Genomic DNA, 72089 nt, shown 5'->3' with positions numbered 1-72089 from the left:
TTATTATAGCCCAGCAGATACAATCTATTTGTAACCTGGAGCTGAGGTCTGTCCAAGTTACCTTCTTACTCTCTCACAGATACCAGGAGATGGGGGAGTTATCTTCCTAGATGACTATATTTCAAAGAGTTATTTCCCAGTTATTTCAGAAAAACATTCCTGGGTCTTCAAGCTGGTAGGAGCTTTATTTTCCTTTAAAAAGTTTTATGTACATTTCAGAGTCAGAGAAAGTTTATAATAACAAGTGTTCTAAAGCACATGCTATAAGAAAATAGAGGAGTGTTCTCTACTCTTATTTTTAAGAGGGAGAATTAAGCCTCTTATTTTTAATTCATATTTGCCCTTCCCATGGGTGTGCATACACACACACATATTGTTATAACTTTTATTCTGAGTCATTTGAAAGTTCAGGCATCTGTGATGTATTTGCTACTTTACTTAATCCTAGAATATACAGAAATGTGTGTGAGAATTATTAACCTATGTCACCATAAAAAAATTACAGTTCAATATTTGTTTCTGGTTTTATAAATATTATCTTTAAAAGTTAGTTTATTTCTCTTTCCCCTTTAGTGAGGTTGTATTATTCATGTGAAATATGGTTTAATTTGTTTTTGTGTTTGTAGAGTTTTCCCTAGCCCAATTAATTTTTTAAAAGTTTCTTGAGTGTATCAAACATTAACATGTGCATTACTATGTTCTCACACTGCTATAAAGAACTACCTGAGACTGCATAATTTACAAAGAAAAGAGGTTTTGTTGACCCACAGTTCCATAGGCTGTATAGAAAGCATGACTGAGAGGCCTCAGGAAACTTACAATTACGGCAGAAGGTGAAGGGGAAACAAGCACATCTTCACATGGCAGCAGGAGAGAAACAGAAGTAGGAAGTGACACATGCTTTCAAACCATCAGATCTCATGAGAACTCTCTCACTATCATGAAATCAGCAAGGAGGAAAATCGCCCCCAGGATTCAACCTCCTCCCACAAGGTCCTTCCCCCAACATTAAGGATTATAATTCAACCTGAGATTTGGCTGGAGACATGGAGCCAAACCATGTCATTCCACCCGTGACCACTCTGAAATTTCATGTCCTTCTCACATTTCAAAATACAATCATGCCTTCCCAACACTCCCCCAAAATCTTAACTTATTCCAGCATAAACTCAAAAGTCCATGTCAAAAGTCTCATCTGAGACAAGGCAATTCTCTTCCAACTATGAGCCTGTAAAATCAAAAGCAAGTTAGTTACTTACACAATACAATGCGGGTACAGACATTAGGTAAATCATCCTATTTCAAATGGGAGATATTGGCCAAAACAAAGGAGCTATGGGACCCACACAAGTCCAAAGTGCAGAAGGGCAGTCATTAAATCTTAAAGCTCCCAAATGATCTCCTTTGACTCCATGTCTTCCATCCAGGGCATGCAGATGCAAGGGGTGGGCTCCCAAGAACTTGGTCAGCTCTGCCCCTGCTGGATATATCCACCATAGCTGCTTTCATGGGCTGATGTTGACTGCCTGTGGCTTTTCCCAGCACATGGTGAAAGCTGTTAGTGGATCTACCATTCTGGGGTCTGGAGGATGGTGGTCCTCTTCTCACAGCTCCACTAGGCAATATCAAAGTAGGGACTCTGTGTGTGGGATCCAACCTCACCTTTCCCCTCTGCACTGCCCTGGTAGCGGTCCTCCATCGGGGCTCCACCTCTGCAGCAGACTTCTGCCTCATTATCTAGGTGTTTCCAAACATCCTCTGAAATCTAAGTGGAAGCTCCCAAAGCTCAATTCTTGTCTTTGCACCTGCAGGCCCTACCTCATGTGGAAGCTGCTAAAGCTGGGGCTTGCACCCTCTAAAGCAATGGCCTGAGCTGTATCTTGGCCCCTTTTAGCAATGGCTATAGCTGGCATGGCCACTATGCAAGGTGCCATGTCCTCCTGAATCTGCACAGAGCAGGGGTGCCCTGGCCCTGGCCTGTGAAACCATTCTTTCCTCCTAGACCTCCAGGTTTGTGATGGGAGGGGCTGCTGTGAAAGTCTCTGAAATATCCTGGAGGCACTTTCTCCATTGTTTTGGCTATTAAAATTCAGCTCCTCTTTACTTATGCAAATTTTGCAGCTTGAATTTCTCCCCAGAAAATGATATTTTCTTTTTTACCATGTGGTCAGGCTACAAATTTTTCAAACTTTTATACTCTGCTCCTCTTTTAAATATAAGTAGTGTCAGATTATTTCTTTGTTTATGCAAGTAAGTATAGGCTTTTAGAAGCAGCCAGGCCACATCTTTAATGCTTTGCTGCTTAGGAATTTCTTCCTCAAGACACCCTAAATCAACTCTCTTGAGTTCAAAGTTCCATAGCTCCCTAGAGAATGGGCACAATACTGCCAGTATCTTTGCTAAAGCATAGCAAGAGTTACTCTAGTTCCCAGTAAGTTCCTCATCTTCATCTGAGACCTCCTCAGTCTTGACTTCATTGTCCATATCACTATTAGCATTTTGGTCACAACCATTCAACAAGTTTCCAGGAAGTTCAAAACTTTCCCTCATCTTCCTATCTTCTTCTGGGCCCTAGAAACTGTTCCAACCTCTCCCCTTTACCCAGTTCCTAAGCTTCTTCCATATTTTCTGGTATCTTTGTAGCAGTACTCCACTTCTCCAGTACCAATTTTCTGTATTAGTCCATTCTCACATTGCTATAAAGAAATACCTGAGACTGGGTAATTTATAAAGAAAAAAGGTTTAATTGGGTCACAGTTCAACAGGCTGTACAGAAAGCATGGCTGGGAAGGCTCAGGAAACTTAGTCATGACAGAAGACAAAGGGGAAGCAAGCACATCTTCACCTGGTGGCAGAAGAGAGAGAGAGAGAGTAAAGGGGGAAGTGCAACACACTCTTAAGCCATCAGATCTTTTGAGAACTTACTCACTATCATAAGAATTGCAAGGAGGAAATACGTCCCATGATCCAATCATATCTCATGAGGTCTCTCCCCCAATGTTAGAGATTATAATTCAACATGAGATTTGGGTGGGAACACAAAGTCAAATCATATCAACATGGTTTTGAAGGCCAGAATTGTGTGAAAAATTCTTTTAGAGAAGTGTCATTCACTCCCTCCCCACATTTCTTCTTTGTTTTTCCCTTGTTCTCACCCATCCCCTACAGATAACCAGCCTCACTAGTCTCTAGTTTTTACTTGTGTTTCTTTTATAATGAGCAGATATCTGCATATTTTCCTATTTCCTTTTGTCTTACAAAAAAAGCATTATAAAGTTACTCTTTAAAAAATATTTATTTTAACTTTTAATTTCAGGGGTACATGTGCTGGTTTGTTACATAGGTAATTGTGTCATGGGGATTTGTTGTATTTGTTGTACAGATTATTTCATCACCCAGGTGGTAAGCCAGTATCCATTAGTAATTTTTCCTGATCCCTCTCCCCTCCCATCCTCTACCCTCTGCTAGACCTCAGTGTCTGTTGTTCCCCTCTATGTGTCCATGTGTCCTCATCATTTAGTTCTCACTTATAAGTGAGAAGACATGCAATATTTGGTTTTTGACTTTGCTTTTTCACTTAATGCTTAGTGTGTCCTTGACATCTCTATGTATGAGTTCATGGAGCCTTTCTCATTCCTTGCTCTCTCTCTCTCTCTTTTTCAGGGATACATACTACTCCTTTGTGTGGCTTTACTACAGTTATTTTTTCAACCACTCACCAATGTAAGGTCATATAGGAGATTACAAACAATTGCAGACAATGCTGTAGTGAATAACTATGAATATATATTTTTGTATTGTAGGGTGTATCTTTGGGGCAAGTTCCTAGAAATGAGATTGCTGAGTAGAAAGCTGAACACATATGTTGTTAAATTAGATATTGCAAAATTCCCCTCCATAGATACTATATCAGTTTGTTTTGTTTTTGTTTTTGGTTTTTGTTTTGTTTCTTTCTGAGACAGAGACTCGCTCTGTCGCCTATACCAGTTTGAATTCTCACTAGTGCTCATTTTCTACAGCCTTACCAACATTTACACTTTTAAGATATGCACAAACTGGTTAGTGAGAGATGATATAGCAGTGTGGTTTAATGTGTAATTATCTTATTTTGAAGAGAATACATAATTTTATATATTTATGAGCCATGTTTCTATATTTTTATAAAAATTGTTCTTGTCTTTTGCCCATTTTCTATTGTGATTTTGCTTTTCCTCCTCTCTTTATGTTTAGGTATTTAAAATATGTTAGGGATATTAACCCTTTATCTAAAATATATCTTGCAAATTTTTTTTTTTTTTTTTTTTTTTTTTTTTTTTTTTTGAGACAGAGTCTAGCTCTGTCGCCCAGGCTGGAGTGCAGTGGTGCGATCTCGGCTCACTGCAAGCTCCGCCTCCCGGGTTTACACCATTCTCCTGCCTCAGCCTCCCGAGTAGCTGGGACTACAGGCGCCCGCCATCTCGCCTGGCTAGTTTTTTGTATTTTTTAGTAGAAACGGGGTTTCACCGTGTAGACCAGGATGGTCTTGATCTCCTGACCTCGTGATCCACCCGTCTCAGCCTCCCAAAGTGCTGGGGTTACAGGCTTGAGCCACCTTGCCCGGCCACAAATATTTTTATCTCTACTTTTCAGTTGCCTTTAGACTCTACTTATTTTTTTTGCATTATAAGAGTTTTAAATACATTTTCATGTAGTCAAATTTACATTTAATTTATATCTTTTTATACTGAATTGTATTGTGGAAAATTGCAGAAATACAATAAATGTTTTCCAACTAAACAGAATAAAAATTTACATAAAAATATAGGAGAAACTTTTGTTGGAAAATAATCTGAAGTTTTACTTCTGTAGAATGAAATTACAAAATTAAAAGTATTTTTAGACATTAAATGACTAAAACTAAATATAAATGTATTTTTTTTTTTTTTGAGATGGAGTCTCACTCTATCTCCAGGCTGAAGTGCAGTTGCATGATCTTGGCTCACCTCAACCTCCGCCTCCCTCCCGTGTTCAAGCAATTCTCCTGGCTCAACCTCCTCAGTAGCTGGGACTACAGGCATGCACCACCATATCCAGCTAATTTTTGTATTTTTAGTAGAGATGGGGTTTCGTCATGTTGGCCAGGATGGTCTCGATCTCTTGACCTTGTGATCTGCTCACCTCAGCCTCCCAAAGTGCTGGGATTACAGGCGAGAGCCACTGTGCCTGACCATATGAATATAGTTTGGTAGGTAATGAATGAAATATTTCAGATCAATTTTGGCAAGATTATGTATTGTTTTCTGATTTTAAAAAGTCAAACCACACGCCTATAGTTTTGTTCTACTTCTCTCGACTTGGATAGTGTCTTGTTTCCTGTATCTGATGTCTTTTTTGAGTTTACTAATGACTTTTCATGTGTGTGACTGTTTGTTCTCTATATTTAAATTTTGCATGGAAATCCATTGTTAGTTCCATAAAAGATTGTTAAAAGTACCTTAAGGAAGGCCACCACTTATGTTTTTGATGTGTTGTTTAAATTTTAAATATCAAATTATCCTAGCTCTTTTACAGATCAGAGAGTTGAGCCAAGTACAGGTATATCTGTAGATTTCAGGTTCCAGGGTAACAGTTTCTGCTGAAGGCTAAAATGATATGCAAAGACTATCATTTGTGTCCAGGGTCTTGATTGAGTTAGCCTATAGGTCATTTCCAAGGTCCAGTTTTGCTTTCAAACTGCAACACTGGTTCCAACATATCAAAGTTCCACACTCAGTTCCCAAATGCATTTGCTGAGATTATGTTCTCGTGCCAGCACTTTTTCCATTTTGCCACCTATACTTTTGTCCAGATTAAAATACACACACACACACACACACACACACACACACTTAATAATAGCTGACCTTTGGTACATCCTTATTATGTATTTTGATAAACTCTATGTTGATTATTTCATTTTAATCTTCATAATCCTATAAAAGGAGTGTGTTTATTTTCTGATGATCGGAAAAGTTAAAATTCACATCTAGAATCTCACAGTCATTAGAACTGGGCTTTGAAGCAGAACTGTAACTGGGAGTAACATTTCTTAACCAGTGACCATACCATTGAGTAGTCTTATAAACTCACAGTTGTTTACTCAGAATAGGTAACATGTTTAAGGGAAAACAGCAGATAGTACCAAGTTAGCTGGTACTTAAAAATCACATTGCCACTTACAATAAGTTATTCAGGGATGAAAAGGCAGTGAGCGTCAGTCTTGTTGTGCGAATGATGGAAGTGAACCAGATTTATAGGAATAAAAACCAAACAAGAAAGTCTCAAAAGAATTCCAACAGTGCTTTTCCACATAGCACTGGGTGAAACCCAATGCATGGACCTTGTTTCTTCTGTTCATGCTACAGTCATAATAATCAAATACATCATCTGAAATAGGCTTCATATTTATGGACAAATTATTTAAAAAAGAAACTACAAATATTACAACAGTCAAATTATAAACCTCAAGAATAATTTTATTAGCAAATAAATGGTACCTGTGTGAAGATAATATCACAGTGAAATAGATGCTCACTGAATCATCCTCCATGACTGATTCTGCTACTCTTCAATGAAGCCAAAATCAGAGTGGGCTATTTTAATCTTTCACATGGCTGCCTTCCCAGGCATGTCAAGTGCTCTCAAATGTTGGATTCATCACTTCAAATCTCTTTTGCAGTAGCTGTTCATTTTAGGCTTTATAAGCTAACAGAGATGTGCCTGTCACAAAATATGAATGAATGCTTTTTCTTTCTATCTTTCTTTTCTTTGCAGCTGTTGTCTCAGAACCTTGAGGCATTAGGAGTATCCATTGCACTGACTCATCTCTCTATGTAAGCTGGTTTCAAGAATGAAAATGCAAAAGGCTGTGTTTAAAATATTTTGAGTGGAATAAACTTACAGTCCTTGCTAAATGCTTTCATTAAGATAAGGTATGCATACCCACCTTGAGTCTCCCCACACAAAAAATCCCCTAATGTCTTTTTGTCCTTAAACATACAAATTGCTCATGAAACATGACAGGTAGATGAAAAATGCAATCTCATTTCTACAGAATACAACTAAATAGATAATAATTTAATAGTGGATTTTGCACCCATGTAGGTCACCACAAGCCACAACTTTAAAGCACTTAATTTAACTTTTCATTGTCATTGTTTTTAAGTCTCTTCATGTAGAATAGAATAACCTTGCAAGTTATTCTAGGTTAATGTTAGAAAATGTAGCAACCCTTCATTTCCAAATATGTTCTCTATTTGAAATTCTGTGTCACCTAATTCCAAATTTTTAATACCAACATTTTATGTAGCTGAGACTCAAGTAATTTTGAATTTGTATTTGCTTAATATCAACAAATATTTATTGATAACCTTTTTAGTACAATGTAGCATATTTATATTTAATTTCCACCAATTTATTTTATATAAGCCTAATTCTGGAAAGTTATCAGGCAATTTTTCATATTATTACAGCTTTGTTAGTGAATAATTGCTGTGGGAGGTCATAAGTCAGATGAAAAGTTAGATTATTATTATTTTTTTTTATAGACAGAGTCTTACTCTGCTGCCCAGGCTGGAGTACAGTGGCACAATCTTGGCTTACTGTAACCTCAGCCTCCCAGGTTCAAGGGATTCTCCTGCCTTAGCCTCCCAAGTAGCTGGGACTACAGGCATGTGCCACCATACCCGGCTAATTTTTGTAGGATGGTTTCGATCTCTTGACCTTGTGATCTGTCCACCTCAGCCTCCCAAAGTTCTGGGATTACAGGTGTGAGCCACTGTGCCTGGCCGAAAATTTTAATTAAATAGAGGTAGTTATTTTGGTGTTGGAATACAAATGGGATGTTATTAGACACTTTATCAACTTCTTTCTCCATGACTTTCAGTCATTTGTTCCTTTTGAATTCCTATAGCTGTATGCAGTAGTCCTTTAGGGTTTAATAATTATCAGTACAGTTTCTTCCATGAGTCATTTTGCCACATTCATATAAGATCAACTGTTGATATAGAGAAAAAGAGACAATGGTTGCCAACACCCCACTCTCAAGCACTATAATTAGTACAAAAGCTGAGAAATATTAGGAATTGTGAAATCCACCTGAAGTTCCTTTTAGAAAGTAATTTTATTTAGTTTATTCAATGAAGTAAATTAAACTCTAAATGGATATCTGAGACATTTAAAAATGTTTGATGTTACTTTTCTGGATCATGTATTTACCAACATTTTATAATACTATATATGTAATATGAATACAGCTCTAATATATAAATTCATATAATAGAAATATATATGTTTATATATGACCTTATATTCATTTTTAATTATTTTTATAGGGTATTTTTCAAATGCTATACAGAGGTTGCAAATTTTCTAAAAATGCAACTCAAATAGGAAACAAAAATATAATTTTCTGATTCTCTATTGCTTCTGAACTACTTTCTGAGTTCTCAACTTTTAGGATGGGATTGAGGACAGAAGGGACAACATTATAATCCAAAATAAGAATCTTAATAGGGTTTCTTTAGTAGAAATGTTAATCTTTCAGATTTTTGGACCTGTTACTTTTACTTCCAAGATTGGCTTGGGTATTGGAAATAGGGGTTTGGTTTACAAAGCATAATTGCTGGGGAGAGCAAAACGTAACGATAGGGAACATTCACACAAACAAAAAGTCTTTAGTAAACTCAAAAATGACATTACATATAGTAAATGAGACACTATCCAAATAGAGAGTAGTAGAACAAAATCACAGACATGTGGTTTGACTTTTTTAAAGTAGAAAATAATATATAACGTTGCTAAAATTAAATCTTAAATATTTTATTTATTACATATCAAATTATATTCATATTTAGTTTTAGTATTTAATGTCTAAAAACACTTTGGATTTTTGTAATGTCATAGCAGAGAATTAAAACTTGAGATTATCTATCTGTTTAAAATACCCACATTCTCAGACTTTTTGCTTCTAGCAGTAGTCATGTGATTTAATTCAATTCAATGAAATATAATAATTGCAGGAAGATATAGCTAGGTGGGACTTCTTGGGAAAACACATTTTAAAACAGCAGAGTAAGGCTGTATCCAGCTTCATTTTTCGCATTTCTCTTTTACTCATGCTTGTATGTGGTGCACTGAAGGAACAGGAAAAATTTTGTGATCGAATAGATTACAGCTACATTCTAAAGATGACAGAGCAAGAAGACAGAATGTCTATGACACCGAGGAACTGTCCTTTTTCTCTCCTTCACACTTTTTGTTAGAGTAACATTTCTTACTTAAGTCTATGACGTTAAATTTCCACTTTTTTCAGCTGAATATATTTCTATCTCATACAATATGCATTAAAGACTTCCTAAAGCCATGTTTAAAGTGATCTGTGGACCATAGAACACCTTTAAATAAAGTCCTGAGATCTGTAAGTTAACAAGCACCTTATGTGACTGAAGTATAGAAAACCTGAGCTAAGGCATAGGAATTTTATTAGATTTTATCCTTAGATCAAACCAGATATCAGAAAGCTGCTTAGATAGGTAACATTGTTTTCCGATGTGTAGAATTTTACTCATTGATTTGCTTTGTATTTGGCTTGCATTTAGGATCAATACAATAGTTACCCAATTGAAACTTGAAATATTTATCATAGGGATATTGGTGACATCTTCATTGATTACTTTCTCTCAGTTTTCAAATCCAGCAGTAGCTATTCCTAATCTCATGGATTATGTGGCTTTTATTCCTTGGATACAGTAATTAGTTTCCCTTCCTTGTCTTTACCACTAAGAAGTACAGTACTAATCTGTTACTTGCTTCTAGCAACTCTGGGCTCTAGAAATTGGTAAGGTACATTTTGCATGCTAATTGTATTTCTGATTTTCTGTTATTTTCTTACTTTTTCTTTTTGGTCATATTTTCTCTGCTTTTATATCATTCTTTTGTTATATCATTTTTATGTATATCCACTTATAGATTAAAGTTGGTTGTCTTGAATTAAGTATTCACACTACCACAGAACCATAAATAGGTCAGAAGAAGAGTTTATTACCTCCAGGAGAAAGCTAGATTCTGGTTAGCAGAGGTATTCTCTTGAAAGTCACACCAATTGAACTCGTAATAGCATTCTTTCCCTCTCTGCTCTGTCAGGCTTCTCCATGAATCAGTTTCTGACTGATAAAATGTAAATTTTTTTTTGTCACCTGTCTTCTAAATCCTTTTCTGAGTTTCCAATTTATAAAGTGAGTTTCATTATAATTTGGATATTCAGAAATCTAGTATCAGACAATCTGTTATTGATCCTAGAGACTCCTGCCATGCATCTTTATGTTCAAATTATTTTGTCTAACTTCTTACTCAGTAAACCAATAAGAGAAGTTCAGCAATAGCACACATGTCAGTAATTAGCTACATAAATTATTTTTGAGTGCTCATTTCTTCATGTTAATGACCTCAATAACATCTCAGAAAAGTATTTATTGCACTCCACATTAAGTATACTAGTAATTGTATATGCACCTTAAGGCATTCAAACCATTTCCTTTTACCATTAAGCTAGTATTCTGAGTTTCCTAGTCAACTGTTTCTAAATCTTTCAGGCTTATTTCTATAACTGGGCTAAAAATAGCCAAGCCATCAATATACGTTATTGTACAACATTGCATCCCAGGTTTTAAATGATTCGTCAGTTACTTGAAAGTAACAATAGTGTCCTTTAACACTCTCGAAGTAACTCACCAAACTTTCAGAATATAATTATTTATAGTCTAAACATGTCACAAGCATTGTGCAAAATTAATTTTTGCTTTTTTGTTTAATATGTAAATGCAATAATAAGATATGTTATTTCATTAACTGTTAAAACTCTCAATTGAAGTCATTACAAAAAAAAATGGCATTTTAAAGAGAAACACCAAACAAAGCAAGTAGATCAACTTTTATTTCATTTTTATTTTTTGCAGGTACATAGTAGGGGTATATATTTATGGGCTACATGAGATGTTTCAATACAGTCATGCAATGTGTAATAATCACACCATAAAAATGGGGTATCCATCCCCTCAAGTATTTATCCTTTGTATTATAAGTAATCCAATTATACTCTTTTAATTATTTTAAAATGCACAATTAAATTATTTTGACTATAATCACCATATTGTGCTATGAAATACTAGCTATTCATTTTTTTTCTGTTTTTTTTTTGTACCCATTAGCAATCCCCACCTCTGCTCCACCCGCTCCACTACCCTTCCCAGCCTTTGATAAACTATCCTCTACTCTCTATCTCCATGTTCAATTGTTTTGATTTTTATATTCCACAAGTAACTGAGAGCATGTGATGTTTGTCTTTCTCTACTTGGCTTATTTTACTTAACATATGACCTCCAGTTCCATCCATGTTGTTGCAAATGACAGGACCACATTCTTTTTTATGGCTGAATAGTACTCCATTATGTATGAGTACCACATTTTCATTATTCATTCATCTATTGATGTACATACACATAGGTTCATTTCAAATTTTGGCTCTATTTCAAATAGTGCTGCAATAAACATGGGAGTGCAGATATGATACACTGATTTATTTTATTTTGGGTATATAACTAGAGTAGTGATTGCTGGATCATATGATAGCTCTATTTTTAATTTTCTGGGGAACCTCCACACTGTTCTCTATATCAGTTGTACTAACTTACATTCCTACCAGTAGTGTACAAGGGTTCCCTTGTCTCCACATCCTCTCCAATGTTTGTTATTGCCTATCTTTTGGATAAAAGCCATTTTAACTGGGGCAGGGGGTATGATATTTCATTGTAGTTTTGGTTGCACATATCTGATCATCAATGATGTTGAGCACCTTTTCATATACCTGTTTGCCATGTGTATGTCTTATTTTGAGAAACGTATATTTAAATATTTTACCCATTTATTGATCGAATTATTTGATTTTTTCCTTATAGAGTTGTTTGAGCTCTTTATATTTTCTGGTTATTAATCACTTGTCAGATGGATAGTTTGCAAATGTTTTCTCCCATTCTGTGGGTTGTCTCTTTACATTATTGATTGTTTTCTTCACTGTACCAAAGCTTTTTAGCTTCTTGTAATCCCATTTGTCCATTTTTGCCTTGGTTTCCTGTGATTATGTGGTATTAGTCAAGAAATATTTGCCCAGACCAGTGTCCTGGAGATTTTGTTCAATGTTTTCTTGTAGTTGTTTAATAGTTTGAAGTCTTAGATTTCAGTTGTTAATTCACTTTCATTTAACTTTTGTATATGGTGGGAGATAAGGTTTGAGTTTCATTCTTCTTCATATGTATATCCAGTTTTCCCAGTTCTAATAGTTACTTTGTGCAATCAAATACTTTTTCTGTGGAATTAGGTTTTTCCAAATATGAAATCATATTATCTGCAAACAATGATAATTTGATGTCTTTTTTTCCAATTTGGATGCCATTTATATCTTTCTTTTGTCTAATTGCTCTAGCTAGGACTTCCAGTACTATGTTGAATAACAGTGGTGATAGTGGGCATCCTTGTTGTGTTCCAGATCTTAAAGGAAAGGTTTTCAGTTTTTCCCCATTCAGTATGATACTAGCAGTGAGTCTGTCATCTATGGCTTTAATTATATTTAGGTATACTTCTTCTATCCCCAGTTTTTTAGGGTTTTCATTATAAAGTGATGTTGAATTTTATCAGCTGCTTTTTCAGCATCAATTGAAATTATCATATGGTTTTTATCCCTTATTCTGTGGATATGATGTATCACCTTGTTTGATTTGCAAATCTTGAACCAACCTTGCATTCCAGGGACAAATTCCACTTGGTCATGATGAATGATCTTCCTACTGTATTGTCGAATTTAGTTTGCTAGTATTTTGTTGAAAATTTTTTGCATCAATATTTATCAGAGATATTGGCCTGTAGTTTTCTTTTTTGATGTGTCTTTGTCTGGTTTCGGTATCAGAGTAATACCAAAATGAGTTAATACTTCATAGAATTAGTTTAGAGTATATCAACTTTTAACACTTTTAGAAAACATATTTTATGAGTTTGATTTTTAAGCCCCTATCTATGAGTGAGAACATGCAATATTTGTTGGTCTGTGCTTAGATTATTTCACTTAACATAATGTCCTCCAGTGCCATCTATGTTGTTGCAAATGACAGGATTTCATTCTTCTTTATTTCTAAGTAAATTCCATTGTCTATGTGCACCACATTTTCTTTATACATTCGTTGATGGACACTGAGGTTAATTCCATGTCTTAGCTATTGTGAATAGTAATTTAATAATAAATATGGGAGTGCAGATATATCTTCAATATACTGATTTCCTTTCTTATGCATATATACCCAACAGTGGCATTTCTGGACCAAATGGTAGTTCTGCTTTTAGTTTTTTGAGCAACTTCCATCCTATTTTCCACAGTAGATATACTTCTTTACATTGCCACACACAGTGTATGAGGGTTCCCATTTCTCCACATCCTTATCATCATTCATTATTACCCGTCTTTTGGATAAAAGCCATTTTAACTAGAGTGAGATGATATCTCATTGTAGTTTTGATTTGCATTTCTCTGATGATTAGTATGTTGAGCATTTTTTATAGACTTATTGGCCATTTGTATGTCTTCCTTTGAGAAATGTCTGTTCAGATCTTTTGCACATTTTTAAAGTTGGATTACTTTTTTCTCATTGTCTGATCTCCTTACATATTTTGGTTATTAATCTCTTGGCAGATTAGTAATTTGCAAATATTTTCTCCCACACAGTGAGTTTTCTCTTCATTTTGTTGATTGTTTCCTTTGCCATGCAGAAGTTTTTTAGATTGTTGTGATCACACTTGTCCATTGTTGCCATGGTTGCCCATGCTTTTGAGGTCTTTCTCAAGAAATCTTTGCCTAGACAATATTCTAAAGTGTTTCTCCAATGTTTGCTTCTAGTAATTTCATAGTTTCAGGTCTTAGATTTAAGTCTTTACTCTATTTTGATTTGATGTTGTATGTGGAAAGAGATAGTGGTCTAATTGTATCCTTCTGTGTATGTATATACAGTTTACCCAGCACCATCTATTGAAGAGAATGTCCTTTCTCCAATGTAAGCTCTTTGAACTTTTGTGAAAAATGAGTTCACTGTAAATATGTGGATTTTTTATTGAGTTGTCTATTCTGTTCTGCTTGTCTATGTGCCTGTTTTTATCCCAGTATCATACTCTTTTACTTACTATAGCTTTATAGTTTAATTTAAAGTCAGTTACCATAATGCATTCAGCTGTGTTGTTTTTATGCAGGATTGCCAGAAGCTGGGAAGGATAGTGAGGAATGGGAGATCAGGAAGGGACGGTTAACAGGCACAAAAATACAGTTAGATAAAAGCAATAAGATCTAGCATTTGATGGCAAAAGGATAACTATAGTTAAAAATAATTTATTTTGTATTTCAAAATAACAAGAAGGGGCTAGAATGCTCCTAACACAAATGATAGATATTCCAGGCAATGGATATACTAGTTACTGTGATTTGATCATTACAATTATATGCTTGCATCAAAATATCATATACACCCCATAAATATGTACAACTATTCTGTATCCAAACCAATAGAAAATAAATAGATAAATATAAAGAGGTTTAAAAAGCAATATTTCACAATAAAATCAAAACATCTGAAAAATTATGGAAAGATTAGTAGTGAACACCACTTTTATAAGCAAATATTTTTATGAGAATCATCATCATCTTAGAACTCATTACCAGTTTCCAGAATATTTTATTATATTGGAAAATTACATAAGATATCAAGGAAACACAAATATTTAGGAAAAATGTCCCATAAAAATGTCTGTGCCAGATCTTAATAGTTGTAGGATTTCAAAGGTTTAAAGTTTATTTCACTTTACTATAGACCTGTTGGTCTGGTTAAGAATACATTAGAGATTTTTTTTTTTTTTTTTTTTTGTAATTCTCCAGCTGTTTAATTAAGCTCAGCACCACCAATGTAAGTTATTATTATTTTTTTAAAAACAGATGGCCCCCCGACTCCATCAGCTTGTGTATTCTCAATATAGAGACAATGTTAGGCTTGGAAACAGTATTTATTTTCCTATACGGTAATCAATTTAAGCCACCTGAACTCAGCAGCAAAGGGGGAATCCTAAGGGTTATTAATAATGTAATCCCTTCCAACTACAGCAGTTCACTAAATCTTCTTCTTCTCCTTCTCCTTCTCCTTCTCCTTCTCCTTCTCCTTCTCTTCTCCTTCTCCTTCTTCCTCTTCTTCTTTGACGGAATTTCGGTCTTGTTGCCCAGGTTGGAGTGCAACGGTGCGATCTCGGCTCACCGCAACCTCCGCCTCCTGCATTCAAGCAATTCTCCTGCCTCAGCCTCTCAAGCAGCTGGGACTACAGGCATGTGCCACCATGCCTGGCTAATTTTGTACTTTTAGTAGAGACAGAGTTTCTCCATGTAAGTCAGGCTGGTCTCGAACTTCCGACCTCAGGTAATCCTCCCGCCTTGACCTCCCAAAGTGCTGGGATTACAGGCGTGAGCCACCGCGCTGAGCTTTAAATCTTCTTAAAATAAATGTTAGGTTTATCGATTTGCTAAAAATGGTGCTATACTGATGTGGTGCTGCTTTCCCTCTGTTCTATATTATGGTGGTCCGGCCTTACTCTCTTTCCTTTCAGAGACTTTGCCTCTCATGGGATCTTGCCTCGTTGCCATTCTGGACTTACTCTGTTAAATCTGGCTAAATATCACTCAAATCTAGTTTCTGATCATTCATGGAAAGGAATGTCTTAGAGAAAAATATTTCCGTGTTATAATTTTCCACCCAGTGTGAAAATCTCAGGGAGGCTTGTTTATATTACAGAGCAAGTTCATCATCGGTTGTCTTCACTTTCAAAATCCCTTTGTTTTATATACTAGGAATAGTTTATTCTCTCATCTTTTTCCATTAATACAGAGTAATGAAAATATTTTGTTTGAAAATTCAAAGGCAGAAGTAGTTTTGTCTTAATAGTCAATTTTTCCTTAAGAATGTATTTAGTCTTGGATTTACATGTGTAAATTTAATTATTTTTACTTTTTAACAAAGCCTGAATGTACAAAAATTATCCACACAATGTAATTTCATTAAATAGATTTTTATAATATAATGTACAGAATTTTAGATTTTTGTCTTCCATTAAATTTTAAACATGTTAGTCATGGTAATATTTATTTACAACATTACATAGCCTTTATTTACAGTGTAAACTTATCTATGGCCTCAGAATATTTAGATTTTCACAAGTAGAAGTATTTTAGTCTACCTTTATATTTTATATACAAGAACGCTGAGGTCAATAAATTCAAATGATATTTCAAATCTTTTATTCTACTTTGAGAAAGGGCTAAGAGTAAAAGCCATGCATGTATTCACTTCAGTATTTTCCTTTTATACATTAAAATATATCGTTTTCACACTGGCTAAACACATTGTAAAAATGATTAAAAACCATTAATTGAGTTAAATGATTCTATTTTTAAAATCAAAAGATGGCTGCCAATTCATTACTTCTGTAAATATTTATTAATATAGTTGGGTTTAAGTTCACCGTTTTTGCTATTTGTTTTCTATTTGTGCCATCTGTTCCTTTTTACTTATTCTTCCTTTATTCTGCCTTCAAGTACTGTTTATTATTCCAGTTTACCTATTCTTTTGGCTTTTAAAATATACTTTAAAATAATTTTAAAGTGGTTATCCTAGGTATTTCATCATTTATCCTTAATTTATTACAGTCTAACTTGAATTATCATTTTGTTACTTAACAAACAAGGTAGAAATCTTGTAATAGTATATGGTTGACCCCAGAAACACATCAGTTTAAACTGCCTAGGTCCATTTATACAGAAATTTTCTTCTTCCTCTCCCGCCACTGAGGCAGCACGACCAACATATAGAATAGGAGAAAATATTTGCAAATCATCCACTTAACAAGGAGTTAATAACTTGGATGTATAAGGAGCTCAAAAAACTCAATAGGAAAAATACAAATAAAATGATTGAAAGATGGGCAAATGGTGGTGGCTCAACCGCTTGTAATCCCAGCACTTTGGGAGGCCGAGGTGAGTGGATCGCCTGAGCTCAGGAGTTCGAGATCACTCTGGGCATCATGATGAAACCCCATCTCTGCTAAAATGCAGAAAATTAGCCAGGTAGATGGGGTGCACTTGTAGTCCAACCTACTCAGGAGGCGGAGGCAGAGAATCCCTTGAGCCTGTGAGGCGGGGGTTGCAGTGAGCCGAGATCGCACCACTGCACTCCAACCTGGGCTACAGAGTGAAAACAAAACACAAACAAACAAACAAACAAAACAGATGGGCAAATAATCCGGATATACATTTCACAAAAGAAGATATACAAATGGCCAATAGGCATATGAAAATAGTGCTCAACATCACTAATCATTAGAGAATGCACATCAATATATTACAGTGAGATATTATCTTACCCCAGTTAAAATGGCTTTCCCCACCCCCAAGACAGGTAGTCATGAATGCTGGTGAGGATGTGGAGAAAGGGGAGCCCTCATACACTGTTGATGGAAATGTAAATTAGTATATCCACTATGGAAAACAGTATGGAGGTTCCCCAAAAAGCTAAAAATAAAAAAATCTATATGACCCAACAATGCCATGGCTGGGTAAATATACAAAAGAAAGGAAATCAATATATTGAAGAGATATCCATCTGCACTCCTTATGTTTATTAAAGTACTGTTTGCAATAGCCAAGAGATAGAGCCAACTTAGGTGTCCATGAAAGGATGAATATGTGGTGCGTAGCATATAGACGATGGGATATGATTCAGCAATAAAGAAAAATGGAATCCTGTCATTTGCAACAACATGGATGGCACTGAAGGACATTATGTTAAATAAAATAATCTAGGCATAGAAAGACAAATATTGTATGTTCTCACTCATATCTGAGGGCTAAAAATAAAATTTAGTTCGTGGACACAGAGAGAGGAATGATATTGTCAGAGACTGGTAAGTATAGGGAAGGGGGGTGATAAAGTACGTAGGAATAATGACTACAAAAATACAGTTAGATTAATGAAACAAATCTAGTATTTTATAAAACAATAGGATTACCATAGTTAACAATTTATTATATATTTTATTTTCTATTTGAAAATATAACTTTTCTTTCTATTTTTTTATTTCAATAAGTTTGAGGGAACAGGTGGTGTTTGGATACATGGATAAGTTCTTTCGCGGTGGTTTCTGAGATTTTGGTGCACCCATCATCTGAACAGTGTACACTGTACGCAATGTGTAGTCTTTGAATCCTCGCTCCTCTACCACCCTTCCCCACAAGTCCCCAAAGTCTACTGTGTCATTCTTTTGCCTTTGCATCCTCATAGCTGAGCTATTACTTATATGTGAGAACATATGATGTTTGGTATTCCAACTGTTGGTATGTAGCTACTGATTTGTTTACATTGACTTTGTTTCCTGAAACTTTACCGAATTCATTTATCAGTTCTAGGAGATTTTTGGATGAGTCTTTAGAATTTTCTAGGTATATGATTATATCATCTGCAAACAGCGACAGTTTGATTTCCTCTTGGCTGGTATGGATACCCTTTATTTCCTTCTCTTGTCTGATTGCTCTGGCTAGGACATCCAGTACTATGTTGAATAGAAGTATTGAAAGTGGACATCCTTGTCTTCTTCCAGTTCTCAGGGGGAATGCTTTCAACTTTTCCTTGCTCAATATAATGTTGGCTGTGGGTGTGTCATAGATGGCTTTTATTACCTTAAGGTATATCTCTTCTGGGGTGATTTTGCTCAGGATTTTAGTTATAAAGGGATACTGAATTTTGGAAAATGCTATTTCTGCATCTATGATCATCATGTAATTTTTGTTTTTAATTATGTTTATGTGGTGTATCACATTTATTGATGTATATGTTGTGCCATCCCTGCATCCCTGGTATGAAATCCACTTGATCATGGTGAATTATCTTTTTATATGCTGTTGGGTTCTGTTAGCTAGTATTTTGTTGAGGATTTTTGCATCCATGTTCATCGGGGATATTGGTCTTTTTTTTGTTATATTCTTATGGGTGATACTGGCTTCGATTTAAGGAGGGAACCCTCTTTCTCTATCTTTTGCAATTGTGTCAACAGGATTGGTACCAGTTCTTTGAATGTCTGATAGAATTCAGTTGTGAATCCATCTGATCCTGGTCATTTTTTGGTTGGTATTTTTTTTTTATTACCATTTCAATCTTGCTGCTTGTTACTGGTCTGTTCAGAGTTTCTATTTCTTTCTGGTTTAATCTTGGAGGGTTGTACATTTCTAGGAATTTATCCACATCCTCAATGTTTTCTCATTTATGTGGGTAAAGGTGTTCATAGTAGCCCTGAATGAGCTTTTGTTTTTCGGTGGTATCGATTGTAATATCTCGTGTTTTGTTTCTAATTCAACTAATTTGGACCTTTTCTCTTCTTTTCTTGGTTAATCTCGCTAATAGTCTATCAATTTTGTTTATCTTTTCAAAGAGCCTTGGTTCTTTCATCATTTATATTTTTTTCTCATTTATTTAGTTCTGCTCTGATTTTTGTTATTTCTTTTCTTCTGTTGGGTTTGGGTTTGGTTTGTTCTTGTTTCTGTAGTTCCTTGATGTGTGACCTTAGATTGCCTATTTGTGCTTTCAGACTTTTTGATGTAGGCATTTAATGTTATGAACTGTCCTCTTTGCACCACTTTTGCTGTATCCCAGAGGTTGTGATAGGTTGTGTCACTATTATTACTCAGTTCAAATAATTTTTTAAATTTCCATCTTGATTTCATTGTTGACCCAACAATCATTCAGGAGCAGGTTATTTAATTTCCATGTACTTGCATGGTTTTGAGGGTTCCTTTTGGAGTTTTCAATTTTATTCCACTGTGCTCTGAGAGAGAACTTGATATAATTTTGAATTTCTTAAATTTGTTGAGACTTGTTTTGTGGTCTATTCTATTATTTTCCTATTTGGTCCCAACATTAATATAGAAGAGTTATGTTGGCTGTGAATTTAATTTTCTTAAGATTTTGGCTTAAGAAATCTTAAGGCCTATGTTCTGGGATAGGCCTCAGCTTTCTCTGCCCTCCAAACTGCAGGAGATGAGAGCTCTCTCTATGCAAACAATGAGCCCCTTTTTCCTTCACAACTTAGCTTTTACATTGCTGATTAATTATTCTCAGCATCTTCGTAAAATATTTTTTCCAATTAAGTTTAATAGTAACATTCCAATTATATTATCTTTATAAATATTCTTTCCTGTTTCTCAAAGGATAGATCTATGTTATGCTGTCAGCAGAAGCATTCACTTCTACTAGGATACCACTACAGTTCAATATCTGTGAAAGTTTAACAACTGGACTGCTACCTAGTAGATACTACCTGTCCTTCACCTACTGTCTCCACCAAAGATAGCAGTCCTCCTTTTAGCTGGTGACAGATGATCTTATTCTAAACTCCCAACCCCATGGCTACAGTCTTAGACTATTTCTAGTACTAACAGTCACCAAATGGGTTCTCTGGAAGCATATATTGACTGGAGATGACAACATCGTAGGTTCCTTGAGGATTGCCACTGGCATCAGCAGCTATAGCGAACGGGGAAAGAAGTAAAATTGGTTAGAAGAAAAAGTTGCAATATAATGCATTATCTACAGAATTCATGGTTTACTCTGAAGAGAATTCTGAAAATGAGGTGATCCTTTGAACTTTTACCAAAATGGGACAAGGAAACCAGGTCTTTACACCCCCATGTGAATCAGTTATTGTATGTAGGTCATTTCACAAAGGTCTGTGTGCCTGCTGACAGTTAGGAACTGTCTACTTATTGCCCTCTCAGCAACTATGGTACTAAGTCCTTCATTTCTGAAAAAAAATTTGAGTGGCATATTATAGCATATACCACAACTGGAGAAATTGATACAACAAGCAAAAGGCAAAATTAGTAAGGATATAGACTATTGGAATGACACGATAACACTATCGATCTAATTGATATCAAGAAAGCACTGCACCAAACAACTGCAGAACAAACATTTTTTCCAAGTGCTTTTAGAGCATGTACTCATATTGATCTAACATATTGTTTAAATACTAGGCAATGAGGTACATTTTTACAAATTTCAAAGCACTGAAATGAAAGTTTCAAAAAATTTCAAAAAACTGCAATTATACAGACTGTGTTTTCTGACCACAGTGGAAGTAGCTAGACATTAAAATCAATTACAAGAAAATTCCCATATATTAAGATACTAAGCATATACTTCTAATCTAATCCTTGGGCCAAAGAATGGATTGTATAAGACATGAGTCTTTTAGTCATGTTTTGAACGGAGCATAATGAAAATATGACACGTCCCAACTTACAGGATGCAACTAAAACATTCTTATTGTAAAATTTTCAGTCTTAAATATAAATGTTAGAAAAAAACTGATACAATTTGACAAAGTGCATACCTTACAAAGTTAGAAAAAGAAGAGCAAATTAATCTCATTTTTAGAGATAATAATGTTTTGCTTAAATTAAAAGAAGCCTTTGTCTTTTAGAGATATGTACTAAAATATTTGTAAATAAATTAATATGATTCCTTGTATTTGCTTTAAACTAATTCACAGGGGATGGGGAGAGTAGTTTTGATATAAATGTGTCTAGGGAAACATAGATAATAAAAAATGGACCATATTTAGAATAATTGGTGACAATATGGGGTATATTACACGTTCTCTACCCAATGTTTAAACTTTTTAATATTATAAAGGTTAAACGTGTACAAGTTCAATTCTTAAAATCTAATAAGATAAAGCAATTGCAATAATAGAAAAAATGGCAAAAGGTATAAATATGTAGTTGAATTACAAGGCAGAATATTAAGGGCAATAAAAATCAGACATGAGGTAAAATATTTTTAAATAGATCAGGTTGTAAATTAAAGACAATTTTTCAGAAACTAGACATAATTCATCTTTATTCAAATAACAAAGATAACTTTAATAAGTACTTTTCGGTCAATTGTATTTTTGCTTTGAATATATATGCTCACGGCCTCTAAAAGGAATAATGCCTGTGCTTTTATGGAAATACCATCTTAGGCTGAGAATGCTCATTCTTATGAGCATGTGTTCAAGATCTATGTTTTGTATTTAACTCAGGTTTGGGAACATTTGAAACAAGCTACACCATTTATTACAATAGTGTATGTCAATATAGGATCAGGTGACTTCAGCAAGATGGCCAAATAGAAGATTCCTTGGTCTCACTTCCCCCACAAAAAATACACCTACAAACTATCCAAAGACAAGAATACCACCCGGAATTCACCAGAACTTGAGGGAGAAGTGTAGAAATCCCATGGACCCTGAGAATCGACAGACATTGTGACTTGGAAGAGAAATGCTCATCTCAGACTGTGTTACTCCTCTCCCCTGCCAGCATAACACCACTCACAGAGAATTTGCCTAGATTCCATAGTTTCTTAGGTGAGAGGAGGAAATTAGAAGTGGATATTGAATCTCCCCACTGGTCTGGGATCTTCCTGGGAAGCCTATTCTGGTCCTATTCCACAGAAATTGTTGGGAGTACCAGGAGGGCTGAGTCACCTTGGGTGACTTGGGGACAAAAAGCAAGTACTAATGGCAGTGACTGATGAGTGGATCTTGGTGACTACTCTGTGCTCCAATCAAAGGGGATACCACATTGAAGAGAATGACTGGTGCCATAGTACCACAGATGTCACAATTTATAGGAAGGCCTGAATCCCCAGCTAGATTTTCCACAAAGTTGAAGTGCTTGCCTGGAGTCTACCCCTGGACTAGCAATGACTAAAAGTTTGGAATCAAGTTCCATAGCCTGCTTTAGTTTTCCCCAGACTGGGGAAACAATGGCAGGGCACCAATATAACTCCAAAGTATGTTTAACTTCTGATGTTCACTGTAAGTTTTCCCTAGACCAAGAAACAATGGTAGGATGTTAGCTCCAGTACAGTATTTTATTTCCAGTGTTCATTGGGCCAGCATTTAAGTTCTGAAAATACGTAGTAAAGGTCTAATACTACCAAAAAAATGCCTGTAAGAACTAGAAAAAGTGGCTGTTTCATCAAATGTGCAGGCATTAATGTAAGGACACAAGGACTATGAAAACTCACAGAAATATGACACCACCAAAATATACCAACAAAGCTGCAGCCATGGACCCCAAAGAATTGAAGATCTACGCTATGTCAGACAGATAATTTTGAATAATTATCTCAAAGAAGTTCAGGAAATCACAAGACAATACACATAGAGAAATAAGTGAAATTTGGAAAACCAACCAGCAACAAAGTGAGAAATTTGACAAAGAAATAGAAGCAATTTAAAAAATAGATATTCAAAAAATAAGAAATAAGGAATACAATGACTGAATTGAAAACCCGACTAGAAAACTTCAGCAGAAAACGTGATCAAACAGAGGAAATAATTAATAACTTCGGAGATAGAACATACGAATTTTGCCAATTAGAGGAGCATAAAGAAAAAAAGAATTAAAGAGATTGAAGCTGGTTTACGACAATTATATGACACCATTAAGAAAACTAACTTCTGCATAATAGAAATTCTCAAAGACAAATGAGAAAAATGCCTCAAAAGAATATTTTTAAAAATAGTGGCAAAAAGATTTCCAAATCTGGAGAAAGACAGCACCATTCAGGAATAGGAAGCTCAAAGATCACCAATCAAATTTAGCCCAATAAAGAATTCCCCAAGACATATTATAAATTACTAAAAATTCAAGACAAGGAAAGAATACTCAAAGCAGCCAAAGAAAAGAAACATCATATTCAGCAGACCCTCAATATCACTTTTAGCAGATTTCTCAGCTGAATCAGCTAAAAGCATGATCCATATAAAAATGTGATAAGTTGGATAAAATAAAAATTTCATTAAAATATTAATATATTTTCATTTTACATATTTTTTTAAACAATGTTATTCACACTCATTATTTTAACTCTCACTTTTATTATTGAACTACAAAACTTATATCCTTAATCCAGACTTTATTCTCGAGTTAGAAATCATTGTTTCTTAATGTCCCTACTTATTTCCACTTAGATATGCCATAGTGGTCCTAAGTACAATTTGTGCAAAGCCAAAATTCCCATCTTCATTTTCCAGTGTTTTTTATTATTTATTCCCCGTGTTGATGGTTTTACTCCCAGTTAGTCAATGCTTGTGTTAGAAACCAATAGAGGTAGTTCCAGACCTTTTCCTCTTTATCACTGATTGGATATTGTTTATCTTTCACTTAATACATTTTCACTCATTATCAAGTCTATTGCTTTCTTCCTTACTAAACAATTAAAATGAGTTTCTTTGTCATCTCCACAACCTTGGTGTTAGATCCTCATCCTTTTTTCACTAGGAGAGTTGTGTTAGCGCACTTTTCTGCCCCTCTAAAATTTATCCTAATACTACCTCAACAGTGTACAATAAGAAGTGTGAATCTGACCATGTCAGTCACTCTCTTGTTTTTAATTGTTTTTAATACAATAATGACTATCTGCTTCACTAAGGATAACATACAAATTTTGTAGCATGGTATACAATGCCCTGCATTTTTAGCCACCTCCCAATTTTTCAGCATTATCCTCTGTTCATCCTTCTGTTCATATACCCTTCTGTTCATCCTGTCCTGTATGTGTACTGAAGCATCTCATTTTCCAGAACTCTCCAAGCTCTCTCTCGGTTCATATTTTTAAAAAGATATTGCTGTCCCGCTAACCCCTGCTCATCTTTTTGGATTAATTTCAACTTTGTTACTAGGTTCTCTATTTTCCCCAGGCTGTGTTTGAGTCACTCTTCCTATGCTCCCATATCACCTTGTACAAACATCAATTTGAACATTTAGTAAATTGTATTTTGGTCGTTTGTTTGTGTGACTCTAACGCTAATTTGTCAGATCCTTGAAGCTGGGGATGCTGCCTTTGTGTTGAAATAGTAATTATTAGGTGATATCTGTTTCATAAATGTTCCTGAACAGGTGATTATCCTCTGGATCTTTAGAAGAAGTTGTTAATAGTAATGAGTAGCTCAGTACCACTGCTCCATGGCAATGTTGGGGTGTGGCAAATCCAGTCTCAGAGTTGAGGGCATCTTGACCCCCTCCCACCCCAGTTTGGAATGCTCTGTCTGCATTTCCAGCCTCCTTAAGATAGCAGCTGAAGCAATGTTTGCTGGAAGTGATTCAAAGCCGGAGACCTTACTTTGCCATTTTTATTGTTGCGCATATGACTTTCTCAAGCTGACAGACATTAGGCATATTGATTTTATTGGAAAAATTAAAAAATGTTTGGACAAAATGCACAATTCTGTAACAAGTGGAAATCATTGAAGGTCATTTAATTACTCCGTTTCCTTTGGTGTTTTTCAATTTACATTTCTTCTTTAAATCAAATAACTAAACCTATCCTGTTTTTCAGGGATTTTTTTTCCTATAAACCTAACAAATGGCTGTGGGTGTTCTCCTCTGAAATCAACCTCTCTCTCTCTCTCTCTCTCTCTCTCTCTCTCTCTCTCTCTCTCTCTCTCTCCAGAACATGAAGTTAAAAGTTAATCACAAACTGGAGTACCGTAATTCTTCATGGTCACAGCACAGAACAACATCACAAATAAATACAAAACTCTTAACTCTGGCCTAGAAATGAATGACCTAAAATTCACTTTATGCCAAAAGGATAAAGGTAATAATATTTGCATTTTCTAGGCCAGGGAACAACAAAATGCCTGGGATACATGAATATTCTCAAGACAAAAACTACATTTGCTTCAGACTCAGAAAAAAGCTCAGAGATTTTAAGCCTTTGAAGCAAGGCTGATACGTTAAAAATTCAAGTGGTTTCAGAAGTCTGAACATTGAAGCTAGCGGCAAACTTGAAAATAAAAATTAGTGCCTTACGATAGGCTATATTCCTCCTAAGTCATATTAGATGATTGGAGCTCTTTTTTTCTAAGTACATAATTTTAGAAGGTACATATTATAAAATCTTCCCTAACATCAGTTTAACATTAAGTTACATCATAGATTTGAAAAACCCCCCGGTTCCAGTTGGGCTTTGCCATTTGTTCACTGCTGAACTTCTGGCTGACTTTGTAATCTCTAAGAACTTCATCATCTAATCTCTAAAATGGACATTACAAATAATACATATGTTTCATATCACAGGATTGCCGTATTTTTAAAAATTTGAGTTAAGAAGCTGTGTATACTAGAAAATACTTTTTAATCATAGTTTTACCTTCAAATTCCCAAATTATATATTGTATGACCCAAGAATCATGTTTTCTTTTACCAAAGGTATTTAAACATTATTCACTATCTGATTCAAATAATAAGTACCAGTTTTGTTTGTTTGTTTGGGGAGACTTAAATAGTAAAATGAGTTTGTAGATGTCGTCATTTGAAATGGTGTATGGTCTCTGAACACAGTAAATTATGCTCCTGGTCCTCATCGATTCCTTTTTTGGCCTAAGTTCTGAATTATTGCAGTTAATTTATATATCCTCTTTATCATCCACACAACTTTGAATTAAAGCTCATCTCATGTTTCAGGCATTGGCTTATGTGAATAAGACAAAATCCCTAAACTCAAAGCAGTCATAATTTATTGGGAAGAAAGACCCACAAAAACAACAGCTGAAATGCAATATGATAAGCACTAGACTACATGTATGCAGAGGGCACTGCGAGAAGATGACTGCTTCTTACACCTCACCACCAGGGGAGGTGACTCCAGGGTGGAGTTTTAAAAAGTGAGTAGCAGGTGAAGTTACCTAAGTGACTGGTAGGGACTTCTAGTTGTAAGGAGGTGCTGTCAAGACAGGACAGAGCATGTGCTTGCCAGAGAGAGGTGCATGTGTAACAGTAGAAATGGTAAGAAAAGTAGTCTATTTTAGAAAAATTACTGTAATGCTCACCTGTAAGATTCTCTTCCCTATATATGTGGGAAGAGGGGAGAGCACTTTCAGGAACTCTAAAAGATTCAGTGTGGTAGGAGCACAGGACCAAAATACCATCATGGCTTGGGAGAGGCAGAGGACAGATCATAGTCATATATGCCTTGCTGAGGAGTTTGAACTGTTTTTCCTGAAGGCTATGGATAGCTATTGAAGAATTTTGGGCTTCAACTTGATTGGGTTTGGGCTGCAACTTAATTGGGTGTGAATTTAATAAGCACAGTCGTGTAGCTTGACAATGGGGATGTGTTCTGAGAAATGAATCCTTAGGTAATTTTGTCATAGTGTGAACATCATAGAGTATACTCACAAATCTAGATAGGATAGCCTACTACAACCTAGGCTCTCTGGGATAGTCTCTGGCTCCTAGGCTACACACCTGCATAGCATGTTGCTGTAATGAACACTGCAGGAAATTATAGTACAATGGTATTTGTGTATCTAAGCATATCTAAATATAGAAAAGTTACAGTAAAAGTATGGTATAAGATATTTAAAAAAACAGCGCACCTATATAGGACACTTACTATGAATGGAGCTTGCAGGACTGAAAGTTGACCTAGCTGAGTCAGTGAGTGAGTAGTGAGTGAATGCAACGGTCTAGGACACTATGGTACACTATTATAGACTTTATAAACACTGTACACTTAGGCTACACTAAAATTATTTTTTAAAATTTCTTTCTTCAGTAAGAAATTAGCTTACCAAACCCTTTTTACTTTATAAATTTTTAATTTGTTTTTAACTTTTTGACTCTTTTATGGTAACACTGAGCTGCAAAGAAAAATACATTGTACAACTGGATGAAAATGTTTTTGTTCTGTATATCCTTTTTCTTTTCTTTCTTTCTTTTCTTTTCTTTTTTTTTTCTTTTGAGATGGAGTCTTGCTTTGTCGCCCAGGCTGAAGTGCAATGGTGCAGTCTTGGCTCACTGCAACCCCTGCCTCCCAGTTTCAAGTGATTCTCCTGCTTCAGCCTCTTGAGTAGCTGGGATTACAGGTGTGTGCCACCACGCGCGGCTAAGTTTTGTATTTTTAGTAGAAATGGGTTTCACCTTGTTGGTCAGACTGGTTTTGAACTCCTGACCTTGTGATCCGCCTGTCTTGGCCTCCCAAAGTGCTGGGATTACAGGCGTGAGCCACCACTCCCTTCCTGCTGTTTCCTATTTTTTACATTTTTAATTTTTTTTTAACTTTTAAAACTTTTTGTTAAAAACTAAGACAAAAATACACACATTAGCCTAGGCCTATAAAGGGTCAGGACCTTCAATATCATTGTCTTCCATCTCCACATCTTGTCTCACTGGAAGGCCTTCAGGGTAAAAACATGCCTGGAGCTGTCATCTCCTATGATAACAATACCTTTTTCTGGAATACCTCCTGAAGGACCGGGCCAAGGCTGTTTTATAGTTAACTTCTTAAAAAAATATAGGTAGACAGAACACACTCTAACAATATATAGTATAGTAAATACATAAACCAGTAAGATGGTCTTTTCTTATCGTTTCCAAGCAATGTGTACTTTACATAACTCTATGTGCTATACTTTCCTGTGAGTGGCAGTGTAGTAGGTTTGTTTATACGAGCATCACCACAAACCATTTTCCAGTGTTCAGTAGAGTTCAATAAATAAATGTCTATAAACAAAGTAAGATGTATAGATAAGTAGTGACCACAAGTGGAGAAAATGGACTAATGATAAGGGAGAGATGAGCAAGCATGATGACTATGGAAGGAGGAGCAATTCTGATGGTGAAGACAAATGAATATTTCATTTTTAGACATATCTGTGGGCACTGGTGTAGCCATAGAGAGGCCTTTGAATACTGGGGCCTCAGAAGAGAGGTGTGAATTCAAGGTAGAGTCAATTGATAGCAGTAGTTGTAATTATGGAAATAGGTGCTGTCACCTGGAAGGAGCTTACTGGGTGAACAGAGACAAGTGCTGGGTAAGGAACCCCCACCGGGGAACCCTGCTGTTCTGGATGCACATAGGGGAAGACTGATAGAAGAGCTGAGGAAAAACCACCAGCCAAACACAACAGGTGTGATTGATATCATGGAAGCCATGGGATAAGTCATTTCAATCCTTTTAGATAGATTGATATTCCAGATTTTTAGCTCTTTCTATAAACATTAGGACTCAGGAGCTCTTCATGAGGCATCAGGACGTTTTCCTGATGGGTGCCCTGTTCTCAAGCAGGCATATTCCTCTGGGATTTTATCTGGCTTGGTCTCTGGGTATTCTTGGGTCCCGTCTTCCATTATTCTTTCTCTAGGTTTCACTAGGCAAATTCTTTCTGTCTCATGTTTAATGTTATGAAAATTTAATGTGGCCCAGAGACTATTCTTTTAACTCTAAAGTTTTCTGTGTTCCAAGACTAGTAGAAAGGTTATCAAACTACACAATTAAAGGTGCCTGAGATGCCTTCATTCAGAGCCAAAGTTCATCAGGTACCTATAAACATTGGGTCTTACTGCTGACATCCTTTACCTATCACTAGGTGTGAGAACACAGGCATCTACACATAGTGCAGATACTCAGAAAGTAACTATTTGATGTTTTGTTTTCTCAAAGCAAGCCACATGACCTGCAGTAACCAAGAATAGGTAAACCAGTGTGGAAAGCTGGATTTCTGAAAACCGGTAAGATTATTTTATTAGGAAATTTTCCTAACTGTATGAAAACAAATATTTTATCTGCTTGTTTTGAATAAAGACATTCTTAGAAACCTGTGAACTGAGAATCTGTTGTATTATTATCAGTGAAAACAGAAACCATGCTGCCACTCCTATTCGGAATGTGCAGGGTATTCTTTCTAACTTTATCACTGGGATTATTACATGGTAACTCTTTATCATTATAAAAGGCTTTTGAGTATCTCATATACTAGTACTGTGCCAATAGCCAAATGATAATAGCCAGAAACACTGTGAATACTCAGCTACTGGTGCCAACTGAAATTTGTCAACATTCTTGGAATTCCATCTTTATCTGCCTAATTCAGGGACTAAAGGAATTAGGGGGAGTACCACAGAAAGAGCTAAGTAATTAAATAACTTTACACAATCAAGGTGATTTCTATTTGAACCAAGCTTTTTATTGTTGTTGCTATTCCTTCCTAACTCCTCTTTTCACCCCATCTGTATATTTGCACAGAGCAGCTTATCAAAGCAAATTGCAGGAAATGAGTTTGGCAACAATATAGGAAGAACAGAATTAGAGGAAAAAATGGATAGTGACTAGAGAAATTGTGCATATGGCTTTGAAATAACGACAAGGTCAAATGAAATACCTTACATTTATCATTATATGAAACCAGGAGACAAATGTGGACTCAACAGGCAGGAAATTAGACATGGGTTTCAGGTATTGTTAATGTGACTTTCATACTTGAGTCTCATCTCATGGTAATGTAAGTCACCTCTTTGCTTCTCCCGGAATTCTAGCTTTTATGACATTTTTGCTGAGCTACCCCTCTAGTCATTTATTCATTCATCCTAATAGTCTATAACAGCACAGAGGCCACATCACAAGGCACAGTCTTTCTGCTTCTGTAAATGAGTTCAACCACTTCAAAAGCCACTCCCTTTGTTCCTTGATTTCTTTTTGAGCTCCTAGCAACCCCCATTGTGTCAGATTCTAAATTTAGATGCATTTCATACATCTCTCTGAATCTCTAAATTATACTCCATCAATGCACAGCTGAGATTAAACTGTGGGCTCTTCAGTCAGGGTAGAGCTAACTACTATACACATTTCTTTATGCATGGAAGCCTTACTAAAGTAGATGCATGTAAAGAAAAAGGCAAAGCTGAGATCTGTTACAAATGGTGGAGCTACTAAGTCATTCATTTGTTACTTTTGGAATATCCCTCTTTCTGCTCACTGTCATTATGAATTCCTCACAGTAAATTCTATGAATTCCATACTTAATTTCTCAGGACTTCCAATGCAAATAATAATTTCTAGTTAGATTGGTTCATGCAACCTGGTAATTTAAGTCAGGTGAGCTCTCTTCATAAAAAGTTTAGAAAGAGGCAATTGGTCTACACAGGATTTTTAAAGAAGTATTCCTCAACGTTTAAACATGTAAAAGGATGACGGCAGTTTTTGATAGACTTTACCTCCTTTGCGTGGGCTTTCACAGCCTCCTAGAAGGAGAAAGGCTGGGAAGCAGAGTGACACTGAATTGAAAACCTGAAAGCATTGGTATGTTACACGCCAACAAAAGTGTAGAAGACAGGAGGTATGCTGGATGTGCTGCTATATACCAGCTGGACTCTGAAAATGTCTACACCAATGGTATTCTTTATTACCTCAACTTTCTTTTCAAGATTTATATGTAAGAAATGATTGTGCATCCTTCATCTTCTTACCTCCAGATAAATTATGATAATCTAAAATATCTGCAAGATGAGAGTTTCTCCTGTTTTTAAAGATATTCAAGGAATAATTTCTTAGGCCTTTAATAAGAACCAATTTCAGTGTTTCTACATTCAGAGAGATGAGAAACTCACACATAATTTCTTGGATCATCTAATTTGAGCAGGTAATTATGAGCCAGAGGTTAAGAATAAATTCTCTGGAAACCTGGCAGCAAAGTCTTTAGAAAACAGCAATGATAACAACAAAACTCTTCCTTCACATTGTTGCAAGTTTTCTTGTTCTTGTTAGTTGCTCTGCAAATTCATAATGTGTAGCAAATAACAAACACTCTGTAAAGATGTGCTGACTAAAGAAATTATGAAATAAATGCACATTAAACACTAAGGGAACCAGGAGTACATTTATGAACATACAGGCAGTCCCTGCTTCACTTCCTACCTCTTAACCTCTTAAGGCTCAGATAAGGCTTCCTTCTAGGCCAGCATTAAGTCTAGTGACTGCTTGCACCTTTAGTATTGCATCTGGAGGTGTTTATTCTCAATCTAATAGCCAAAATATTTTCATTTTTTCCACATTTGACATATATTTATTGAGTTTCTGTTATGTGCATATACTTTCCTAGGGCCTTGGGATAAAGAAAAATTATGCCCATAAGCACTGCATGATCTAAGCTGATGTTTAGCATAAAGAAATATAATAATTGCAATAACACTAGTAACATCAGGCTTTTGGCATTATTGAGTTTATCATTCATTGTTTTGGCTATTTGAAAGTGTTTCCTAAGCTCATGTCATGAAAATAATCACTACTTTTGAGGCATTGATTTGATCGTTAGTGTTGTGATCCTGGCACAGATAGGCTCATCAAGTCTTAAGTGTAACTGGCTCCATTTGATGTCTTCATCTCATCAAAGCTGTGCTTATTGGGATATGATCATGAGTCTCTATGTATACAAGAACTCTTTGGAATTGTAATCTTTGAAAATTCAGGTTGGGTGGGGGCTCTTTTTCAAGAGCCTGTATTAGGTATCTCAGTTGAAGTAATGACAGCAAAATCAACTGTGTCAGGGAAGCCTGGGCAAGCTTTACAGAAGGGAAGATAGTTAATCTTCATCTCCAATGATCAGTGAGAACTTCCTAAGTACTGAATCGAGGAGGGATACTTCAGGTTCTAGAAGACTAGCACAGGCAGACACATGGAAGCATAAAACTTCCAGTGGATGACATATTTGTGACTCACTATGGCTGAAGAATAGAAAATATGTAGGACTTGTTTCTGGAATATGAAGTCTATGTGATAGGTTGAGGAGACCCCACGCTGAATTTGAAATTCCGAAAAAACAGAATTAGATTGCTTTTAATGTTAGTGGGGTCAAAAATTATGTGCAAGGATGCTTTTTATATTCTGTTTTTGAGGGATTTTGTTTTGTTTTGGATTAACTCAGAAGCTGATCCTAAAGCAAACATTTGAGTAAAAGGCAGTAAAAGGAGACTTTTATTTTAAAAATATTATATCATTAATTATTTTTTATATTTTAGGTGATTCCAGAATACCACTTATAGATCCCAGGCCAGTGAAGCAGCGAAACAAGGAAGCTGTGTTTGTTATCGTGCTAGTTACTCCTTTCAGTACATGTGGACAGATTCCACTGGGGAATTCTGAGAGTCGCCGTAAAATGAACGTTTAAGACTTCTCCCCAGAGGATGCGGAATTCTGTCTTCCTGAGCAGATGGCAAAGTGGACTGTGATGGCTAGAATAAATCCTGCAAACACTAAATGTGAGTACTGGCAGGTGGGCGTCACTGCAGTGGAAGGGCAGAAGAGTCTAGGGCAGGGTACCAACGTCCTCTACTATAGGGAAGATTCCAAGGGTATGCTGACCAGGGAGAAATGCTGCTTATGGTTTTACAAACCTGTCACCACAACTAGAAAACTATTTTAAGACATATATGGAAAGTTCATTAGCTTTGAATTTTATGTTCCTCTACACGTTCCTCTGCATTGTTGATCTCTTACTATGTTTGAGGAATTTTTCGCTTATTTTCATTTTATTTGATTGTCATATAACTTCTGGACATATGTAAGACTGATGGAATCATACTTCCATTACAGATGAAGAAACTGGGTTCAGAGGAATTAAACACTTAAATGACTTATATGACTATAGTTAAAACTAAGTTCTGATTCCTACTGCTACAGAACATTTAGCTTGTCTAGGTCACTCTCAGTGGTGATTCATTTTAAAACTTAAAATTTTTATTGCAATTCAGAAACAATCCAAATATTATTTGCCAGTTATTTTTCTACCAAGTAGAAAGATACTATGCAGGGAATTGTATCCTTTGACCGGAGATGTAAAAAGTTGTGGGCCATAAACGCTCTCTACAGAGAACAAACATGAAGACTTAAGTTGTGAAAGTTGAATTATGATGGTTAGGGACTCTGCCTTGAGAGAAGAGTCATGTTCTAGTAGAGAAAGGTGAGTATTACGGAAGCTGGAGTTGAGTTTCAATTGGTACTTTATGAGTTGCAGAGTTACAAAGTAGATTGGAAGTGATTGCAACTAGGTGTTGAAAAACATTGAACAGATGGGTTTATATAACCAGTGGGTCAAAAACTAGGTATGTAAATTGGAACAAGAAGACCATTACAAATATGAGATTGGTGATCAAAGATTTGTAGTGTGAAGAATAAATCAAAATATACCAAAAATGTATGACAAACTAGAAGGCTAGTTATTAGATAATTATTCCGGGCAGCAGGAAATTGTAGGAAGAATCAGTCCTGGGCAGTAGTATGGTCATCTACTGTTAACAGAATTTTATATTTTAATGCTTTATCACCTTTGGGAAGCTCCTTAAAAGTCGTCCTGCTCCAGCGAGAATGCATTCTATGAAATGGCATTTGGGAAGAAAATGGCATAAAATGATATGAAAATTTTTATGTATTTTGTTTCATCGAAAATATGTCATATAGAAAAGAAATAGACCTAAAAAATTACTCTCAGTTGCAAACACGCATTGTATTTTTAATGAGACAGAAGATGTTAGCAATGCATTTCAAATCCATTATGAGCAAGGAAACATTCAGGTCAGACCTGAACTCCAGCCAGTGGCTTTTTTTTTTTTTTTTTTTTTTGAGACGGAGTCTCGCTCTGTCGCCTGGGCTGGAGTGCAGTGGCCGGATCTCAGCTCACTGCAAGCTCCGCCTCCCAGGTTTACGCCATTCTCCTGCCTCAGCCTCCCGAGTAGCTGGGACTACAGATGCCCGCCACCACGCCCGGCTAGCTTTTTGTATTTTTTAGTAGAGACGAGGTTTCACCGTGTTAGCCAGGATGGTCTCGATCTCCTGACCTCGTGATCCTCCCGTCTCGGCCTCCCGAAGTGCTGCGATTACAGGCTTGAGCCACCGCGCCCGGCTGCCAGTGGCTTTTTTCTGTAACACTCACCGACAGTGCAAGTCTTGTGAGGCGAGCATTCTAAGGCAGTTGTTACAAAGTTGATCTGTCCATTCAGAACACCATGAAAGTATTGGCTGCAGCATACTTTTGACTCGCTTCAGCTCAGATGACATTCTGATTTTTTTAATCACTGGAAGAGAAATCTTTAGCTTAGGACTTAAAAAAGATAATAAAAGGATTAGTTGAAAATTACTTAACTCAAACTATAAAATGAATTATTCATAGTTCATATAATAGCTTAAACATGAATAAACAATACATTATAATGAATATGCAAGTTGATTCTGATGCTAACCTACAATCTGTCTTTACCATGGAATTGGTGGAAGCCTTAGGTAGTTTGTGGTAAATATTCATTTCCTTTTTGGTCTAGTTTGACTGTCAACTCCTGCTTCCTTTGGCCTGATTCTTGGCTATTCACTAATTATTTTTCTGTCCCCTACACGTTCTGTGCCACCCTTGTTAGAATATTCATGCCATTCTTAACCTAAGTTTTCTAAAAAATTGCAGAGAACTATTGGTAATTACTGCCTATAATTGATCAAAGGTCAACATTAGCTATCCTGTCCATCTCTACACCTGTCTTCCTTGTCTCTCTTTTGCTTTGGTCAGCTTCATTGCTATCTTTTTTCCTTCACTTGTCCTCTCCTCTGCTACTGGTGTTGGTGAGTGCTGAGAGGCCTGAGAGGTACACAGAAGAACAGGTTCCATCTACTGTAGTTTTGAGCTGCTAGTATCTTTCCTTTTGATTGTATATCTTTCAGGATGATCTCACCTTCTTGTGTAGCCTCTGAAAAATGTATTCAACATGCAACTGTAAAACATGAATTTTTATATGCGCTCTACAAAAATCTGTGTGTCTCCCCCAGCTGCATAGCTTTGTGGAAAAAGAGATTAATGTCTAAGTTTTGGTACACTAGTAGCGTTTCTCTGATTTGATATAATCTAAAAATTTCCCTCCATTGTCCATATACATTGTCATATCTAAGGAATAACTTAAAAATTAGCACCCTTACCTCCAACTCTCACCCCAGTTAGCTCAGGTTTCTATTATTTGACCCAATTTATGTGGATCTGTAGGTTTTCATGGTCTGAACATAAGTTGGAAGGCAGGGAACTCCATGTTCTGTTGATTTCCAAATTCTTTTTGGTCAATACTGATGCCCCACTTAGAAAAAGATACCTTATTAGAGCAAAGTTCAAGTTCAGTTTAGTTTGAAATCACCAAAGTAGTTCGTCTTCAATTAGGCCATCACTCAAAAAGACAAACCTAAATTCATAGCTAAATGAAAGATTTTGTGTTCATTACGTGTCAAATTTCAGGTTGCTCCTTGATGGTATGGATCTGCCCAAACTGACACAAAGTTTCTGGATAGAATCAATGCTTTTAGAAGACTGATTCCTTGATTAAGAGGTTATAGTGTAATGGTTCCATGGCACCATCACTGGGAAAATTTTTGCATTTGTTCAGCCACAGTGTTTAACTTTGAAGTGAACATGGATCCTTATACTTACTTTAAGTCTTGTTTCAAGTTATAATACCAAAGAACAGATATCTCTGGATTCTAAGTTATTTGTATTTTTTTCTCCATAGTCCTGGGAGTGTATCTTATGAAGTTCAGAATAAGTTAGCTTTTTCAGTGATTTCTTTCTAAGGTTGTCTCTGGCTTCTAGATTCCCTTTAGATTTACATTTCGTCTTCCTTAGCCCCCAGCCCAACTTAGTATAATTCCTTCCTTCACATTTCCCTGTCATGGACATGAGATAAAATAAATGACCTCTTCACCCTCCTTCACTTCTATTTTCTTTCTTGGCTTCGATCATTCTAATTCCACTATTTCATTCTGTATATTCATGATGACAGAGTTCAAATAATGGGAACACAGGTATTTGGCCATGTAAAGGCTCTCTTTCTTATATTCAGAAATGCCTTTGAGGTTGACAATTCAAGTCAAAGCTCTGTAGTCTTTTGATATTGAATAACAAATTGGAAAGAGGTCAAAGGATAAAAAGTCTAGTACAAATAGCATGAGTTTATGCATTTTGAAGGTATCAATGCCTTGGACACATACAAAGTGCAAGACTGAAAAGTGAAGCTCCTAGTATGGATAAGGAGATAATTCTAGGAAATTTGACTTTCATATTGAAAGCTATTAATGGAACAACCGGAAATAAAGGCTAAAGATAAGTTGTAGTAAGGAGAACAGGTAGCTGAGGGACAACTTTGAACTGATCTCAAAAAGCCATCAAGTTGCTCTGATATCTTTCAGAGGTTGCCTCGAAAAATGTCTATCAGATGAAAAAATTGTACTATCTTAATGTTTTAAAAAATATTCTTGACATTTATATTAAAGTATCAGATTCAACTTGAGTCATTCTATCCTATGACACCTCTATAATAATTTAACCTATTATGTCTTGGTCTATCTGTATCTGAAAAGATTTATTCAAAATGAAGGCAGTGAAAGTTCAGTCTCATAAATTATTCCCAATGGGGTCAAACAAAATCATAGTTTATCTCATAATATAGAACAGCAGTAATTTATTTGTCTGAATCTTAGGATTTCAGATTGGTTCAACTCTCAGTTACTCTTAAGTCTTTCTGTATTGAAAGTTTTAGAAGAGTGAAAGCACTTAGAAATTTTTGGATTCTGAAGCTTAAAGCCAATAAAGTAAAAGCAGGTAAATAGGTATTAGGGTGGTGCAGAAGTAATTGTGGTTTTGGCCATTAAAAATAAAGGCAAAAATGACAATTACTTTTGCACCAACTAAATACATTTTTGTGGAAAGGGTAGCATATGAAGGAAAATATAAGACTTTGACCACCTCCATACTAATTGCTTATAGAATCAAAATGTTGAAGTCATTTTTAGTAAAACTCAGATATCAGCAATGATTATTAATGTAAATCAATAAATTATTAAATCAATAATAAATTTGGAGAAACTCCCCAGTGTCTTCTGTTGTGACTCTGATCTCCTCTCTGCCTTCCTCTACTCTGCTCTCTGCAGAGGCTGACCAGTTTAGACTCAGCAAATGACCTGCTTGGCCCCTGTCTTAGCACCAGGTTTTTGAATATGGAGCACTCAGAGGAATGGGAGTAAAGTCAGTGTCCTTAATTTCCTAGCACCCTCTCTTCAGGGTTTCCACTGGCTGACAGTTTTCTATAAGACAAGGTATCTCTTGGCACCCTGTATATTAAGATCTTTCTTTTCTTGGCTCTATTTCTCTGTCTTCAACTTCTGATCATACTCTTCTTCCCTTTGCCTCTTCAGTGTAGTAACAGAACCTTGTTACTAGTCCCCAGGGAATGCCATGATAATTTTCTTACATATGGCCACACTTTTTAAGTAATGCTTTTATTAAACTCTCCTTAAATTACCGTTTGAATATGTCGTATCTTTCTTGCCAAGACCCTGAAGGATACAGCAGCTGTTGGACAGATGAGTGAAAGTACTCCCAGTATTGCAGCTTATTAGCTATGTACACTTAGGCAAATTATTCAGCTTCTTTAAGCCTCACCTTTCTCATGTGTTAATGAGGCTAATCATTCCTATTTTTGGCAGGCAGAATCATTGACCCTCAAAGATGTCTACCTCTAATCCCCCAAATCTATGAATTGTTATATTCCATGGCAAGGGTGCATTAAGATTGAAGTCAGGATTAAGGATGCCAATCGACTGACTTTAAGTAAAGGGATTATCCTGGATTATCCAGGTGAGCCCAGTGCAATCACAAGGTACTTAAATGTGGGCAAGGGAGGCTGAAGAGTTAGTGTCAGTGTTATACAATGTGAGAAAGACTTGACTTACCTTTCCTGGCTTTGAGGATGGAGGAAGAGGCCACAAGGAAACACATTCTCTCCCATAGCCTCCAAATGGAAAATAGCCTTGCTGAAACTTTCATTTTAGCCCATTAAGACTAATTTTGGACTTGTGGCCCCTGGAACTGTAAGATAATTTTTGTTGGTTTAAATCACCAAATTTCTGGTAATTTGTTACTTCAGCAATGAAAAACTAATACACTATTTTACTGGTTTGTTTTGAGAATTGGATGAAATAATGTAAGTCCTCGAGTTTCAGAACATGAACATTGGAGTTATATAGATATAGATCTGTGTTTTGAGCCTCTGTATATCAAAAAGTAACTGTTACCTTAATGTTCATGATATTAGTTTTCATACAATCAGTAGTATTTGAGAACTAAACTTGTTCTAAAGTGGATTTCTTTCTATGAATATTTTAACAGGGAATGCTTTGTTTAGTTTTGACAAGTTTTCTCTATGCTAGCTGTTTTTAGACTTGGAAATATCCCCCTTATGGTGAAGCTGGCAACAGTCAAAGACAGACAAAGGTTGTTGGATGTGTACACTTGTGATAATTGCCACACTTCAAAGTATTTGCATAGGACCATGTTTATTCAAATGGACTCTTTAATTGCCAAGCAATGAATACAGAATGGAGGACCCATTTTAATTTATGGCCATAGATGGATTTTAACTCAGGGTTTGTGTTTATAAATGTACATTTCTTCCACAGTAAGCAGGATGTGCAGACATGTAGGAAGTCTAACCAGCTGCTGAAAACTTGGACCCTCAGGGCCTGACTACAGAGGCTGGATGGACTTGCCTACTGTGTGCGGGTCCAACTCCTGCTTGGCTTCCTGCACTGAAGTCACTATCTTTTGGGCTGACATCCAATTTTGGCATCATTTATCTACATGAACAGGTGCTCACATAAAATGAGCTACATAAAAAGCAAATGCTATGGCAGAGCTCAATGATTCCTCACTTGTTGTTTGTGTAGAGGATATGTTTGGAGGCAGGCAAGGTTTCCCCACAGACTTAAGAAGCTGAACAGAGAAAATACAGAAACCAACATATTCCAGTGCAAAATAACTTAAAAATCTAGAAGGTTTTATTTCAAATAACTTCTTAAAAACACACAAATTTCCCTAATCCTTTAATATGATTTATCTTACATTTCATGGTATTAGGTTGGGTAAACACAGGTATTATGTATCTAATATTTGGCACAGTTTTAGAATAAAAGGGCAATGGTTGGAATGTATTTAAAAGTGATTAGGGTGGGGCAAACAGGGTGGAGTGAAGGCTGAATCAAGGAATTAAGGTTTGTCAAAATGGAAAACAACATATTTAACTCAAATCAAATGTTTCTGGAGCTCTGACATTTGCCAAAGCATTGGGGTGACTACTGAATAGGTAAATCTCTGGAAAAAGTTCAGGAGATAGCGGTAAACATTTAAGAAGAAATAAAATCATAGTTTACCTAATCATATAAAACAGCAGTAATTTATATGTCTGAATCTTAGGATTTCAGATTGGTTCAACTTTCAGTTATTCTGAAATTAAGAAGTTTTTCTGTATTGCAAATTTCAGAAGAATGAAAGCACTTTCAAATTTTTTCTTAGAAAACTCTTATGAATTTCCGAGGCCTAAATGACCCTAGTAGAATAGAAGATCTATCTAATGTGAATAAATGCTCATTTTGCAAGATATGTCTTGTTCATCTCCGTGTACCAACTCAAAAGGCTAGATCTCCTTAAATTCTAAGAGGACAATACAGTGTGTTATAGGCAAGGGACACTTATAAAATAAATATAATATCCTTATATTATCACCTCCTCACTGTTAATTATCACAAAATTGAAATATCCTCTCTTAGGGGAAAAATAAAATGAGAAAGAACTGCTAGTCTATTTTAAAATAAATGTCCAAATTTTAATATTTTAAGTTGTGTAATTTTTAGATAAGGAAAAAATGTAAAATGAAACATTAAAATATATATATATATCTCCACTTACATCATTCACATAAACAAAATGTCATTGTGTTGGCAACTGTATGCTCTAAATGTGGCTTCCATTTGAATTTTACAGGAGTTTTGATGTTTTACATGATGTACCATGTGTTTGGAATCTACTTTTTATGTATTAGATTTAAAGAAGCTGATGCTTTTTAAAAAATTTTTTGGTGTGTAAATGGAATATCTAGCATTAATTCCCCACCTCCCCATAATTACTTAATGGCAATTAGGATGATACATTAAAAAACAGTTAAGTCTTTGCTTTATGTTTTCCACCAGTTCTTGGAAACTGTGACTTTAAGCAAAATGACATATAAGAAAACCAAGTTTATCAGAGGTTAATTGATATAACAAGAGTTAAATTTCTAAAGGACATTTCTGGAAAAAAAATCACCAAACTTCCAAACAAAACCAAAACATTTCTAATATTAAACATTGAAATAAATGTGAGCTATACATGCCTTCGAGAAAGACTAATAAAAACAAGATATTTATTTACCCAGTTGCTTATGAATCAGTGAGTAATGGTGGTTGTAGCAGTAGTAGGTTAAATCAGGGGCAAATGTTTACGAAGCGAAAATTGCAAGGCATACTTCTTACAATAATGTAATTCAACAACAACAACAAATGTGCAATTATAAAACAACAACAAATGTGGTGGGCTCCCTGATTCCTAATGTACTGCATTATTTATTGTCTTGCATTTGTATGATCATTGTATACTTCATGGATTTTTATTTTACAGTAATTTGTATTCATTCATTCATTCATTCTTTTTTTCCAGTCCACTTATTCCAATTCAGTGTTGCAGGTGGCTGGAGCCCATCCCAGTAGCTCAGGGCAGAAGGCAGGAACCAACCCTGGATAAGATGTCATCTCATTGCAGGGCTCACTCATACACATCCACTGATATAGTTTGGGTCTGTGTCCCTGCCCGCCTTTCATGTCAAATTATAACCCCAATATTGAAGGTTGGACCTGGTGGGAAGTAATTGGATCATGTGGGTTGATTTCCTCTTTGGTGCTATTCTCCTGACAGTGAGTGAGGTCTCACGAGTTCTGGTTGTTTAAAATTGTGTAGCACCTCCCACCTTGCTCTCCTCCTCTTGCTCTGGCCATGTAAGATGTGCTTGCTTCCCCTTCAACTTCTGCCATGAATGTAAGTTTCCTGAGGCCTCTCTAACCATGCTTCTTGTGCAGGCTGTAGAACCATGAGCCAATTAAACTTCTTTTCTTTATAAATTGTCATTCTCAGTGTTCTTTAATTGTTATTAATTATTAACTATTAATTAATAGTTCTTTATAACAGTGCAAGAATGTATTAATATAGACAATTGGTATCAGGGAAGTTGGGCATTGCTATAGAGGTACTAAGAGATACTTAGAGAAAGAAGAAATAAAAACTAAAAGAGAAAACAAGTTTTCCTGTATTAGGCTGTCTCATCCCAAAAAGCAGTAACAGACACAGCCCAGGCCCAGGCAAGGTCCTGATAACACTATCTAAAAAGCCATGACCTAAAAGAAATGTGCTCTGGAGACTCTCCTAGCACTCCCCAACATCAGGATAAGAAAAACAAAATTCCTCTTTTAGCCCTTTACCCCCTCTGCATAAATATTTTGTGAGTTTTATAAGTTCCTGTTTCTCCTTCAATGTAGTTGCAAGGTCATAAGCTATGCTGGAGATTACAAGACCTGTCACTGTTTCATTAACTGCCTTGTTCTGCTTCTGTAAGCTTGTTTATAAAAATCAATCCCTTTCTTTGTTCTAGGCTCAGCTTTTCAGATGCAAATCCACTGAGCCAGTGTATACCTTAATAGAAATCCTCCTATAACACCCATTTGGTCTCTCCAGTCCTCTAATTACCGCAACAGCACAGGAAAATGTGGATGCAGCTTTGGCACTGCATAATGGGCAGAGGTTGGAACAGTTTGGAGGGCTCAGAAGAAGACAGAAAGAGGAGAGAAAGCTTGGAATTCCCTCGAGACTTGTTAAATGGTTGTGACCAAAATGTTGATAGTGATATGGAAAGTAAAGGCCAGGCTGAGGAGGTCTCAGATGGAAATGAGGAAATTATTGGGACCTGGAATATAGTTCACTCTTGCTTGCTATGCTTTAGTAAAGAGACTGGTGAAATTGTTCCCCTGTTCTAGTGATAAATGGAACTGTGAACTTGAGATTGGTGATTTAGGGTATCTGGTTGAAGAAATTTCTAAGTAGAAAAGCATTCAAGATGAGTCCTGGCTGCTTCTAAAAGACTGTTCTCATATGCATACACAGATAAATGATCTGAAACTTGAACTTACATTTAAAAGGGAAACAGAACATAAAAGTTTGGAAAATTTGCTGCCAGGTTATGTGGTAGAAAAGAAAACCCATTTTCAAGGGAGGAAGTGAAGCAGGTGGCAGAAATTTGTATAACTAAAAGAAAGGCAAGTACTAATAACCAAGACAATAGGAAAAAGGCCTCAGAGCCATTTCAGAAACCTTCACAGCAGCCCCTCCCATAATAGGCCTAGAGATATAGGAGGGCAGAATGGTTTTATGGGCCAGACCTAGGGCCCGACCCTGGGGCCTGCTGTAGTATGAAGCCTCAGGTCCTGGCTAACATGGTGAAACCCCATCTCTACTAAAAAAACACAAAAAATTAGCTGGGTGTGGTGGCACGTACCTGTAGCCCCAGCTACTCGGGAGGCTGAGGCGGGAGAATCACTTGAACTCGGGAGGTGGAGGTTTCAGAGAGCCAAGATTGTGTCATTTCACTCCAGCCTGAGCAACAAAAAAAAAAAAAAAGAGAGAAACCTCAGGACATGGTGCCCTGCATCACAGCTGTTCCAGCTCCAGATATATGTCTGTATCTATATCTATATTACATATATATGTTATGGGCAGAGAGAAATGAGGGGGAAAGATGAGCTATTGTTTCATATCTTTTGTCTGAAAAGTAAAAATAGATTTTTCTATACAGATTTCCCCTAGATAGCAGCCTAGTCCCATTCTCCCTGTGAATTCTTCCTAATATTTTATATGTCCTTTTAATTTGAAGAAAAACTGGCACGTCTGGTGTTTGTGTTCATGTGTCTGAGAAAAAGCTCAGTCAGTGGCCACATGTGGGTACATACTGAAAATGATTTAATGTGCTTAGATGAGTTGTTATATAGTTCCTTGAGAAAACTCATCACCGGAAACAGAAAAGTGATATAGTTAGTGAACATCTTTTCATCATAATCTGTCTTTGTGTGGATTAAAATAGCAATGAGATTCCTTTGGAGATCTTTTTCTGGCATAATACCATCATAATGTGGTCATAGAACTGAAACTTTATAGTTTGTATAGTTTGCATTTCTAACTACATTTGCTTCTTTTTCTTGCGGTACTTCCAGGGGCACATGAAAATGATTAAAATTCTGATTATTAATATGAACCAACAAAAAAGAACATCTTCTAAATTAAAATTCAGTGAGAAATTGAATCCCATAACAATCTTCATTTATATTCAAAGAATGCTAATAATCTTCAGTCTTTGTGTATAAGATCAAAAATTCAATCAGTAAATAACCTTAACAACAGAATCCAAAATGGAAAAAGCAAATAGATTTTTTCAAGGTACCCACTTGCTACTATTGATCAAAATTTGATCTAGGTTTATATACTATTAACATGCTGTGTACGGGATTTCGCAGATTTATCAATGTAAATGCATCATTAGCAAATGTTTTGGTAATGTTTTCTGTTAGTTGTGTGTCACTTTTAGTTGTAACAGGAGCAAACACAGTAACTGTCTTTCTTTGTGGCAGTAATCTCGCTCCAAAGAATTAGCAGCTTTAGGCAAGGAGGTGATTCATATCTTTGTTTATTTGCCAGACAAATGCAACTCATTTGCTAGCTTGAAACACATAGGTTCTTCCTACCCTGCTGCTTTCTTAGAGGCAGCTTCATTGTCATCCATATTCAATTTTATTTGTTTCAGGTTTGGGGTTTTAAGGCATTATTTCAGATATAAAGGTGTCAAAAATATAATGATGCCAGAAAATATTACTTAAAGAAATTTCTGCAAAGGATATGAAAGACTGTAAGGAAAAATACTGATTTGTATTTCTTTCCCTTATCCCTTCTGAATTCAGGGGCTCAGTGTTAAGGAAGTTAGTGGGTTAGGGACCAAACTAGACTTGCAGAAATATCTGGAGTGTGTGAAGCCAGAGAGAAAAGATCGTCCATCTGCTGTGAGGTCTTCTATGAAACACAGAGAAAAGAAAGGACAATCTTCCTCTTCCTGTGCAATTAAATCTTGCTGTTGTTCCCTGGAATAAACTATGAAAATATTTCCAGATTAGATACAGGATGTTTCAATTTGAAACCTACCATTTGACAGTCTGTCCTAATATTTGGTGCTGCCCCTCCCCCTCTGCCCATGGTTCCTATATCTTTCCTGAAAGGCCCATAGGCAGTTCCCTCCCTTAGACTTCAGTGTCAGCTGCTTAGAAAGATGGCTACTGATCTCTTTAGGTGTTATGGCTCTGCAAAGTGAATTGAAAATATACACATAACCTACAACGTATATAAGTCACATCGCCCCAGACATAATTCCCACATTTGGTTAAAATTCCTCGACCATTTTCACGTGATAATTGATATAATAGATTTGTATACATGATTATTTTTATCACATTAAAATTTGATGGGCTTCCTTAAAAAAACATAAACCAGTTAGAAACAGTTCAGCTCCTATGTATCCTTGTCTGGAAAGAGCCTCACCGCAAAACTGGGAGGGCAAAGTCTCAGACCCAACCTTGTCACTAGTGCCCTGTATGTACCACCAGCTGGATCTCAATTTCCTTTCTGTCAAATGGAAAAGTTGGCTCAGATGCTTTGTTAGACCCCTCAGTCCAGCTCCAGTACAATTTTTGTCGAGGATTTGGTCAAGGGAATTCATGCTTCCAGTAGTTTGTTTAAGATTAAACAAAACAAAACAAAACAAAAAAAAGATTAAACAAAACAAACCTTGTATGACCTTAACATGAGATTATATGTCCTGAACATGGATGGGTTTTGCTTCAAGTCTTTTTTATTTTTTATTTCTGAAGTATGGATGATATAAAATATTCCATAATAACTGTATTTCATTTTCAGATTATTGAATAGCTTTGATATAATCATATATGTGTTGTTATGAACATTTTTCAGGTGTTGGAAACCAACAGTAACTTGTAATAGAAAAAGATTCCAGTCAGCTTGAAACAAGAAGTGGCACCATTTCAGTAAATAAATACATTCATGAAATACATGTACCTAAATACGTTGTTTGGTGGTGAGTTGTGGAAGACATGAAAGAGGAACTGGCTGGAAATAAAGTTCTGAAACTACCAACTGTGCCTACTTCCGTTACAATTCATAGTCAAGAGAATGAAAGGATTGGAGTCTAAGGAAACCCAGTGAGGGTAAATAGGGCTTTAATTTGTGCTTGGTGAAGTTGCTTATCAGCTTAAGGAAATTTTGAGCTGAGATGATGGGTTTTTCTAAATATATAATCATGTCATCTGCAAACAGGGACAATTTGACTTTTTCTTTTCCTAACTGAATACTCTTTATTTCTTTCTCTTGCCTGATTGCCCTAGCCAGAACTTCCAACACTATGTTGAATAGGAGTGGTGAGAGAGGGCGTCCCTGTCTTGTGCCAGTTTTCAAAGGGAATGCTTCCAGTTTTTGCCCATTCAGTATGATATTGGCTGTGGGTTTGTCATAAATAGCTCTTATTATTTTGAGACACATTCCATCAATACCGAATTTATTGAGAGGTTTTAGCATGAAGGACTGTTGAATTTTGTCGAAGGACTGTTGAATTTTTGTCAAAGGCCTTTTCTGCATCTAAACTCAGCAATAAAAAGAAAAAAATCGCAACCTAATAAAGAAATGGGCAAAACATTTAAGTATACACTTCAGCAAACAAGATACATGAATAATTAGTAAGTACATGTAAAGATGCCCAACAATATTAGTCATAAGGGAAATGCAAAATACAAACAGAATGAAATACAACTATATACGTACTTGAGTGGCTAAAATAAATTTTTACAAAACTGATAACACCAAGTTTTGCTCCAGTTTGGAACAACTGGAGTTCTCCTGCAGTACTGGTAGGAATGCAAAATCATTTGGCCACTTCATAAAACAATTTGGTAGTTTCTTATAAAGTTAATCACACACTTACCTTATGACCGCCTTAATCCCACCCCTCGGTTCTTACCCAAAATAAGTGAAAATTTAGATTCACAGAAAACCTGTACATGAATGCTTATATCAGTTTTTAAATAATTGCTGAATACTAGAAAAAACCCAAATGCCTTATACTAAATGAAAGGACCCAAATTCGAATGGCTTTGTGTAGTATTCTTTCATTTATATGACATTCTGGGAAAGGCAAAACTATAGGAGCAGAGAAAAAAATCAGTGGTAGCGAAGGTAGAAAGATGGGGGACAGATTCTGACTACCAGAGGGAAGCAGAGGGAATGACTCTTGTGGTTATAGACTCTATGAATTTGTCAAATATCATAGAACTGTTGGCAAAAAAATGCATAGGGCTCAATATATGCTGACAAAAAATTTAAATATCCTAAAAATACCCCTGAGTTCACAGCTTAATATCTGGTAATCAACAACAAAAAAACACTAAGGATTAAAAGATGCTAGCAAAGTAGTTAATACAGTTACACAATCTTGTTCTACACAGGTATTCTTGAGTTCCCCACAATTATTATAAAGGTACAAAGATAAATATAGTCCAGAAAAATGAGAGTGACTACAACGAACCAAGAAGATGCTATTCTTTTATTATAGATAAAAGAGATACACAAATACTATGTAATTTCTATCTACATGCAGAGCGACTTGATTATTTTTCAACCTTTCCAATCAGTTACATGTAAATTTCATAGTTAAGAAATATTTCGTCATGTGAAAAGCATCAACTATGACTTCAGCCGTTTTAAATTGAACTTTACTTGTCAAAACAGCCATTCTAGCTTGTACGCACTGTAGCCTGAACTTACATACAAATTTTCTAACTTCACCTAGCTCCGTACTTTCTCTACGAATACAGTCTACTTTAACTTTAATGCTGGAAAATGTGTGTGGTAATTAGTTCTGTCCTGGGTTTTATTTTCTACTTAAGATAAGATTAAGCAATTAGCATGAATATGCTAAACAACATAGTGTTATTGACTAACTCAGCAATGTGTCTGAACTGACAGGCAAGTCTGAGTTCCCTATATGATCCTGTAAAGAGCTCTATTTTGTGAGAGGTGAGTATGCCATCACTTATCAACGTTCTCATTGCTGGTGCCAACATTTGCTTTAATTTCAACAGAAAGTTTAGTCATTTTGTTGTTGTCAATAAACCCGACGGTTAACAGTGCATAAAAAACAAAATAAAATTTTGGAGAAAACAATTAAGCAATAAAAAAAAAAGTTTGTATTTGGAAGAGGACAATTATGAAGTCTGGAATTTTCAAGAGGCAGATGAGTAAATCTTATATTAGTAGGATTCTTTATTTTATTTGATTTTACTTTATTTTTCCATAAGTTATTGGGGTACAGATGGTATTTGGTTACATGATTAAGTTATTTGGTGGTGATTTGTGAGATCCTTGATAGGATTCTTTTCTCCTTTCTTTGGATTACTGGAAGTCTCTGTTAGTCTTGAGTTGTGATTCACCTCCTATGCCCAAATTCTCAAATGCTGCAAGTGACGGTTTAACAATAGCCATTTGAGTGCTAGCTAGTCACGTGATGATGTTAGTCACCATGGTTATTTTCATCTTAAATGGATCCTGGAAAAAAATACCTGATGAAAGAATGTTAGTGTCTAGCTTTCTTATAATTCATACATATAAAGTAGCAAGTGAAAGAAAATATTGCTTAAGTTCTGTGCTATTAAAGTTCACCTTTTTGCCTCTTATATGGGAAATAATGCATTACACACACTCTGCATAAGCATACTAAAGCTTTACTTAGGTCTTAGGTTAGGATTATATTGGTTTTGGCCAGAAGCCTAAGCAAAACTTTTAGAACAAAGGGAAAATCTATTTTGAACTTTAGGATCAATTCTAAATTCAAGACAGATTAGACTAATATTAAGTTTGTGTATATGAAAGTATATAATGTTTTACCATATATTTCATTAAATAAATACATTTTTATTATCAAAAATAACTATTCTGGAAGCAGTTTGGGAAAGGTTAATTATGGATATGTAGGTTTTAAACAGTTTGCAATTGTCCTAGAATTATTATTGATAAATGCTAGCTAAAATCACCTCCTAGGAAACATGAGATAGGTTTTTTTTTTTTTTTTGAGAGGGAATCTTGCTCTTGTCACCCAGGCTGGAGTGAGTGCAATGGCGTGATCTCAGCTCACTGCAACCTTGGCCTCCCAGGTTCAAGTGATTATCCTGCCTCACCCTCCTGAGTAGCTGGGATTACAGGCACCCACCACTACGTCCAACTAATTTTGTTATTTTCAGTAGAGATGGGATTTCTCTGTGTTGGCCAGGCTGTTCTGGAACTCCTGACCTCGTGTCCTCAGCCTCCCAAAGTGTTGGAATTACAGGCATGAGCCACGGCACCCAAATGAGATAGTTTTAATTAAATAGAGCAAAAATGAAAACTACAATTTGATTTCTCATAGCTCATGGGTTCTGTAAATGCAGATTCATTGGAATGAGTGTCATCTGCTCCTGGCCTGAAAACAAATCACTGAAAATGTGAGTCTGAACTGGGAAAAGGTAAAACTTGGTAGGTTACTGTTCAACTATGACCACTTTTAATTATTTAATATTGATGACAAAGTTTCTTTTTTTCTAATATGTCAAGAATTTTAAACCTAAGACATGATTATGAAGATTAATACTTTCTTTTATTTGAAATGGAATCCATATAAAGAACTTTATAGTTCCTAGAAGCTCAATTTACACAATTTACTAATTGCATATGACACAATTTTGAAAGGATTTTAGAAGATTAAGTGCAAATGTATGTAATGTTTAATTCTTAAGTATGTGATGGCCATTTGAAATATAACCTAGTTGAGGGAGATTTTCTTTTTCTATCACAGCTTAAGAGGGAAAGAAGGAAACATTTATGAGAAAAAATATTATGAGGTTTCCAGTTCATTCATTCATTCATTCACTCATTCATTCAAGTGTTCATTTAAATATTAGACATTACTATGTGTGTACTATCCTAGCATCCTGTATAGGGGTTTACGTTGTTATAAAAGTTTCAGGACAGGATCAATCAAGTGGCTACCTTTTGGGTAAACATTTAAGTAAACTAGAATACTTAGTCATATGTTCCCATCCTATTTAGAATCCTAACGTATGGAATTCCTCCAGTGTTTCCAGAATCCTTACAACACACCAGAAGCAGTTTTCAGATTGCAAAATCACACTACATGTGGGTAACTTAATCAGATCCCCTGGTTCCATAGAGTTTCCTTACTATAAAATTTATTGACTAATTAAACTGATGTAAAAGGTATATTTTATTTTCTGCTCTTTTAAAAATTTAGCCTAATTATTTTAACTTCACTCTTTTTTTGTTTGTTTGTTTGTTTGGTTTTTTAGATGGAGTTTCGCTCTTGTCACCCAGGTTGGAGAGAGTACAATGGCACGATCTGGGTTCACTGCAACCTCTGCCTTCCGAGTTCAAGCAATTCTTCTACCTCAGACTCCTGAGTAGCTGGGGTTCCAGGCATGTGCCACCACACCTGGCTAAATTTTTTATTTTTGGTATTTTTAGTAGAGATGGGGTTTCATCATGTTGACCAGGCTGGTCTTGAACTCCTGACCTCATGTGATCTGCTCTGCTCACTTCGGCCTCCCAAAGTGCTGGGATTACAGGTATGAGCCACTGCACCTGGCCTGAGCCACCATGCCTGGCCTAAAATATTTTGAAGAAGATGCAATATTTAAAAATCAATTTCAATTAAAAAAATAGAATTTTTTTTTTTTTTTTTAGATGGAGTCTTGCTTTGTCGCCCAGGCTGGAGTGCAGTGGCGTGATCTTGGCTTAATCCAAGCTCCGCCTTCCTGGGTTCATGCCATTCTCCTACCTCAGCCTCCCGAGTAGCTGGGACCACAGGGACCACTAATTTTTTGTATTTTTAGTAGAGATGGGGTTTCACCATGCACATACTTCTTGACTACTTATAATTTTATAATGTTAAATGGCAGTTCAACCTTGGGTATTCTGAGAACTTACATAGAGAGATTAATGAGAACAAAAATCATGCTCATTTCTCTTATATAATATGTGTAACATGATTTTCCAGGTCAGTTATTATTAATTTTTGAGGGACATTTAAAAATAGATCTGGAAATACTCACTAAATCTCTGTGGTTGACTGGATAACTCATTGTAAAGAAAGAAACTGAGAAAGCTGTTAAGCATGCCTCTAACATCTGTATCATGAGGATAAGCAAAATATTTTCATAACTTTCTTTGAATTTAGTTTATAAAACGCAGGCCAGTGTTGAAAATGTTTAAAGTTGTGGGTTTGAATCATTTTTGTGGAGTTGGCTTTAAAGTTTACTATTTAGCACGTATTTTTCTTGATTCTCTATTATTGCTTGGGAAACATGTTTTTCTAGAACTCAACAGGAAGAAGGACCTCTCCAGTGTTCCCATTGCTGCAGGCTCTCTTCCTGGAGTATGCACATTTTCACTTCAAGGATAGGGCTTCCCTCCTGGCTGTGTGATCTAGGTTAATATTAATTTACCACTTCTCTACAAGTATCACAAGGAAATATCACAGTTGACAGTGTCTGACTCTGTGCTTCTGGGGAGAAATGTCCAGGGACTTGGTAGTGCTACCATCTGGATGTACAGAGTATATCTTTCTAAATAGCAGAAACAGAAGCATGCAGTTGCTACAATCTGTCTTCCTTGCTTGGGCACCCGAGGCAAACATTATTGAAAAATTTAGGCAATGAGGTACGTATGGTGGTAGAACTACAAATAGGCAGCACTAGGACCTCTGTGTGCTGTTTTACCAAGGTCCATGAGCTTAGGGTATGAGCTAAAATACAGTCATTGATGCTGCAGTTGAACAGCAAGGGATATTTAGCTGGAAGAATGCCGGAGCCATAACATCTCACGTTCTCAAGAGTTTTGAATGAACAGTGAGAAGCGGGAAGAGTCTTGCCAACTGCTACAGGAATGTGGGTTTTTATCAAGCCAAGAGGATTATTCAGAACTTAATTTGAGTCCAAACACACACATCTAACCCCTGAGCTAAGTGTTTAGGTTTTCAAAACAAAGGTAAAACATACCGAGTCCAAGATTTAAGTAGTTAAGAATTTAGGTTCAAAAAACCCCAAAAAAGGGTAGTCCATAGTAAGTAAAATTCAAACAGGAGTGGATAATAGATCTGGGGTTATCTCAGGTAGCAGAATCTCACATGGAACAATGCACTGGAGCCATTCTGGGGCTAATAAATCTCTAGTTGCCTTCCATTTATATTTACTTCATAAAGTCATGAGTGGGGACTGCCCATAGCAAATTGAAGATGCTGGTGGGGAGCAAAAGTTGCAGACTTTGTGTCAGGTTCTGCCTGATTCCTTACCTTGGCATACATTTTTTAATTGAAAACAAGAGATGCTCAGCTTCCATTAGCATGTTCAAACCAGCTTTGTCTCCAGATCCAATCCTGACTTTACACAGAAAATAAAAGAAAATTAAACAACTTAAGGCTTTGAATCAAGTCATCCAAGTTCCAACTTCAACCTTTATTATATTTAAAGCTCTGTATTGGACTTGTGATTTTTTTGGCAAGTCTAATTCCATGTTGTCTCCACCTTCTGGATAACTATACTTTTCCAGTGAAAAAGCGTATCTGTCTTTGTTTTTGCTCAAATCCTGTCTTTGTTTTTGCCTGGCATCTTAGCCTCTTTAGGACCCAGGCGTTGCTGGCTCTCTCATTAATGCCTAGATTTGAGACAAAGAGGCCTGTCTCTAAATGCCAGTGTGGTAGCCAGGAAATTGTGGACAGAACTTCAACATCCAGGCATTGTGCTGATACAGATTTACAAGATAGCATTTGGCTTCATATTTCCCATATGAGAAATGTCAATGCCAGTGCATTATCTTGGTTTATATTTGGATGTTGTGTGAGGTCTATCAGCTTGAAGTTTCTCCCAGGATCTGTACCAACTTCTCTGACTTCACTGTTTAGTTCCACTTCATGGCTTTTCCAACCGGCTATATTCCATTACCATGAGCCAGAGCATTCCATTTACGTAGGATATAACGTTGTGTTGCCATTCTATTCATTTCCCCTTTATATAAACCTAAGGATGGCTAATACTGAAATAACTACAAAAAACACATATCTATGTGACATGATAATGAAGTTTATTACATTGCTATTTATACATTTTCTCTTATTTAACACACATTTATTGGGAAATAAGTGAATGATGGATGGGAACGAAAAGGTGAATTTGGACACATTCCCTGTTTCTCAGCAACTTACCTTATTGTGGAAGAGTCTTAAAAATAATTGTGTTGCAATATGACAAGTGTTTAGAAAAGTGGTAAGTAAATGCTATGTAATTGCAAAAGGGGTTACCAGTTTCTGCTGGAGGGGATGGCACCAACAGATGTTCCCTATTTTGACATTTCTGCTCAATGCTGCTTTTGTATTCAGGATAACAAATGAATTAAAAATGAATCCCTCCATAATATTACACATTTATTTATATATCAAAGCCTATTTCTTTGGCAAGTTGTTAAAGGCATTTCATATGTTCTAAAATTACATGCAAGGTTCTCTCTTTGCTTGTGATAGTCTGGTAATCTTCTCAGTTTTAAATATATCTTTATCAAATAGGATTTCCATGCTTTCTGATGTTTTTGAGACTACACTCAACTCTCATGTCCTCAGCTTTGATATGATCCTTGAATGAAATACTTACGGAAAACAACATAATGAACTTATATATTTTAGCCACTCGGATCAATTTTAAACAATATTTTCATGACACACTGGAAGAGATTTATTAGAATAGTACTTTCTGAATCAAGTAGATCACAGCAGTTTGTTCCTAACCTCTTCAAAATTGCCTTATTTCCTTAAAAAGCTTTCTTGCACTTCAGGAGATAGGCAAGGGTGTGATGTCATCTTGGGAGTAGACTGAAAAGCACATACTAAGCAAAGAATCTGTTGACCTGAGTTAATTGGATACCTATCCTGAGATCTCCATAGAGTGAGATGTGTTAATTGTGTTGTCTTATCCCAACATAATTATGCAATTAACTTGTTATCACCAGCATGGACTGTTTGTTAACACACAATTTATTTCAAAGGTATCAGTACTCCCAAAGACCGGTCCACATTTTGTCTGGCAAGATTTGACATATAATTGTGCTGAAATGTGCTTTCTAGTGAATATTCAACCTCTAGTGACCATGATATTTAAAAAAGAAATGTTCTCAGCATGAGGAGAAAAGAAAGGAAAATGACTCTCTCTTGAAAAATTGAATCAATTTACGTACTTCTTTCTTGCTCAGCAATTTTACATTTAGTGATCCTAGTTCAGCAAGCATTTTCTTCCCTATTTTGGCATGCTTGAATTCAAGCTCCTGCACAACTTTCCTTCTTTGCAACTTATTGGTATCTAGGTAATTAGCTACAGAAAGTTTAAATTTTTTTTTTTTTAGTAGACACTGTAGAGAAAATTAACAGCAGTATCCTGTATTTGTATGGGCAATACATTTTCCATTATGACAGTGGTTGGAATATCACATTTCCGCCCCGAATCACTGGGAGAAAACAAGTCCACCCTTCCCTTGTTTCTTCATTTAGACAAAAACATCTGTATAGGTACATACCATACCCAAAATAGTGTCAGCAATGGAAGCTGCCATTATTATCATGAAATCAGAGAGCAAGAGGGTTAAGGGACCATAAGATTGTTAACATAATGATCCTTCTCTATTGTTTTGAAAAATTGGTTTCAGTTATACAAGATGAGTTAGTTCTAGAGATCTGCTGTACAATACAGCACCTGTAGTTAACAACACAGTTCACAGTACGTATTGTTAATGCACTAATTGTATTGTTAACACACTTTAAAATATATTAGGAAGATAGATCTCATGTTATTTGTTCTTACCAAAATCAAAACAGAAAAGAACACAAGGAAATTCTTGGAAGTGATGAATATGTATATATATATATATGTGTGTGTGTGTATATATGTCCAAACTAATCAAAATGTATACATTAAATATTTATAATTTTTGATATAGCAATTGTACCTCAATAAATCTTAGAGAAATTTGGTGTTCCTGGTGGTGCTAAGGATGCTAATGGCATATTTGAAGTTAGCATTTCTTTAATGTTCCAGATGTGAAGAAAGATTCTGTGTGTACACACACATCCACTTATACCACTGTGTCTCCTTGGCTTTGCAAAATCAATTAGCCAATTTAAGCAAGTGCATTATGCATTTTCCTCTTCTGACAAAATCACTATGCTTTATTTTAATGTAATTATGTTGTTGCACGAAAGTGAGCACCTCTTCCATCTGTTTCTTACAATGACTGTGCATTTAGCAAATAAATAGTCTTGGGTAGGTGAAGGATCTCAGGAACTGCTCCACAGATAAAGCTTTTCCAGATGCTTGCTAATAATCCAGGTGTAAGGCATTTGCTACCTCCTTTCATCAGTCATAAATTCACATATCCTTTCCTTTCAGGACATTTAAACAATTTTAGGAATTCATGCTTTTGGAATTTAATGGCCAATCTGTATTTTCTGATTTTTTAAAAGAAGGAACATTTAAAATATTTCCTGTGATTTTCTTGCTGCATTCAACAGTCTGATTTTTTCTTATGTCTTGTTCTGGGAAGGCTTTTGTGGACTATTTCTTTCATTTTATTTGCCTCTGTGCCACAGTCCATAAAAGGGAACCCTGAGAAGTGCACTGCTTTATGAAGGATGGTAGAATAAAAAATGACCTTTTCAGAGTAGATGAAATAAGTTCATTAAGCATGGATTCTGAAGGTGATTGTGTAATTTCATCCTGCTATCATAAATAATTAAAAGTAAATAATTCAGAGAAATAATTCTCACTGTTCTCACTACGTTTTCATACTCAGTTACAAGGCATGGATAATTTCATGCTGAGGTATGTTTGTTTCTGTCCATAAGTACTTAAAATATAGTAAAATATTCCATTTTATAGTATGATTGAGGGACCATCTCATTACCAGAAAACTGTTTAACAGTGGGTATAGTTAATAAGCAACTTGAATCCATATATTAATAGCTGATTTTGGAATAAAATGAGTTAATTATTGTGGCTATTTCATATTTTCCCCAATATAACAGTGGCATCATCTTATGAAATAAATGCAAGAAAGTTATGCCTATTTTTGTGTTAAGGACCCCTGAGAGGAAATGATTTTTTTTTTTTTTTAAGTAGTTGCTGGACTGACTTCTGCCAGATATTTCCCTGGTTTTATTTTGCTTTTTTTTTTTTTACAATTTTTATTTTTCCTTCCAACTTTTAGGTTCAGGGGTTACATGTGCAGGTTTGTTACACGGGTAAATTGAGTGTCAAGGGAGATGGTGTACATATTACCTCTTCACCCAGGTAATAAGCATAGTACTCAATAGGTGCTTTGGGTCCTCACCCTCCCTCCTACCCTGTAGCTTCAAGTAGACCCTGGTGTCTATTGTTCTCATCTTTGTGTCCGTGTGTACTAAATGGTTAGGTCTCACTTATAAATGAGAACATGTAGTATTTGGTTTTCTGTTCCTGTATGCATTCACTAGGATAATGACCTTCAGCTACATCCATGTTCCTGCAAAGAACAAAATCTCATTTACTTTTTATGGCTGCATAGGATTCCATAATATATATGTACTTCATTTGCTTTATCCAGTCCACTGTTGATGGGCATCTAAGTTTATTCCATGTCTTTGCTATTGTGAACAGTGCTGTGATTAACATAGTGTGCATGCATCTTCATGGTAGAATGATTTATATTCATTTGGGTATATACCCAATAATAAGATTACTGGGTTGAATGGTAGTTCTAAATTCTTTAAGAAATTGCCAAACTGCCTTCCACAGTGACTGAACTCCTTTACATTCCCACCAGCAGTGTATAAGCATTCTCTTTTCTCTGCAGCCTCACCAGCATGTGTTTTTTTTTTTTTTTTTTTTTTTTTACTTTTTAATAGTTGCCATCCTGACTGGTGTGAAATGGTATTTCACTGTGGTTTTGATTTGCATTTCTCTAATGATTCGTGATGCTGAGTCTAATAAGACTTTATATAATGTTGGCTATCGATATGTCTTCTTTTGAAAAGTGCCTCTTTATGTCCTTTGCCCATTTTTAAATGAGGTTGTTTGGTTTTTTTGCTTGTTAATTTGTTTAAGTTCCCTATAGATTCTGGATATTAAACTCTGTCAGATACATAGTTTGCAAATATTTTCTCCCATTCTGTAGATTGCCTGTTTACTCTGTTGATAGTTTAATTAGGTTTTTGGTATAATTTAATCTAAACTCTTTATTTAGGTCTTGCTTGTCAATTTTTTGTTTTTCATTTGCAATTGCTTTTGGAGTCTTTGTTATGAAATTTTTTCAAGGCCTATGTCTAGAATAGTATTTCCTAGGACTTTTTCAGTTTTGCTGGATTTATAGGAGGCAGAGACACAAGCCAATGAGAGGTGAAGAAAAGTAATAATCCTTTTGGTCTGTAGAACTTAGAGGACACGGTGCACATTTATTAACAGCACATGCCAAATCTGCTTATGTCTTTTTCAAACATAGTTAATTTACAAGATAAAACTTTTTTTTTTTTTTTTTTTTTTTTGAGGCGGTGTCTCGCTCTGTCGCCCGGACTGGAGTGCAGTGGCCGGATCTCAGCTCACTGCAAGCTCCGCCTCCCGGGTTCACGCCATTCTCCTGCCTCAGCCTCCCGAGCAGCTGGGACTACAGGCGCCCGCCACCTCGCCCAGCTAGTTTTTTGTATTTTTAGTAGAGACGGGGTTTCACCGTGTTAGCCAGGATGGTCTCGATCTCCTGACCTCGTGATCCGCCCATCTCGGCCTCCCAAAGTGCTGGGATTACAGGCTTGAGCCACCGCGCCCGGCCACAAGATAAAACTTTTAATGTCTTATAATCTCTAGATTAACACTAAGATCAAGAGATTAAAAAATTATCAGAGACTACTTGTATGGTCTCATGGCTGAGTAATAGGCTGATTGACTCTGGATGGCATCATTGGCACTGTGATCTTTAGGGATATAGATATATATTAACATATGATGTCAGAGGGGAAGAGTAGGCTGAATGGCTGAATATATATGTCTCCCTTGCCAACATACCAGCCTTCTCCAGTCATATACCTAAAACTACAGCACCCACTGTGGCATCTTTGCTTAAGAAGCAACTTCTCATAGACCTGCTCAATTCTGTAAGAATGTTCCGTGAGGGAAAGAGATGATACATAGAGAACAAACTGTGCTGTGTATATTAATGTTACTACTTTGATCAATACAAGTTAATAGGTGTCCTAGCCTACTAAGTACACCTTATACTTAATTTATAAACAATGTTTTATTTATTTATTTATTTATTTTGGCTATTGGTTCCTACTCTGACTCTTTCTCCTCAGAGCATATTCTTTTGCCTTGCAAGCAGACATCTTGGTCCTAGATTCACACTCCCCTTTCTTTAATTTTACCTTATTACAAAATATTAATCCCTCCAATTTCACTAATAATGTATTACGGTACCAGAATAACATACATTAAGATTACACTCACAGAGCTTCTTTAGAATTATGATTATATTGGGTACTGATATGATTTGGCTGTGTCCCCACCCAAATCTCACCTTGAATTGTAATACTCTGCAGGTGTCAAGGGCAGGGCCAGGTGGATGTAATCGAATCACGGGGTGGTTACTCTCATGCTGCTGTTCTAATGATAGTAAGTTCTCACAAGATCTGAGGTTTTATAGGGGACTTTCCCCCTTTTGCTCAGCACTTCTCTTCCTGCTGCCATGTAAGACATGATTTTGCTCCTCTTTCACCTTCCACCATGATTGTGAGACCTCCCCAGCCATTTGGAACTGTGAGTCCATTAAACCTCCTTTTCTTTATGAATTACCCAGTCTTTGGTATGTCTTTATTAGCAGTGTGAGAATGGACTAATACAGGTACTAAACAAAAAAACAAGAAATAAACAGGAATAGCATAAGAGATCATTTGAATTTTCATATAATAAACATTTGGTGAATGGGAAGGTTGATTGTATATACTCTTGGTACATAGATCTGTGTTTATCTTTGGTGGACTTTTAGCAGCATAATTTTCTTACCTATATGAAGAACTCCCAAATATTTCCAAAGTGTAGTTAAATAAAAAGTTGACAACCAAGTGCTAGGCCATTAACCTTACCTTGACATTGTAGATTTCTTTTATGCTGTAATGTTTGTTATAATCTAATGTTTCTGGTCCTTTTAAATTTGGGGGGCATACTGAAATTATCTCTTTTATTCTAAAATATTTATTTTTACCCCCCCCCTTTGCCTCCTCTTTAGTAAATCTTTTTGTTAAACTTGTATGAAAAATATTGTTAAAAGGATTATTCAAATTTTTTCCCCGGGAACTCTACATATCTACTATTCTTCATTTATTTTTAGTATATTTTTCACCTCAAATGTGGGTCCTTAGAGATGATGGAGTGCTTGTTGAAGGATGAAACATACAACATGTTCTATTGATGGTCTAAAGATTATCTAAAGACCACTTCTTAGATTTACACTTACAAAGACTCCTAAGTGTTTCTTATCCAACACCAGTAAAATCAAAACTAAAATGACACATTTAATATTTTCATTACGTAGACCTGGTTTCAATTTTTAAAATTAATTAGAATTAGTTATTTTTTTCTATTAATTTTAACTGTGTGCTATTCCCTGTGATTTTTTTTTTTTTTTTTTATACTTTCCTGCATTGGTTACCTTCTTACTCTAAAATCCTCTTGTCCTCAAGGCTTAACCCAAGTGCATTGCTAGCACATGGAGAGTTTTTTTTGTTTTTTGTTTTTTGTTTTTGTTTTTTTTTTTAACAGTGATTCTCTTAAGCACACACAGCTTCCCCACTTTATTATAGTTATTTGTGTACTTGAATTATTTTTCTCTTAAGCAGCAATCCCCTTAGAAACAGAATCTGCACATGTCAGATATACTTCATTCTTTTATATCTGTAGCATGGTGCTTTGCTGTTAATGAGCCCCTAATAAATACTTGATGAATAAAAATGACCTGGTGACTTAGGTGATGCATAGTGTTCTGCAGTGGTCCATACTTGGGGTGACCATCATAGACCTGAAACAAATAGTCCAGTAAAACAGAATAGAGGACCCAGAAATAAAGCCACATATCTACAACCATCTGATCTTAGATAAAGTTGACAAAAACAAGCAATAGGGAAAGGACTCCATATTCAGTAAATGAAGCTGAGATAACTGGCTAGCCATATGCAGAAAATTGAAACTGGACCTCTTCCTTACACCATATACAAAAATCAACCCAAGATGCATTAAAGACATAAATGTAACATCTAAAACTGTAAAAACCCTTGGAGAAAACCTTGGAAGTACCATTCTGGACATCAGCCCCGGAAAAGATTTCGTGATGAAGACCCTAAAAACAATTACAACAAAACCAAAAATTGATAAATGGGACCTAATTAAAGAGATACACAGCAAAGGAAATTATCAACAGAGTAAGTAGACAACCTACAGAATGGGAAAAGGTACTTGCAAACTGTGAATCCAACAAAGGATTAATGTCTTTAGATATTAAAATCAGACATTAGATTTAGTTTTATTAGATGTTAGATATGAATATTAGGTATTAACATTAGAATCTTTAAGGAACTCAATCAGATTAAGCAAAAAACAATCCCCTTAAAAAGTAGTCAAAGGACACAAACAGACATTTCTCAAAAGAAGACATATACATGGCCAAAAAACATATTTAAAAAGGTTCAACATCACTAATCATCAGAGAAATGCAAATCAAAGCCACAATGGGATAACATGTTACACCAGTCAGAATGGCTACTATTAAAATGTCAAGAAATAACAGATGCTGGTAAAGCTGAGAAAAGGGAATGCTTATACACTGCTGGTGGGAATGTAAATTAGTTCGGCCACTGTGGAAAGCAGTTTGGCAATTTCTTAAAGAACTTAAGACAGAGCAACCATTTGATCCAGCAATCCGATTTTTGGGTATGTACTTAAAGGAATATAAATCATTTTACCATAAAGACACATGCATGCATATGTTCATTGCAGCATTATTCACAATAGTAAAGACATGGAATCAACCTAAATATCCATCAATGGTAGACTGGATAAATAAAATGAGGAATATATATACCATGGAATACTTTACAGTCATAAAAAACAATGAAATAATGTCCTTTGCATCGACATGAATGGAGCTGGGATTCACTATCCTAAGCAAACTAGCATAGAATAGAAAACTAAACACCACATGTTTTCACTTATAAGTGGGAGCTAAACATTGAGTATACAAGGACACAAAGATGGGAACAGAAGACACCAAGGCCTACTTGACGGTGGAGTTTTGGAGAAGGGTGAGGATTAAAATCTCCCTGATGAGTACTATGCTTATTACCTGGGTGACGAAATAATCTGTGCACCAAATTCCCACAATATACAATTGATCTATGCAACCAACCTGCAACTGTAGCTCTAAAACTAAAACAAAAGTTAAAAAAGAAAAGTCAGGCTTCAAATATTTCAGAAACATTTATCATAGGAAGGATTATTAATAAGTACCAGATCTGTTCTCAAGGAGATCTCAATCTAGTTGAGAAGACGAAGTAACAAAGCACATGAACAAATAAGTATACAATATAGAACAGTGCAATAAATTGTATGAAACATATTTTACAGACATGAGAGAAGGGAACACTCCTGAGAAAAGGTGACCAGTTAAGTCTTGATGGTAAAGTTAAGAGTCGAGGGCCATGCATAATTGATAAAATTTGAGTAGATCGAGAAGAGGTGGGAATTACCTTTAAAATTGAGTTTTTTGTTAGTGATGACTTCAGTGAAAAAATAAGCCGAAAAAAAGGAAGAAGAGCATAATATGTGGTAATCTGGGCTCACTCTTCCATGAAGTTCCAGGTTCTATTCCCAAAATAAGGAGTGCTCACGTTGCTGGATTTGAATAAAGATCAAAACAAATTTGTTTGCATTCTTCTGCTCAATCTGCTTTCAATGATCGGGAAATTCCATATAAGGAGAGATGTTTACTCCTTTTGAAATAAAATTAAATTTCTAGAATGATAATTTATGTAACACCTCTATCCTTTCTACAAACAATTCAGTAGACGCTAAGTAATCTTTGTAGGACAGCCAATATCAACAACTGCTCTTAGCAACAACATGCTATTGCCCCTTAACCCAAGGGGTGTTGGGAATTATCTTGGCAACTTGTTGCCTTTGTAACTGGCCTATACCTTCATTAATCCAGACTAGTTCTGTTTTTAAAACATCTGTGTTATATAAATCCAAATGATATAAATAACACAGAACATGAATAATTGATTGCTTTTTATACTTAACATTTTCAGCAAATGGCCATGATCCTCAAGGATACCAGTATTAAATGTGCTTGAAGTTTTAAAGAAAATGGTGAAGTTTCTGCAATTTGATTAACTGACACCCTAAGGACATGACCTCTTCAACTGCTGAGATGCTAACTATACAAAGGTGAGAGTGTGTCACAGCAGAATTATAATTATCTGGGATTAGGCCAAGAAAGAGTTCACTAATTTAATGGCACATTCAATAGCTTACCATGGGATCAAGGTTTGCAGACTTTCTTTAAATTATTAATCTTCATCTGATTCTCACAATTCATAGTTCCTTAATGATTTAACAATAAAATTATTACACTAAAAAGTCGATGAAAGGGAAACAAACAAGATAAATTAGTCTTTTGTTTGTTTCCAAATTTTCCTAGGGTGGAGATTTTCACACTTGAATTTTTGCTTTCTATCTCATTCCTTATTTTTAAATTAAAAGATCTCCCTCCAGCTTCATTGCTATCTGTCTAGTTCCCCGTCAGCATCCAGTTCCCAGTGGAAATTCCGCTAAATCATGAATCCTTCAGTGAACTACTTGGCTGGAAGTAATCTCTCCCCTCTCAGAAATCTCTTGATATTTGGTTTTTCTTTTTTTAGCTTCTTGTCCTTGTACAGTATATTTATCATTTCCTAGCATTCTTATATTAATCATATTTTTAAAAATTATAAATTATATTAATCACATTTTTGAAAATTATAAAGTCTAATACAAAACATTCCTTAATTTTGATGAATATTCTTTGGTTATGCAGAATGTTACTGTAAAGGAAGCCAGGTGAAGGATATATGAGGACTTTCTGTACTATTTTTGCAGCTCTTCAGTGAGTTAAAACTTCAAAACAAAACTTTCTTAATAGAACATGTAATTAGCTATTATACTTAGTTTAAATGGAATTTTTGAGGTCAGCCAAAAAGATGGTGTTACATAATCAGAGGTGTGTAGGAATGCACAAACAAGAGACTTTCCTGAACCACTAAAATGAAGGTGGATGATAAAAACATAAAACATTCAAAAAGGAGAAATCACTTGTTTCAAAATTGTCAATCCACAACTTTTTTGAGATCATTTACTGACCAAAAGTTCTTTCTCAGGTTTTTTTTTTTTTTTTTTTACTTTGAGACCAGTTAGGGCACTAAAATCTTTGTTGAGAAACGTAAATATTAATGAATAGATTGTCACAGATGGAAAAAAGGGAATTTTGCTGAAAAGAACTAAACTTTTTCCATCAGCGTAACTCTTTCATGTTAGAAATATGTTTAAAGGGATATAAGAACATTTTTAAAAAATAATTCAACAAAACTGAAAAATAAACTTACAAACACCACAAAGACGGACAAAAAAACATCTGACATCTGCAGTTGATCCATTCATTAAAATAGGCAATCTGTGCAGCCCATTTCTGTAACACTTTTGCAGACTGGCTTAACTTTTCAGTCTCATAAAATTGAAGATGGGCTGTTTGGTTTATTGGTAATTGCAACAGAAGCAGATTGGTCTTATGTTTGCCAGTCCACAAACCCCATAGACGTTTATCCACTCACGGCAGTGCCAGCCTGCTGCATTATTTCAGCTAGCGACGTATCTCAATGAAAAAACAGCAGCTGCTCACTCAAAATAAACTTGTTTCTGTTTATGCTGTCAGCAGAGAGCTGTTTTAAAAAATCATTAGATGCATCATGCTGTTGCGGTATGTTAAATTGTGAAGCATAAAGAATCATTCCTGAAAGACAAGCTCCATGCTACCTCCATACCCTCATTGCATAGTGTTTCTTTCTACTGAATAATTCAACTGTAGGTAAGATTGGTGACTTCAGGTGTTCTGATACAATGTTAATGATGCCAAGATTGTAGATTGAAGCCCCTTCCATGTTAGTGAATTCTGCACAAAAGAAAATGCGTGAAAAACACTACATTAAGATTTGGGGACTTGGCACTGATGCTGAGTCTGCCAACCACACTCTATATGACCTTGGATACTTCTCTTGATCAATCCGAGCTGCACTTTCTCCATTTGATTCAAAAGGTTTCTTAAAACTTCACACTTTATCATGCAGTGTTTCTACTCCTAGCATTTTCATCAGTTGTGAAGATGCAAGGCTGATATAAATATATTCCGACCCTGGGTAGATTACACAAAGCATTATTTTACTAAAGTAGTCAATAAAGATATCTTTTCATTAAAAGAGTGACACATTTATTTTCTTTTATTTCTCAACTTAAATATCTGGAAGTGTATTTTGAATTTTTTTCCACTGATAGACATTGACAAAATAAATTATGGTACAGCTATAAAATAAATTACCATACCATTAGTATGGTATTCATTAGAAAATTGTATTGAATTCATTAGAATGTTGCATGAACTGACATAGAACATCAAAAAGAAACATTAGTTTAAAAGAAAACAAGTAGAAAATAGGTTATATGAAGCTTGTCCCATTTTTGTAAAATATGTATATACATAAATATGTATATGTGTGTGTATATACTATATATACAACATTCTGAAGTAAGATATACCACATTTTAAAATGTCTTCCTCAGGAGAAGGTAATAATACAGAAGGTATCCATTTTTATGTTTTGTATCTTTGTAATATTTGAAGGTTTATAGTTAGCATATATTACTTTTATAATCAGAAATTACTATGGAACATTAAAATATTTTAGTGAGAATATAATCATATAGTCAATTTTTTGAAGCATAATTTTCAGTGTAAATTTTTATGCATTTTGAGAAATGTGTGCCTTTGTGCCAACATCAACCTGTTCGGTGTTCTAGAGGCCTTTGTGGTTGATCTTCCCACTCTCCCTTTGGTCCTAGACAACCACTTATCTTATTTCTCAATTAATTTTGCTTTTTAGAAATTTTAACACAAATGGAACCATACAATAGCCTCTTTGTATCTATCTTTTTTGGTCAATATATTGAGTTTTAGATTCATCTGTGTTGTAGCGTGAATCAGTAGTTTGTTCCATTTAATTGAAGGCTACATTGTGGAAATACTTCATAATTTGCTTTTCCATTCACCCTTTGATGAATATTTCCATTATGTCCACCTTTTTATTATTCTAAATAAAGCTGCTAGAAACATTCATATATAAGTCTTTTTTACAAGGAAATGATTTATTTCTCTTGGTTATATACCTAGGACTAGAATGGCTGAGTAAGAGTAAAAGTATGTTTGACTTTACAATAAATTGCTAAAGAGTTTCACAAAGTTGCTGTAGCATTTTGCACCACCACCAGAAATGAGTGAGAGTTTCAATGGCTTTAAATACCTATCAACATTTGATATTGTCAACTTTTTTAATTTTAGCTTTCCTATGAATACCTGCTGGACTTTCTGTACAGCTTAAATTTTATTCCTCTGGTGATAAAATGTGCTGGCCATTTTTCACATGCTATTAAAAGATTATTTTTGAATTGTCCATTCAAGTCATTTTCCCAATAAAAAATGGCATGTTGTCTTTTTATTATTGAGTTATAAGAGCTCTTTTTAACTTATGTGTGTGTTGCAAGCATTTTCTCCGTGCCTATGGTTTGCCTTTTCATTCTCTTAACAATACATTGCAAAGCTGAATACTTTATTTTTGATGAACTCCAGTTGTTCATTTTCTTCTAATGTTAGTGCTTTTGTGGTGTAAGAAATCTTTGCCTACCCAAAGGTTGTAAATATTATTTCCTATATTTTCTTCTAGAACTTTTATAATCTAAGCTTTGTGTTTAGATCTCTTTTAATTTTGATAATAGGAATATGTGACATTATATTTCTAGTGAAAATGTAGTACTTTTAACACAAAAATAATTCTAAAAATCACTTATAAATGGATCTCTTGATAGTGTTTGCAAAAGGTAGGACTTTGAAAATAGCATGGCTATCTGGGTCTATTTATCTCAAGGAAGAAAGCTACATTTAAAATTTTATTCTTAGCCTACCTGTGAAGAAGGAAAGTTGTTTTTTGTGTTTTGTTTTGTTTTGGCCTCATCTTATCTTTTCATACAAAAACATCCTTCAGTGTAAGAAGGATGGAAGTCATGAAAGTAAAGAAGAGTTCTAACACAAAGATTGAGCAGACACTTGTATCATATACCTCTGATGATTCTAGAAGGACAAAGAAAGAAGAGTGATCATTGCATGTTTAAAATAAATTTTATTGTCTATCTTAAAGTATACAACATGGTATTTAAAGATGTGTGTGTGTGTATACATATATATATATATTAGAATGTTTATTATAGTGGAACAAATTAGCATGTCTATCATCTCACATGGGTACCTATTTCTCCCTCTGCAGCAAGAGAAGCTACAATCTACTCATTTAGCAAAAATCCTAAATATAATACACTATTACTAACTATAACCTTCATGTTGTAGATTAGATCTTTCAATGTTTTCATCCTATATATTTACTACTTTGTATCCTTTACTTCCATCTCTCCATTTTCTACCCACTCCCCTAACATCCCAACTCTGGTAAATCTCTGTTTGATTCTCTATCTCTATGTATTTGATCTATCAATCTATCATCTCTGTCTCTCTCTCTCTCTCTCCTCTATTTAATTCTACATATGAGTGGGATCATGCAATATTTTCTTTCTGTCTCTGGCCTATTTCACTTAGGATAATGTACTTCAGGTCCATCCATGTTGTAAATTATTTAATGATATAAAGTGGTGCTTTTTTTTGTTGTGTTTTGTTTGAGACAGAGTCTCACTCTGTTGCTCTTCCTGGAGAGTGTAGTGGCATGATCTCAGCTCGCTGCAACCTCCACCTCCCGGGTTCAAGCGATTCTCATGCCTCAGCTTCCCCAGTAGCTAGGGTTACAGATGCGTGCCACCACGCCCAGCTAATTTTTGTATTTTTTGTAGAGAGAGGATTTCACCCTGTTGGCTAGGCTGGTTTTGAACTCCTGACCTTAAGTGATCTGCCTACCTTGACATCCCAAAGTGCTGGGATTACAGGTGTGAGCCACCATGCCCAGCCCCTAAAGTGGTGCTCTTAACAAGAAATTATTGGTGGAATTATGTCACAATTCAGACTGGAGTAAATTGAGTAGTCAATGAGTAGTAGGAAAAGGATTTTCTAAAAGGAAAAAGTATTGGATATGATTATAAGTAGGTTTGTTCATATTTTATAGTAATTAAAAGTTTTCCTTGTCCTTAAATATTCATGCTTGTCACAGTACATATTTTATATCAGGGACAGTGTTTCTTTGTCCTTAAATTTTTGTGCTTGAAGTGGTAGGTTTTTAATCGGTCTTCGAAAGGGTAGGACATGGAAAAATGAACTAGAAAATACTACCTTTACTGTGGATCCATAGTCAATATGATAAATTCATAACTTTTCTTCCATGAGTTATTTACTTAGGTCATAAAGTAATAATCTAAACTATTGTTTGATAAAATATAACTGTAAGAATAACCTGGCACACAACTTTTAGGAAAATAATACCACAAAAGGAATTAAACAACTAGAAAATTTCACCACTATAGCACTTCTTTAGAAGCATTAGTCTGTTTGGATTTCTAAATTGATATTCTACCAAAAGGTAACTAAGGATACTTACTGCTTTAGCCATCAGACAGTATATCTGATAGCACTACATAATAGACTCTGGCATTGGACTAGATTATCGAAGTGTGGACTATGAATGGAAGAGAACAGATGTGAAAGCATCGTTAATCAAGCTGCTTCGTAGATGATTGGTTATTGGACACACAATTCATATGCTCCTTCATTCAGTTTCATAGGAGAAAATGTATCAGTAACATGATAGGGTGAGTTAGCATACTAGAAATAAGATAAATTATAACTTATGTTAAGAACAAATTCCAGTACAACTATTTGTGAATTTATGCGTGATTTAAAATTTTATTTGAAAAATAATGCATGTTGACTATGCAAGTATTATTATATTTTCCTATTTTTTACTGAGGCAGTTTCACCAAATGAAAACCATACTTGTTGGATAATGTCTTTTCCAATGAAAGCCTTTTAAAATGGAGTATTAGGTGAGTTAACCTTGTTATGAAATCAGCAAGTAATTTATAACTATTACAGTAACTTCAATTAAACAGTAGTCTATAATTTATTTACCTTTGTTCTTCCTTCTTTATCCCCTGACTGACCAGATTGATGAATGGTATATACTGTGATCTACAAAATAGTACATCTGATAGCACTGCACAATAGACTCTGTGTGTGCAGAGTCTGGTAATAAGCCAGACTAATACAAAGTTAACTTCATGATTCTCACATCTTAAAATATTATCTGAAAAGATTACCACAATGATTTTGTCTTGAATGAATTCCACCCTTATTCTTTCTCTGGAGAGTGCTAAGCGAATTTAAAGCTTCTTTTTTCACTTACTATTTGTGGTCATGTCTATGTTTGAACATTTGCATATATGTCCAGGAATGCATTTTATATTATCCATCAAGTAAAAATAGTGATTCATTTATGAAGTACTTAAGTCAGGATCTATCTCAATATTAGATGCAGAATCTAGTCAGCAGTTTCATCTTTGAAAGATTGTGTTGTCAGAGCTTTCAATGAATTGGCAATTTCTACTTGTAAGCTGTTTTCTAGAAAAGATGAAAGTGTTCACAAGACCTGAAGTATCTAATCATCCCATTATCTTGTATTTACAGCAGTAAGTTTAATTATAATAAAGCCACACAATTTACAGTACAGGTCTCAGTTTGTGACTATTTTAACACAATTGAAAAATGTCATCTAAGTGATTTTCATGTTTATATTTCTCATTTTACATAGACTATGTTTAAATTCTCCTACAGGCTGGGCACTGTGGCTGATGCCTGTAATCCCAGCACTTTGGGAGACTGAGGTGGGTGGATCACGAGGTCAGGAGATCGAGACCATTCTGGCGAACATGGTGAAACCCTGTCTCTACTAAAAATACAAAAAATTAGCCAGGCGTGGTGGCGGGTGCCTGCAGTCCCAGTTACTTGGGAGGCTGAGGCGGGAGAATGGCGTGAACCCGGGAGCTGGAGCTTGTAGTGAGCGGAGATCGCACCACTGCACTCCAGCCTGGGCGACTGAGCAAGAGTCTGTCTGAAGAAAAAAAAAAAAATCTCCTACCAAGAGTTAGCAATAATCCTCAAGCTTTCTTTAAGAAAGAAGTCCAAGAAGACTTGTTTCATGATTATATTTATTAAGCTAGTTTGTCATTTAATATGTATTAAGTGGGCCGGGCACAGTGGTTCACAACTGTAATCCCAGCACTTTGGGAGGCCAAGGCGGGTGGATCACGAGGTCAGAAGATGGAGACCATCCTGGCCAACATGGTGAAACCCTGTCTCTACTAAAAATACAAACAATTAGCTGGGTGTGGTGGCGCACGCCCGTAGTCCCAGCTACTCGGGAGGCTGAGGCAGGAGAATTGCTTGAACTCAGAAGGTGGAGGTTGCAGTGAGCTGAGATTGTGCCACTGTACTCCAGCCTGGTGACAGAGGGAGACTCCATCTCAAAAAAAAAAAAAAAAAAAAAAAAAAAAAAAAGAAAAGAAAAGAAAAGAAGAAAAAAGTATTACATGGCTATTTCATGCTAGTCATTGTGTCAAGTATTCTATTCTCTTTGCTTCTATGGATACAAACTGTCCTTGTTTTCAACCTACTTTTTGTTTTATCCTATTTCACTTTGCCTTTTGGGGCAGGCTTTTATCTCTGTCTTCTTTATGTGTTGATTTTTCCTGGGAGTATGTCTTAGGTCCTCTCTTTTTCTCACCCAGCTTCCACAGGTGATTGCATCTGTTCTCATCTTCTTCTGGGAAAAGAAGCAACATAGCACAATAGATGAGCCTTGAGTTTTGGGTATTCAGGGTCTGGGATAGCGTACAGGTCTATTGTTGCCTGCCTGACTTGAAGCAAATTAATTATAACATCTTAGCTTTCCAATTTCTTCATAAATATAATGAAGGACCTGCCTTATGGGATGGTTGTAAGGATTCAATGTGTTCCTATACAATCCTGTATTTTCCTATCATTGTACTCATCACAGAGTGTTATAATGGCCTGCTCCATTGTCTGTGTTTTTGTCAAGACCCTGTGCTCTAGGTGCTATGACAGCAGGATTTGTTTATATTTTTATAATTGAAACCCTAGTACTTAGACAAGTTCTTCAGCATAGGAGATACTCAATAAATGTTTATTGAATTCATGGTGATAGATGGTTACAAAAGGGCACTATCCCTAAGCAGCTCACAGTGTAAAAGGAGAGACATATTGGTAAACGAATAATTATTATACTGTTAAACTATTTTAATAGAAACATGAACAAAACATGACAGGCTAGGTTGGGTGTGGAATCCTAGAAGTGGGTGGCCCTGGCAGTTACTGGATAGGATATGGCTCAAGGTTCTTCAGCAAGCTTGTTGTAAGGTACAAGCTACTAGAGAGGTCTATAGCTCTTGAATAGGTAGGTTGATCCTTGAACTTATTTAATACAAGAATGACACTTCATGAGATGGAAAAGTTAAGAAAAGCAGAGAATGTATAGGGACACAGACTTGGAAAGGCACCCCATTTGTGGAGGCACAGTTAATATTTTGGTGTGCCTGGAACACAGTATGTTTCTGAAGTAGTAGGGTGATGTGCAGCTGGAAAACTGGTGATGAGGAAGTTAAACTTGATCTCATAGACAACAGAAGGATCATTACCATTGAAATCAAATGATGAAAAGACTGTCATAAATGGAGAAATGATATGGTGAGAAAATGCTTAGGCCTAGCCAGAAATGTGTGGAGAACTACTTCTCTTGTTCTACTTGGAGAGTGAGATGCAGCCTTCAGAAGGGGATTAGTCAAGAGAAGACAAGTCGTCATTTCAAATTTCAGCTTAGCAAAGAGCTTTTCCTGGTCTCATGTTAAATCCATTTCAATGATAGAAGCTTTGGGGTTAATCAGCAGCTCCAGCCTTAATTATCTAAAACAGGACAAATCTTGTTCCAAAATCTTGTTCTGAAAGCATAATTTAAGAGGTTAGGAAGGCAGGTTTCAGGGGAGGATGAATAAGCTTATTGATGCATGGTAATTGTCCTTGCAGCTATCTTGCAAATGAATTACACTCTGCACCCTCCCACTTCCTCTTCGGGACAGTTTTTAACCAACGGACACACTTATTTTATAAGGCTTTTAAAAATTATTGCATTGCTCCATTTCAATAGCAATAGGGGTTTATTAGCCAGATGTTATTGCTTGATTCCATCATTCTTTTAAGAAATTTCTTTGGAGAAATATTTCTCCACATTTCAAGTGGTTATGGTAGAATTAATTATCAAGGTGCCAAGTCTCTCCTGGTTAGCAGGTGGGCATGTGACCCAAAGCTCAGCCAATCCCACTCTTCCTGAAATCTGAATATTTAGTAAAGTGAAACAAGCAGAGGAAGTGGTTGAATATGATTTATTTAAATCTGAGAGACCCGAAAAACTTTATTGTTCTTGCTTCCTATATTGCCAGAATCTCTTTAGTCCCTGAACTTGCCAAGGAGTGTTTTTCCAGGTTTTCTTTCAATTCTGTAAGTTATTTTATCTAATCACATCTATAAAATTATCTAGGTTGTAAGTTACCAAGAATTGTTTTCTACTGGTGAAAGTCAAACATCACTAATTTATTTTTGTTAAACAT

The 72089-nt window shown here is 35.7% G+C and overlaps 1 long non-coding RNA gene across 1 annotated transcript; it reads right to left on the bottom strand.

Annotated features, from left to right (window-relative positions):
- Window positions 1-34883: 34883 nt before the first annotated feature.
- LOC117071390 lies at window positions 34884-41985 on the bottom strand. The gene is made up of 3 exons (XR_004432277.1): window positions 41828-41985; window positions 38724-38859; window positions 34884-35041 (listed from the first exon to the last, which is right to left on the bottom strand). It is a non-coding gene; the product is annotated as an uncharacterized LOC117071390 (long non-coding RNA).
- Window positions 41986-72089: the final 30104 nt, after the last annotated feature.

Source organism: Trachypithecus francoisi, unplaced genomic scaffold (assembly GCF_009764315.1).
Source record: "Trachypithecus francoisi isolate TF-2019V2 unplaced genomic scaffold, Tfra_2.0 Lachesis_group3, whole genome shotgun sequence".
NCBI classification, from domain to species: Eukaryota; Metazoa; Chordata; class Mammalia; order Primates; family Cercopithecidae; genus Trachypithecus; species Trachypithecus francoisi.
The sequence above is the reverse complement of the archived record's forward strand: the minus strand, read 5'-3'. Positions and strand labels throughout refer to the sequence as shown.